The sequence below is a fragment of the Xenopus tropicalis genome, chromosome 2 (genome assembly GCF_000004195.4).
Source record: "Xenopus tropicalis strain Nigerian chromosome 2, UCB_Xtro_10.0, whole genome shotgun sequence".
NCBI classification, from domain to species: Eukaryota; Metazoa; Chordata; class Amphibia; order Anura; family Pipidae; genus Xenopus; species Xenopus tropicalis.
In genome coordinates this window covers 26,788,487-26,860,575 of record NC_030678.2, presented here as the reverse complement: position 1 = coordinate 26,860,575, position 72,089 = coordinate 26,788,487, and the positions used below count along the sequence as shown (strand labels likewise).

The 72,089-nt window shown below is 42.1% G+C and overlaps 1 protein-coding gene across 2 annotated transcripts; it reads left to right on the top strand.

The window, feature by feature from the left end:
• Nucleotides 1-15,495: 15,495 nt before the first annotated feature.
• On the top strand, nt 15,496-68,852 carry nrip1 (nuclear receptor interacting protein 1). 2 transcript variants are annotated; one of them, NM_001097283.1, is given in 2 exon segments: nt 15,496-15,705; nt 63,541-68,852. In NM_001097283.1, a coding segment is annotated over 1 exon segment (3,417 nt). In that variant the 5' UTR covers nt 15,496-15,705; nt 63,541-63,820; the 3' UTR covers nt 67,238-68,852.
• Nucleotides 68,853-72,089: the final 3,237 nt, after the last annotated feature.

The following is a 72,089-nucleotide window of genomic DNA, read 5'->3' as shown; positions in this document are numbered from 1 at the left end:
GAGTAATTGGTGCAAATAAACTAAAAAATATTTGTATTAAAGTTTTTTAAAAAAAAACCCAGCAGCGATAAAGTAACTACAAAACAGCAATGGAACATTTCGTTTTGCACATTTGTAACGGAAATATCTCATATTTAGCAGCTGCCAAACCAAATGTCTCAGACATAGGAATTAGGAGCAAAATCAAAGCCACATCACAGAAATTCTGAAAAAACAGAGGTAACAGTAGTAGAAATGTGCTAAATATTTCACACACATATTCATTTTCAGCCTTTATGTCAGGGCACTGTATGAGCACTTTGTAGACTACAATGAGCATTCTGGTTCATTGATTTCTGAATGCAAGAATATATATACACACACACACACAAAAGTAGACTTTGTTTTTGATTGGACAATGCTTTTCAACCAAGGCTGCCAATCTCTGCAGCAGTCCCTTGAGGACTAAAGGTGGCCATACACGGTCACCAAATGACTGAATATTCCCCCTAATATGCCCACCAAACGGCCACATTGCAATGAAGGGGATACGAGAAGTCAGAGCGAGGACTGCATCAATGAGCCAATGCGATCCTCAATCTGACAGAAAAATCAAGCTTGTTTAATCGACATCTGGAAAATATTTTGGAGGGCCCTATACACTGGCAAGTAAGCTGCCTAATTGGTCTAAAGGACCTAAAGCAGCAGCTAAAACTGCCTGTGTAGCTTAAACTTGCTCTGATAGGTCTCTATGGGGCCTGTTTATTATTCTGTGTAAAATAAACCAGCAAATTTATCAAGGTGTTTTATTTTATGCCATCTGAATGCCAGATTTGATGCTGTTATTTCCAGTGGAAGTTGCTCTAAGAAAAAACGTAATACTATTGTGCAGTTTTTTATGCGGTGAAACCTGGCGATGTGTGGCAAATTTTGTTGCCTTTATTTACACCACATAATACATTTTCCCCTTGGCATCTTGTGACTCACATAAAACACTCTAGTGATACATACAAGAGTCTACAGTAATCCACCTGGAGAACACTGGCCATTGAGTACTTCAATGGCACTGCTATAGGGGTTTCTACTAGCCCTGACCTATCCATAAGTGACCATACATGGCAAGATCTGACAAGGCTGAACAAATCTTTTCCCTTTCTGGCATAAGTGGTTGGTCAGATTGACCTGTTTCCACCATCATTATTCCCTTGACTCTACCCCACTGGTCATAAACCACGTCCATGGTCAAATGCAGTGCAATCATGTGCTACTACATGTATAGGACTGGATATTTTTTATACAGCATGATCGAGGACCGGGTTAGACAAAATGAATGATGTCATACAGCCAAGTCTATGGAGCCTTTAAGCAGGCAGGGAGCCATAAAAATCCTTAGGAGAGGCTCATCTGGTCCCCAATACTCACCCAACATAATTGTTAATCAATATCCAGCCAAATCCCAATTAGATGTTGGCTAGAGTGGTGATTACTTAGGACCCATACTTGAGCATAGGTGCTGCAAACGCATTAATAAGTGGCCAAATCAGTAGCCAATATATGTTTATGTGTCAACGGAAATCCCATGGCTTTTCAAATCTTAATAAATAGCACAGCACAATACAAATGTCATTTAAAATAACAGCAGAGTATAAAGAAGGCAAATAAACTGGTTCTGTTAGGCAGCACCGACTGAGGCTGAACCACCAAAGGCTGACGAGAAATAAAGCTGAGCTGTGTTTGTACGACATTAATAAATGAGCCTGTACAAGCAAAAGCTAACAAAATTGAAGACATGCCTGCTTGGTTTCAGACAAAAGGCCATTTCTAACTAATCTATTGAAGAACCTGCTTAAGACCAATTCATCAATATTCTTGTGTCTATTATAATGATGTCCAGGTCAATGAGACCCAGCTGATCTCTTAGTTTACCCCGGTCGTGCCATCACAACCACTTATGGTCAGCCTGTTCTTGCATTCACATGTTTAGCAAAGCAAATTGGAAATGAACTTGCGTAACAGAACAATGGTACAACATTAGGAAATTCAGAATCATATTTTTTTAACAAAGGAAACTGTTTCCTGCTTTATATGCAGCTACACAAGTATCGTTATACTGTTGGAGATTTTAGCTTTTAAAAACAGTTTTATCATATAAAACCCCCAGTGCCACCTCCCTTTGACTTTAATAAGTATTTTTTGGCTGTGAATATCTGTACTGGCCCTTGACCTGCCCCTTGTGCCATTAGCCATTAGGGGAAGACACACAGAGCTACTTAGTAGCAGCTACTTGTCATGGCTACTAAACACCAGAAAATACCCATAGACAATACTGAGAATTGCCTCTGTTAAAACACACGTAGAGACAATTATCAGTAAAAGATAAACATTGTCTATTTTAGTAGTCACAACAAGTAGCTGCTACTAGTAGCTCTGTGTGTCTTCACCCTTATGATGTAGGAAAATGTATTCTGTTGGAACATAGGGCATTTACAGATGCCTGATTTAGACCATGAGTTTCAAGTAGGATGTCAGAACACCAGTATCGTCAGGGGTGTCCGGGGCCCACCAGCACTGCTGCCTGAGGGCCCCCACCCCAGTCGGGAGCTGATACACTTTTGCCTACTCCTCTCCTCCTCTCACTTCTTCCTTGTGGAGGATGAGCAACAGCGCCCAAGTTACTAGCAGGGGGAGATCGGGCCTGGGTGGGAGGGGTCCTTGGGCAGTGCCCTCCAGGTTTTTTCTGCTGCCCTGCCGGCCAAGTTCAACACTGCAGACCACTGTGCTTTAAATGCTTTGTTATTAACATAGCTAGACCCTAATCCTGCAAATGTGACAGAATTGTTGACTTGGGGAAAGAGAAGAACCTAGCTAGGCAACGTAAGCTTAATCATGTCCTGTAGCAGGTAGTAGGAGATTTTTTTGGTGGATTATGAATTATATCGTACCCACTGAAGGTGATTGCGCCAAAGGAAGAGCTGCAACAGTGGCAGGGGTGAAGGGGGGAAGGTGATGATGCGCAAGGGGTGGTTGGGGGAGATGGAGAAGTGAGCAGGGGAGGTCCAGTCTGGGGTGGAGGGGGGTTGGCAGTCGGACCATGCAGCATAGGGGCACAAATTCTTTAAATCCAGCCCTGACCCCAGTTTACAGCTACTCTTTGCATTCTCATACTCATCCTCTTGTCTTCAATTGATGGGAATTAACTTGTGATTCCAGAGTGGTTTGATTTGCTGATTCCAACCATAAAACCGTGAGGTACTGGTAACTGAAATCAGGTAGAAATATTTCCCAAGAAATCAATCTTACTTTCCTTTAGTTCACGTTTTTCTCATGACAAATGACCAATTCATTCATAGTTTGTCACATCGTGTTTATTTATTTCACCTTCGGTGTCTGGCTAGATTATATTACCTTGTGCTGAAGGGTTTCTGCCAAAGCCTACATACATAAACATATGACATAAATAGAAGGCCCTAAAATTATGTACGTGGTACCCGCTGTGGACTGAATAACTGATTCAAGAACAGGCTACCATCAATACTTGAGATTTGATAACCCTCAAGAAAAATTATACATGTAACATGATGAATTGAAATGACCATATAAGTCTGAAAATCCTTAACAGGTGGGCACCCTAAATAATCTTTGTAAACATATTTAGCCCAATCTAGCTGGTGCTCTATTTGTGGGTCATTTCAGACTATGCCGTAATGGCTGGGAGCTGCCATGGATACTGTTTCGCTTATTTCCAAAAGGGTTTGCTCATTTTCTTTTTCAATGTGCATAATTGACCTCTTATGTAGGTATTTTTATAGAACTGAACCCACTGTGCTTTTACATTGAAGACCCATGATGCTATCTCCATGCACCCTATGTGTTCTTTAAATGCTGAGCTGCTGAGGGTGCACCTTCAGGTTGAAACAACTGACTGATCTAAAAGGGGTATTTTTTCAAACCAAATATGTCTTTATTTACTCCTGAGGATTCTTCATTGGCCCGATTAGTATGTGTAATATGGATTTTCAATTGTAATACTATTTACTTAATGCCATTAGATGTTTTCACCACTTACCAGATGGACACTCACTATATACTTTTGGAGGGCAAGGATCAGAGTTTTGGTCTTCAACCCAGATCCCAGAAGTATTCATTGGTCCTGTTAATACGTGACAAGTGGACTTTCAACTTGAAAGGGAACTCTGGCTTCCCAACCAAAATGTGTTCAAGGGTCCCACACAACACAGAAACCCCTAATATACCTATCACTGTAATCTGTTCCTTTAAAAAGTATGAATAAATACAATTTTTATATGCTGAGATCCAGCTGACAAACAGTTGTTCTCTTTCTGCATCATTTAAAATCCTGGCAGGGGAGGAGGGACTAAAACATTGATGTTACAAATTGTAACAACTTCTCTACAGCTTACAGACAACATGCAGAAACTATATAACCCACAATGCATTGCACTATATTTTTCCTTTCCTTATTGGCATACAGGGAGTTATTGGAATTGAAGGATGCAGGCTGAAGGCACTTTTTTTGAGTCTCAAAGTAGCCAGCCAGATCAGCAGGAGAACAAGGGGCCAGGCTTAGGGAACTGTTCCAAACCATATTATTACATTAAAGGTCATGAAAAAGCTGCATATTGTTAACTGATTTATATTGCAAAGTTACCTGAAATTATGTTTTCTTTTCAAAAAGCTAAAGTTGTATGTGGAGTTCCCCTTTAAAGCAATTAGATGTTTTCTCAGTTTACTAGATGGATCCCAGTATTTATTGGTCCACATAATATGTGAAAAGTGGACTTTCGACTGTATTACCATTTACTTGCCATTAGATGTTTTCTCCATTTACCATGATCTAGAAGACAAGGATCAGGATTTAGAGAACAAGGATCAGCGTTTTAGTCTTCAACCCCGATCCCCAAAGTGGGTTAGCCGGAAGGTGGTGATTTAGAACTGATATTAGCTCACGAATGTACACTGTAGTAAATCTAAACCCCACTCAACTACGGAGAGAGAGAAAGGAGTACTGGGGACCTTTTGCAGAAGTCAACATGTCCTATAAAAGGAGTAGTGGAAGAACTTAAGGTAGTTTCACTGGGTGTATATGTCCCGCCATACTCTCAATCACCTCCACATTCAGCCCCCTGATTCTGTTAAGTCCTGTTGCTTTTTGGGTGTGTCACTCAGGACTGTCCTGCAACGAGCCTTCTATCCCATATGTAATAAAAGGCACTAAGTTTGCCCATGAGCAGTAACCCACGTTAACCAATAAGATGTTTACTCTTATACAGGTGAATAGGAAATACTGCCTCTTTATTGGTTGCTCTAGGTGGTTGTAAATAAGACTTTTTTTGTTTCAAATACCCATATTTCCCTCATTATAAAGTCCTTCCATCTGCTACTTGGTCACTGGTATCACTATGTACCGCGGTGCATGTCCATTTTGCAAATAAGCAGTTGTTCCAAAGACATTCACTTCCCTGCTTTGGTTACAGCTTTGTGCGTGTGTCTCCAACAAGGGCAATAAAACAAGTGGACAAAATAAGATAAACCATGATCTCAGAGCAAAAGGCCGGGTAGAGGCTAGCCAGAATTCCACTATTCTGCAGGGAGGAGCTGTATATTACAAACATTGAGAGCAGCAGAAAGAAAGAACGTCTCCCAGAAAGGCTTGCCAAGTGAATTATGAAGTGGAGATTGGTTAAGTAAGACAATGCTAGCAATGTTTTCTACAGATTACCGTATAGACTGAACGAAGCCAGCAGCTGGCTGGCTAATTAATTAAGCGATAATATTGAAATGAGGTGAGCTGAGGTGAAGTACTAGACTTAGCGACAGAAGCAGACTAGAGTCATGCCTGGTTTTCTTTGTTATTACTTTATATATGCAGTTGGTACTGTGAATTATTTAACCCCTTCTGAGACCAAATCCTGCAAAAGTAAAAAAAGTTAAAAAAAAAGTGCTCTCTTTAATAGTGGCCTCTACTCAAGCCTTTCCCTTAGTAGAATATTATGGTTTGCGTGAGGGGCTTATAAGGAGGTGGAAGAGCCTACACAGGGAGTTACTGAGTCTTCCTGGTTGGTATTTGCTAGAATCCTATTGGAAAGACTTAATTGTTGGGTAGGATTCTGTGGTTGGAGGACTTAAAATGGCTTTGGGCCAGCCCTGTGGGTGGAGTCTAATTAGAAACTCAGGTCTACCCCCAGTGATATAAAAGGTCGGGCAGGGACTGACTTCTGGTTCAAGCACATGTGAGTGTGGAAGGAAGATATGTGTAGAGCCTGGGTGAAAAAGGTGCCAGAAGATGGACAAACAGAAAGGAGACCCTATGAACAAGGAGTATGTGTGAGGGAAGAGTTCTGTTGTTGTGCTATAGTAGTACAAACTAGGGAAGGCTAGTGAGCTGAGTTCTGGTGGTCAGGACTCAGCAGTCTATAGCGATAGTGACATATTGTATTTTAAGGCAAGATGGTGTAACAGTACGGTAGCCCCTGTTTTACTGACCTATATTGATCATTTATAGGAAAGTAGACAGCAGCCATTGGGAGACTCAAAAGAAATTGGCAACCCTATGTCAGGCAAACTGGTTGTAACTGTGGGATTCTGTGTTTATTAAGGCAAGAAGGTGTCAGTAAGAATTTATATCATGGCTGCCCCACTTTCAGGCTCAGGCAGCGGAAGGGTGGCGGATATGTTGGGAGCTTTAGCTCAGCAACAGCTGGATAGCTGCAGGTCGGAATACAAATAATGGGACCCCAGAGAGGTTATTTTTACTCTAGCATCCTCTATCGATAAGGACAGCCATCAAAATCCACTGGGGTTTATCAGTTCTATACCAGACTAGAGAATGTCTGTCTCCATAATTTGTAAAAAAAAATAAGAATGTCGATGGGTGCCCTGGTGTTAGCTGACCTAAGTCAAAAGGTTCACATGCAGCCAAGCAATTTTGCATTGTAGAAGGCCCAGGTATGCATGTTCTACAGATCCATAGGCTAGTCTGCAGGAATGTACTAAGCCTAACCAAACACAGGTCAACAATTCAGTTATACAAATTAAACAAAATATACACAATTTCTGCTTAGCGGTTGTATCCACACTGAATACTTTACTGAATGAATATGTTGCCATCTGTGTTTATTTGTGTATTTAGGGGAAAATAGATATACAAAACATCTTTACTAAATACAGTATATTTTGCTTTTAATGCATAATGCATATAGAACACAAGGGGATCCATAAATGTGTTTCACAAACAAGCAGCTAAAATATTTCATTGGGAGGGTTTCTATGAAACAATGTGAGTTAAGGGGATCTAAACCTCCCAAAAATGAATTCATGTAAACTTACTTCTCTGAGCATTTTTGTAATGTATAATACATTTTATATTTTTAGCAGATTTATCAGATAACAGGCTTTTTGGCTCAAGCGAAAGTCAGCAAGCTGAGGGTTAACTGAATGCAGAAGTGCCTAGAGTGCATAGAAAGTTAGGGTCGCTGACCATCTGACCTTCAAAGAGAGTTGCTGAGCTGAAAGTCTGGTTTGAGCAATCTAAAACTGTCTTAAACTGCTAATATAATAGAAACCACTAAAAACAGAACTGAATGAATAACCCTGAATAGGTTTATATTAATTAGATCCTCCCTAAAGCGCTGGGATGTCAACTGAAGTGCTTAAAATGAGAAGACAGGTCTGGCAGAACAAATCCAAGGTTGGGAAGCAAGAGATTCAGGTAAAAGAGAAGGAACAGACCCAATGGTGTGTGGCAGTGAGACTCAGGGGCACTACGGGGCACATAAGGTCAGACTCAGAATTTAGTCAAAGGAATTTAGAGCTGTGCATATTAAGTTCAATATGGCGGATGGCACCCTAGGATTGAATTACAGTGTGTTGTATTAAGTTCCTGCCATTGAGAATTACTGTTGTGCCATTTGCTTGATGCAGGGACATCATTAGTAACATGGAAATGGGACTAATATAACATGGGATGACTATGCAAGTGTCTGACATCCCTTATGTGTGCTTGAAATATAATGCTATCACTTAAGGCCACGCCCTTGCACCTAAGTTACACCCCTTCTGTGGCCCACTTGCTGGGACCTTTAAAGTGTATTTGTGATACTTAGCAAGTATGATATTTATAGACCCCACAAACATATTACTCATTTGTTACATGTTTTATTATCCTTTAATCAACCTTGCCCTAATGCCATTTGCTTTCTAATTCCCTTACCATGTGTACACGCACACACTAGCTTTGGGTACTGTACATAGGAAACCTATTACCTGCCCATATGGTTATTGAGTGTGGGAGGAAGTCAGTGCACTTAAAAGAAACCCACGCAAAGACAAGGAGATCACAGAAACTAACTGCTGCATTGCTCAGAATCATACTTAGGATGCCAGTGCTCCACTGGAGGCTGCATGTACCAAGAATAATGTTTTTTGGTTCAAGCCCCATCTTGGAGGAGGTTCCTTTGGTCAGGGACCCCTTTAGTCCATAACAAGGTTATAGATATAGGAAAACAATCAGTTATTGTTTCAAGAATATCTAGTACAGAATATAAGTGTTGAAAGTGGATAGAGAACCTGAAGGAAATAAATTTAATACATATATACATATACCATATAACACCAGAAATTCACTTTATTGTCAGGAAATATGAATTTGGGTTTTTGCTTTGTGTAATATTGTCTTTATTCTACAATCTGTATATTGCTTGATAGTAATGATAAGTGGGTTATGGATCATCACTGTCATCTTGCTGCCCCTGGACTAGTACAATATGTTTTATGCAACAAGTTCATCATTTCCAGCCTGATACTGTGACGGACTTAATTTGATCAGCTAGCTGCCATGTCCAAGATCTCTGGGCTCAGCAAAATAACCTGGCGCTATATGGCTGGAAGCATTTCACACATTTTACAATAAGGATTAAAGAAAGAATTTCCCTACACTATTACTATCATTAACAAAAGAGATAAAAGTGCAAGTCTTGGGATTCTCGCTATGAATTTATCTCAGATAATATGTTTATCCTTGAGTTAATTTCCTGTTCCACTTAAATATATTCTGAATGCTAATACTCTTACACAGCCCACCATCATGCTCAGTGCTCTGCTTACTCTGCAATTTCCAATGTAAGACAAGCAGTGAGAAACAGGGTCAGTTCTAAAGGCACACGAGGACACAGTGCTGGGGTCTCCCTTGGAGCTAGTATTGACTACTACTATTTTTCCTGAGGGTTATAACACAAAGAAAAATAAGTAGGTTTCTTAATACCCACCTCATGGAGGTTATGCAGACCAAAGTCCAGCAATAGCTAGGTACAGGTATTGGACCCATTATCCAGAATTCTCGGGACCAACGGTATTCCGGATAAGGGGTCTTTCCGTAATTTGGATCTTCATACCTTAAGTCTACTAAAAAATCAATAAAACATTAATTAAACCCAACAGGATTGTTTTGCATCTAATAAGGATTATTTATATCTTAGTTGGGATCAAGTACAGGTACTGTTTTATTATTACAGAGAAAAGGGAATCATTTAACCATGAAATAAACCCAATAGGGCTGTTCTGCCCCCAATAAGGGGTAATTATATCTTAGTTGGGATCAAGTACAGGTACTGTTTTATTATTACAGAGAAAGGGGAATCATTTAACCATTAAATAAACCCAATAGGGCTGTTCTGCCCCCAATAAGGGGTAATTATATCTTAGTTGGGATCAAGTACAGGTACTGTTTTATTATTACAGAGAAAAGGGAATCATTTAACCATTAAATAAACCCAATAGGGCTGTTCTGCCCCCAATAAGGGGTAATTATATCTTAGTTGGGATCAAGTACAGGTACTGTTTTATTATTACAGAGAAAAAGAAAATCAGTTTTAAAATTCTGAATTATTTGATTAAAATGGAGTCTATGGGAGACGGGCTCCCATACCTGTACAAGATATTTAAAAGGGAATAGCATAAGCATTTTGTCTCTAAGTGCAGGTAGCGTCGAGGCCAACCAAAGTGATCACAGGTTTGTACATTATAATAGTAAAATGTAAAAGGGAACACTTAGGTCATGTCTTTTTGGGGAAAAACAGTTGTGTCCACAAACAGACACAAAAAGTGATACACACTTTTTATTTTTTTGGGATCTTCTAGTTTTTTTTCTAGTTTGGATCTTCCATTGGTGTTTAATTGTTCCTTAAAACTCCCTGAGAGATTGTCTGAAGCTGTAAAATGGCCCCCTGTGGATTCTACTGTCCTAAAGCCACACAATTAGGAAAAAGCTGAAAGCAGCATTCCACATATAGCCAACAGTACAGAGGACATGATGCCTATTGCTTTGCTGTATAGCTGGACATCCAATAGCTGGGTGACGGAATTGTGATTCCTGGAATCTCACCCTTTACCAGTGATCCTTACTAACATCATCATGGGGCTACCCCTGTAGCTGCCAATATCCTAAAGTCACACTAAGAAAGCCAAAGGTAGCATTCCCCTGCTTAAACTCCTTGCTTATTGCCAACAGCACTGAGTTCATGATGTCTATTACTGGCCTGACATCCTATAAATAGGTGATTACTGTGATTGACTGAATTGTTATTCTTAGTTAGTCCACACCAGTGATCCTTACTAACATCTACAGTGAAGTCAGGGGTATTGGTGATACCCCCTGCCCAATACCTGCAGATATAGAGGGTCAGTGAGATCTTATAATACTGTTACTCTATGCTAAAACTATATGCAACCTGACCTATAAATGATGGGCCATCACCCTTACAGGAAGGAAGAAGATGAAACCATTTAATAGTTCCAGTATTCTCTTTCTTTCAGTAGGATACAGAACTTTCAGTCGCAAATAAGACTGATTTCGATGGTAATTCTCCTTTAAAGGTGACGGAAAAAAACTGCACCGCCGAGCAACACAAAGAACATGAAAGAGAATAAGAGTTTAGAAATTCGTTGATGTGTATTTCTTCTCTGCATGGTGGAAAATGAAATACCCTGATTCGTGTTTGAACTTCTGAACTGATAAAAGGGTAAGTGTGAGCTGTATCCCAAGTTTATCTCAGTATGTGCTACTGCGCGCTTCAGAGCCACACATCACACTTGGAGGCCGCCGCCGCATCCCTTACGGGTAGTTATTAAGGGCTGGGCATATAAAGGACATGAACTCGCATCACACACAGATTAGACTTGCTGTTACAAAAAGCTTAAATCCTTACTGCTCTAAATAGCTGGAGAAAGGTTTTCAGCAAGATAGAATTCATATATAGCGTAGGGCCCAGGGCCCTGGGGTTCAGGCACTTATGCAGTCTATCCCTGCCTAATATAACATGTCTGCCATGAGTCTAAAGAAAAACCAGTAAAACACAATAAAGCAAGGCAAATTGAGACAAGAAATAATAAGCCTGATCCATTCCTGTCCAAAAAGGGCATTGTCAGCCCATATATATAATGATTTTTCATTTAAGGCCTACATCAGCAAATGATCAGTCTTCAGCCTCCAACTGTGGAACCATAAAAGACATAGTTACAGTATGTGTGGGAGCAACATTTAATTTGGTTCCCTCCTCCCTGTTGTAGTGGGCAGGGGTTAATGCATGACCCCCTGGCTACTGACCCCTGCACTCCAATAAGGGTTAGAGGTTAGTGGCGACCCTCACCCTTTCATCATTTCCCCCCACCCCTCTGAGAAGGGCAGGGGCTGCAGGACTCTCACTTTCCTACCCTGCACAGGGTGGGGGAATACTGAGTCTCTATAGCCTATAATAAATCAGCCTGTAATAATTACTGTTCCCCACCCAACTAAGCCAAGGGAGGGGAAATAATTTAAAGAGGACAGTTGATGGGGGTTTTGTTTAGGAACAGTGACCAATAACACTGATAGAAAAGGCCCTACTAGTTAATTTGAGATATGTGTTCAAGCAGTATGCTAACTTCCAACACTGCATTGAATGCAACTGGCAGAATGGTAGATCAAAGAGTAGCCTTGCAGTACTGGGGTTCTGAGTTCAATCCCTGTCAGGGCACTATCTGCAAAGAGTATGGGAAGTATGTTTCTCCCATGTCTGTTTGGGTTTCCTCTGGGTACTCTGGTTTCCTCCCACACTCCATAATCATAGGGGCAGGTTAATGGCTTCTGACTAAATTACTCATAGTGTGGAATCTATCTATATACTTGGAAGTCCAATTAGCAGGGCAGCAATAAAAGACTCACAAATTGGGCTGGCCTGGCAACGCAGGAGAGGAGTGATGGAATTAAATAAATCAGGCAGGTCCAACCTACAGCAATCTGGGCTGTTACACCCCCCATTCTTAGAATTCAACTGCTGGAGGGCTGTAGGCTGCACCTCCCTGTTGTACACATGAAGTTTGTAAATTATTCTGTGCTTCTGTCAATTGGCATCTGTGATGGTCAGGCCCTTGGAGTAGCAATAAGCAGCCCGGCCATGTGCTTCATCATCATTCTCTGGCAGCTAGCTGTATAGTATGGAGTGAGAGCACAGGTAGCGCTGAGCATCAGACTGTACAGCATGGAGCGAGAGCACAGGTAGCGCTGAGCATCAGACTGTACAACATGGAGCGAGAGCACAGGTAGCGCTGAGCATCTGACTGTACAGCATGGAGCGAGAGCACAGGTAGCGCTGAGCATCTGACTGTACAGCATGGAGCGAGAGCACAGGTAGCACTGAGCATCAGACTGTACAGCATGGAGTGAGAGCACAGGTAGCGCTGAGCATCAGACTGTACAGCATGGAGTGAGAGCACAGGTAGCGCTGAGCATCAGACTGTACAGCATGGAGTGAGAGCACAGGTAGCGCTGAGCATCAGACTGTACAGCATGGAGCGAGAGCACAGGTAGCGCTGAGCATCTGACTGTACAGCATGGAGCGAGAGCACAGGTAGCGCTGAGCATCAGACTGTACAGCATGGAGCGAGAGTACAGGTAGCGCTGAGCATCAGACTGTACAGCATGGAGCGAGAGCACAGGTAGCGCTGAGCATCAGACTGTACAGCATGGAGCGAGAGCACAGGTAGCGCTGAGCATCAGACTGTATAGCATGGAGCGAGAGCACAGGTAGCGCTGAGCATCAGACTGTACAGCATGGAGCGAGAGCACAGGTAGCGCTGAGCATCAGACTGTACAGCATGGAGCGAGAGCACAGGTAGCGCTGAGCATCAGACTGTACAGCATGGAGCGAGAGCACAGGTAGCACTGAGCATCAGACTGTACAGCATGGAGCGAGAGCACAGGTAGCACTGAGCAGCCAGTTGTAGAGAGCACAGGTAGCAGTGAGTGAGAGCACAGGTAGCAGTGAGTGAGAGAACAGGTAGCAGTGAGTGAGAGAACAGGTAGCAGTGAGTGAGAGCACAGGTAGCAGTGAGTGAGAGCACAGGTAGCAGTGAGTGAGAGCACAGGTAGCAGTGAGTGAGAGCACAGGTAGCGCTGAGTGAGAGCACAGGTAGCGCTGAGTGAGAGCACAGGTAGCGCTGAGTGAGAGCACAGGTAGCGCTGAGTGAGAGCACAGGTAGCAGTGAGTGAGAGCACAGGTAGCAGTGAGTGAGAGCACAGGTAGCACTGAGTGAGAGCACAGGTAGCAGTGAGTGAGAGCACAGGTAGCAGTGAGTGAGAGCACAGGTAGCAGTGAGTGAGAGCACAGGTAGCGCTGAGTGAGAGCACAGGTAGCAGTGAGTGAGAGCACAGGTAGCGCTGAGTGAGAGCACAGGTAGGGCTGAGTGAGAGCACAGGTAGGGCTGAGTGAGAGCACAGGTAGCGCTGAGTGAGAGCACAGGTAGCGCTGAGGGAGAGCACAGGTAGCAGTGAGTGAGAGAACAGGTAGCGCTGAGTGAGAGAACAGGTAGCAGTGAGTGAGAGCACAGGTAGCAGTGAGTGAGAGAACAGGTAGCAGTGAGTGAGAGCACAGGTAGCAGTGAGTGAGAGAACAGGTAGCAGTGAGTGAGAGAACAGGTAGCAGTGAGTGAGAGCACAGGTAGCGCTGAGTGAGAGAACAGGTAGCAGTGAGTGAGAGCACAGGTAGCAGTGAGTGAGAGAACAGGTAGCAGTGAGTGAGAGAACAGGTAGCAGTGAGTGAGAGCACAGGTAGCAGTGAGTGAGAGCACAGGTAGCAGTGAGTGAGAGCACAGGTAGCAGTGAGTGAGAGCACAGGTAGCAGTGAGTGAGAGAACAGGTAGCAGTGAGTGAGAGCACAGGTAGCGCTGAGTGAGAGCACAGGTAGCAGTGAGTGAGAGCACAGGTAGCAGTGAGTGAGAGCACAGGTAGCAGTGAGTGAGAGCACAGGTAGCAGTGAGTGAGAGAACAGGTAGCAGTGAGTGAGAGAACAGGTAGCAGTGAGTGAGAGAACAGGTAGCAGTGAGTGAGAGAACAGGTAGCAGTGAGTGAGAGCACAGGTAGCAGTGAGTGAGAGAACAGGTAGCAGTGAGTGAGAGCACAGGTAGCAGTGAGTGAGAGCACAGGTAGCAGTGAGTGAGAGAACAGGTAGCAGTGAGTGAGAGCACAGGTAGCAGTGAGTGAGAGAACAGGTAGCAGTGAGTGAGAGAACAGGTAGCAGTGAGTGAGAGCACAGGTAGCAGTGAGTGAGAGAACAGGTAGCAGTGAGTGAGAGAACAGGTAGCAGTGAGTGAGAGCACAGGTAGCGCTGAGTGAGAGAACAGGTAGCAGTGAGTGAGAGCACAGGTAGCAGTGAGTGAGAGCACAGGTAGCAGTGAGTGAGAGCACAGGTAGCAGTGAGTGAGAGCACAGGTAGCAGTGAGTGAGAGAACAGGTAGCAGTGAGTGAGAGAACAGGTAGCAGTGAGTGAGAGAACAGGTAGCAGTGAGTGAGAGAACAGGTAGCAGTGAGTGAGAGAACAGGTAGCAGTGAGTGAGAGAACAGGTAGCAGTGAGTGAGAGCACAGGTAGCAGTGAGTGAGAGACAGGTAGCAGTGAGTGAGAGCACAGGTAGCAGTGAGTGAGAGAACAGGTAGCAGTGAGTGAGAGCACAGGTAGCAGTGAGTGAGAGCACAGGTAGCAGTGAGTGAGAGCACAGGTAGCAGTGAGTGAGAGCACAGGTAGCAGTGAGTGAGAGCACAGGTAGCAGTGAGTGAGAGAACAGGTAGCAGTGAGTGAGAGCACAGGTAGCAGTGAGTGAGAGCACAGGTAGCAGTGAGCAACAAGGACCCCCCATACTGTGACAGGGCACGGCGCTGCTGGGAGGCTGGGTCAGTGTGTGAGTGACAGGCCGGTGGGAGGGGCCAGGAGGGTGCTGGCTGAGCAGGAGGTGGGTTACAGTGCTGCGGGGAGGCTGGGTCAGTGTGTGAGTGACAGGCCGGTGGGAGGGGCCAGGAGGGTGCCGGCTGAGCAGGAGGTGGGTTACAGTGCTGCGGGGAGGCTGGGTCAGTGTGTGAGTGACAGGCCGGTGGGAGGGGCCAGGAGGGTGCCGGCTGAGCAGGAGGTGGGTTACAGTGCTGCGGGGAGGCTGTGACACTCAGACATTGCTGCAGAGCGCAGAACCAGAGAGAGGGAAGGAGGGAGGCAGAGAATCAGAAGGAGAGTAAGACGCAGCTTTCCCTGCGCTCTACAAACTATCTGCTGCCGACGCTGCTGCACCGACTGTCGCTGCTTCTATTATCGGCTACAGGGTATCGTGGGGCTGGGCCCATGTGGAGTGGCTGTGGCACTGTGCAAGGAGCCGGCTGGATACGTGATGCGTGTGCTTCCCAGCAAAGGGTAAGTGTGCCGCCGCCGCCTCTCTAGCATTGTTGGAAGAAGGGCTGTCAGGGGATGCTGGGAGCTGTAGTTTAACAACAGCTGGAGGCGCTGCAGGTTGGACATCACTGATTTATGTAAGGGGGGACCAAGCCTTCACGTATTGGCAGCGGCCGCTCTGTCTAACCCCGGCCCTGGCTGTAGCGCTCCAGTCTCAGCCCTGTGTCTGACTCAGCCGGGGGGGGGGGATCAGTTACCAGGAAGCACAAACATGATTGATAAGAGGCAGGGGCTGCTGTGAGATCCACTGGCCGTGCAGCGGCTATAGCGCTCAAGTTTGCAATCAAGGCGCTGCTGCTGCCATGGGAGGCCACTGAGGGGCTGGCACTGCCCGGGGATGTGTAGCGGTGTGTGCCCAGCACTGCCCGGGGATGTGTAGCGGTGTGTGCCCAGCACTGCCCGGGGATGTGTAGCGGTGTGTGCCCAGCACTGCCCGGGGATGTGTAGCGGTGTGTGCCCAGCACTGCCCGGGGATGTGTCTGGCATTCTGCGGGGGGACCGCTGGCTGTGGGGCTGCTGGAAATGAGGTAATGTTGTACCCTGGGGATGTGGCACCCAGAGGGATGGCAGGGGGGGGGGGCAGCACCCAGAGGGATGGCGGGGGGGGGGGCAGCACCCAGAGGGATGGCGGGGGGGGGGCAGCACCCAGAGGGATGGCAGGGGGGGGCAGCACCCAGAGGGACACTCAAGGAAACCCACCAGTGTCAGGGGGCAAAGGGCTGAGGGGCTGACTGCCTGCAGGGTTGCCCTAAGCACAATGGCTGTGACCTGTCAGCACAGGGGAGAGTCACACATGGGGGCAGGGAGCTGAGAGGGAAGCAGGAAATCTAGGGGCAAATAAACACATTCTCTCAGGTGATAGGGAGATGGGTGGGGGTGAGATTTGGGAATTCATGGTGGCTTCAAACAGTAAATTGCTAGCACTGTGGCTAAGTACTGTGGGTCCAGGGTGCCATTACTAGCAGTGTGGCTAATAACTGTGTATCCAGGGTGCCATTACTAGCAGTGTGGCTAATAACTGTGTATCCAGGGTGCCATTACTAGCAGTGTGGCTAATAACTGTGTATCCAGGGTGCCATTACTAGCACTGTGGCTAATAACTGTATCCAGAGTGCCATTACTAGCAGTGTGGCTAATAACTGTGTATCCAGGGTGCCATTACTAGCAGTGTGGCTAATAACCGTATATCTGGCATGCCATTACTAGCAGTGTGGCTAATAACCGTATATCTGGCGTGCCATTACTAGCAGTGTGGCTAATAACCGTATATCTGGCGTGCCATTACTAGCAGTGTGGCTAATAACTGTATATCTGGCATGCCATTACTAGCAGTGTGGCTAATAACTGTGTATCCAGGGTGCCATTACTAGCACTGTGGCTAATAACTGTGTATCCAGAGTGCCATTACTAGCAGTGTGGCTAATAACTGTGTATCCAGGGTGCCATTACTAGCAGTGTGGCTAATAACTGTGTATACAGGGTGCCATTACTAGCACTGTGGCTAATAACTGTGTATCCAGGGTGCCATTACTAGCAGTGTGGCTAATAACTGTGTATCTGGCGTGCCATTACTAGCAGTGTGGCTAATAACCGTATATCTGGCGTGCCATTACTAGCAGTGTGGCTAATAACTGTATATCTGGCGTGCCATTACTAGCAGTGTGGCTAATAACCGTATATCAGGCGTGCCATTACTAGCAGTGTGGCTAATAACTGTATATCTGGCGTGCCATTACTAGCAGTGTGGCTAATAACTGTATATCTGGTGTGCCATTACTAGCAGTGTAGATAGTAACTCCTCTGTTTAGAATACTTGCTCTTGTGTATGTTTTCTGTTTTCTTTTCGTACATATCTCTGCTTAGGAACTGGGGGGGGGGGGGGTGTTGGGAGTTAAAGGGCTGTTTGGTGTCCCCCAAAACACTGTGGCTAAAAAGTCATTTTATGGCATAAATGTTAGGGTACAACTTGGTCAGTTTGGAGCCCCCTGCCCTAGCAGCTGTGGCCCTCCAGCTGTTAGGAAACTACCACCCCTTGCTTCCTTTTGGATGGGGATTCTGGGAGTTGTAGTTCTAGTAACAGCTGTTCAGTCAGGTTGCATGTTGTTGGATTACACTCCCAGCACCCAAGTAGTGGGTTGAAGGGAGAACATGCCAGGCTGTTGGGAGCTTCTGGAAGTTGCAGTTTAACTACTTCCGAGGCCTCCGATTGGACGTGGACGAGTTAAACACCTAGAAATTCCCAGAGGGATGAGTTCAGGATGGAAATTGACTACTTCTGGTTCGGTGAGTCACAGTAACTGGCCACTATCTGGCACCGTGCCCGGGTTACGGCTTTGGGCAAGACAGCTGCATTGTGATTCACCCACTACGGGCTGCTCCTCATTGTACATAGAATTCATTCTCGGATCCGGTGGGGGGGAGTGGTGTGGAACGTCTGGACAGAACTGTTCCCTCTTACTCTTCAGGACCCCCATCTATTTTAGTGGAAGCCCACCCAGGAAAATATTGCATTATATTCCCGTTATGCTGCAGTTACAGTTTCTTTGCAGTCCCACAGATTAGAAGCCTGTGTAGCCCTCATTGCTTCATGTTTTATCTTGCTCTCTGCTGATATTACATTGCATGGGGGGATTCTCTTCATGGAAGCATCTGCGTTTCCCAGTAGAGCTCCTTGTGCCCGAGCCTTGCCCCCCCCCCCCATGTTATTTACATTGGTCTCCATGTGTTGTTCTATTGGCATAGAAACTAAAAGTTCTAGATCTGTCAGTTTTAAAGGCACAGAATTCAGGATTTCATTTGGAGTTATATTTCCAGCTCATCAGCGGGCTACTTTGTGCCGCCTGCATGCAGTTCCATTCCGACTGCTTTGCTTTGTGGCTAAGCTTTTTATCTAGATCTGCAGGACAGTATTTTTGTCACAGGAGTCACAAATCCATTGTATTAATCACTGCAGAACTGCGGGCCCATAGGCACATGGGGTCAGCGCACAAAAATGCCCCTGTCTGATTGTCTCCTCTCATAACAGTGTTACTAGATGTTATTGGGCCCCTCAGCTAATTATTTTTCTGAAATAAAAAGTCCAATACATTTTTAAATTGATTATTAATTAGGGCCCCACAGGGCCCACTTCACTCCCAGGCCACCCTGCAGCAGAAGTCTATACTATAGTACTGTGATTTAATGGAAAGGGCTCAAAATGATGCACTGTGACAGGTGGTCCTCCTCCTACATAAGGAACAAGTAGGGTGTTTTGACCAACCACTGCCATGGGACACGTAAATTGCAGTTCACAGGCAGGGGTTGCAATGTATTAGGCACCCATCAGTGAATATATTTACTGACCCTAGACCCCAGGCTGATGATACTCTTAATGAAAAAACATACCGACCTGGGTATTTGGTTTGGGCACACTTTGCCAACATCTTACATTAATTTACCCATGATACCTTGCAGTTGCCCAATATCGATAAGCGATTATATTTGCTACAGAACAGTTTGGCACCCCCAGTGCATTTCACTTGACTTGCCCTTTAAAATAAGTAAGCTGAGCAGTCCAGGAGAACAAACTCCACTGCTCCAGAAGTGGACAAGCAATTTCCAAGCACTGTATTAGACGAAGAAATGAAGTTGAAGTATTTAAATAAAGGGTATTATGGGATGGCAGCACAGCTCTGGTCTCGTGTGGATGTTCCTGCCAGTTTCTTCACACAATAAATTCAGATATATTAAGGAGATTGTACATGGATTTTTACTAATTGTGAATGCCACCCTTCGAGTGCTGGACCTGACATTGCCTTGCTAAGCAGAGAAGTTGAGTGAGAATTTCTTTATGCCATATGTCGCTCCCTGAGTTCGATGGCCTGAGAGATGGGAGATTAGATAAAACCCAGAGATTTTACAGATTAGAATCCTTTATCTGCTCTCTGTGCCCATGAAACATGTATTTAAATGTATCCTCATGTCTTCGGGGGAAGATAGTGATCTCATCCCATTACCGCCTTTGCAATTTTAGCCCGTCAGTCTCAAAACAGGGACCAACTGCATGGTGGGCGGATGGGGGATTGTTTTTGTAATGCTTCCCTGCGATGAAGTCTGGAAAGTATTTCTGTTCCTCGACTTCTGTGATCTTCCGCATGCGACTCTCAAGCTGCCGCTGAACTGCCCTGGGGACTGCTGAGAGTTTTAGTTCAGTCGCAGGCTGCCAGTTTTCCTCCTTTAGCCAGTTCAGTGAAACAAACACTATGAAGGCAGATACTGACAGGAATAGTAGTATCCCGGGGCCATAAGGCTGGACCTTTTTGGGTAACCTTTAACCAATCTTTTGTCTATTCAAGTACTCCTTATCTTGGAGGGGAAAGGAAAAACATCACAGCTATTTATTTAAATTACACGTTAATGGGTTTGTGAGTCACCCCTGCCCTTGTGCAGAATCCCAGCAGGGAGTGTCGCACAGAGATGGGACACATCAGTCCCTCGCCCAGTGGAGCTTGCAATCTTAGGGTCTGTTTTATCAGGAATACTGTCATGGGAAAACATGTTTTTTTTTTTTTTTTCAAAACCCATTGGTTAATAGAGCTTCTCCAACAGAATCCTGCATTGTGATCTGTTTTTCAAAACACAGATTTTTTTTATATTTAATTTTGAAATTTCACACGAGGCTAGCCATATTCTTCAGTTCCTTGGGTGCTACAGCCATGTGACCTGTGCTCTGATAAACTTCAGTCACACTTTACTGCTGAGCTGCAAGTTGGAGCGATATCCCCCCCCCCCCCTCCCAGCAGCCAATCAGCAGAACAATAGGAAGGAAACAAGACAGCAGCTCCCAGTAGGTATCAAAATAGCACTCAATAATAAGATATCCAGGTCCGGCTTGGGACTCCTCTAGTTACATGAAAGTAGGAGAAACAATAGGTTACCTGAAAGCAGTTCTAATGTGTAGCCCTGGCTCCTTCTGAAAGCTCAGACTCAGGCACAGTGTACTGAGATGGCGCCTACACACCAATATTACAGCTAAAAATACATTTGTTGGTTCAAGAATAAAATGTTAAATGGCAGAGTAAATGATTTGCTATGTAAACAGTGTAATTTGGAAATAAAAAGTATACCATAAAAATCATGACAGTATTACTTTAACCTGCCTGTAGTTTTTTGGAATGTTGAACTGCAGTGCTGCCCCTGGGGGAATTCTCACCTAAGCCCCTGGGAAGTACTGGGGTTATATAGAACATTTTCTTTAAAAGATAACTAGATTTAATGATGGGCATTGTACTTTACATCAAGATCATACAATATACTAGTCATAGGTAACCTTGGCCTGCAACCCCCATGCTTCTTCACAGCAGCTGGGAGTTATAGTTCCTGGGATTATTTCTGTGAGTTATAGTTCCTCAGTGGCTGTAGTAAAGTATGTGGCCTTGCATTTGTATTGCAAGGAAGCCAGGATGCATCCCCAGGATTTGGATAAAGTACTGCCCATTAATAAGAAAGGCATAACTATTGGTGGCATGCGTGCAGATTCCTAATGACCTTTTTTGCGCCCCTTTGTTTACGAGATCTCCTTGGCACCGTCATCTGGAATATGTTGGCACTGTGTTCTTGTAAGATACATGTAACCAGTGGCTGCTGGCTGGGGTTATTGTCAGACCTTGACCCTGTGTCAGTTGCATTAATGAACAGGAAGTTCAATTTAATTACAATACACAAGAACCGTTAATATTTTGTTAATGATATCCTGATAAACAGTGCTTAGTGATGCCATCAGTTATACGTGGCGCTTAGCGATGCCATTTGTTTCACATGACTCACTGAAAGATGTGTATTATAAGTACCCCCTGTTGTAAAATATGAGGATACTGGAAGTCACCTTGGAGTTCCATGACACCTTGTGCTTTTATATGGTCATGCAACTCCTGGGATAGGAAGAGGAACTCCGGGAAGGCTAGAGAGGGGGATGAAGCTGATGTACGTAGTGGTTCTGTATGCAACTGGCATTTGTTGTTTTGTGTTTCCGTGGTTACACTGTATTTACAGCACCTTGCAAAAGTATTCAGACCCCAAGCCAAGTCTCATTTTACTGAATCACACATCCTACCATAGAAATATTATTTGTGAATATGTATATAGTGCTGACAGGTTGTGTGGCACATTCAGAGGGAGATACATCGTCATTCCCATCAGTCTGCACCAGTGGAGCTTGCGATTTAAAGAGGAGGTTCACCTTTACATTAGTTTTTAGTATGTTACAGAATGGCCAGTTCTAAGCAACTTTTCAATTGGTCTTCATTATTTCTTATTTCAAGTTTTTGAATGATTTGCCGCCTTCTTCTAACTCTTTGCAGCTTTCAAATGGGGGTCGCTGACCCCCACAGCCAAGAAACTATTGGCTCTGTGAAACTACAGTTTAGTTATTGTTGCTTTTTAGCACTTATTTTTCTATTCAGATCTTCTCCTATTACCAATTACACTGACTCTATGTTTTTGCGGAGTGTGGGGAAATGGGACTGTAGGGATCATTTACCCTACTAGGGGTGCAAGTGCTTTCGCACTAAGGGACATCACACTCTACCCGTGTCCCATACATGGAGTACTTACATGAGTGGCTGCACGTTGCACTGAATTACGAAGCTGGTGCAAGGTGTAGAGCACTGTATATGCTGTAAGGAACGCCAGTGTGGCGTCTACCCAAGCGTTACATTCAGCACGAAGATTTGCACCTCTGGGTGCAAAGTACAGAGTTCAAAAACTCCCTGTTTTGTGCTTTTGATAAGCAGTTTTGCACTGCTACACCGGAACTTTGGTTCAGCAGCTCTCTCTGCTTCCCTACACCAAGATGGCAATCGGACCAGTCCCAGGATCAACTTGTACTAAGAGCCCTGTATTTCCTCACTTGCTAAGAAGGCACCCAATCCCACCCCTCCTTGAAGCTATCTAATGTATCTGCCTCTCAAAAAAAAAAATCATGAAAACAAAAAAAAAAAAAGAAATAACCAAATTGCAAAAGTGCTCCGAAAAGCACCATGGGCAAGTTTTCTCTTCGACTTTGCATCCCCTTTAAAGCTTTGGCTCTCCCGATTTTGACTATAGAGCCACTCAGAAGTTGCGGTTCATCGAGAGCCGGTCTAAGTTAAGTAAAGTCCAATGTTGTACCTCAGCCTTGAAACCCTGATTTGAATAGTAGCGGCGAACCCCAGTGGTATGTGCGTAGTGTGCCATAAGGTGACTGCCTTGGTCTATGGGAGTGCATTACAATGCAGTATTTGGTTTGTGTTTGTGACATTTGCCGTATAGCATTTAATTGCCTATAAATGCAGTATAGAAACCCCCAGTTCTATACATAAAGATGTACTTATGGGGTTTGGGTGGGATGGAATGTTCATTGGGCGTTTGTACATTGGGCACGTCATTAGGCTGCGCTTCCTTACTGTTAGCGGAACATCAGAGCACCAAGCGGACAGTATGTACAGAGGTGATTCAGCAGCGTAACCCTGTACCAAAGCGAGAAACACACACAAGCCAGAGCCTGTCTCTGCTCACGTCGGAAGAACATGTTGTGAAATGCCAGATCACACTCTGTAACCTCAGGTTAAATTAAGTCATTGGGGGTGCTGTTTACATGAAGCTTCTTATAGAGAACATGGTGAAAAGAATATAAAGGGTTACTTTAAAATAAGCATTTAAAGTTTCTCTTATAACACTCTGTAAATATATACAGGTATTATTATTAACATTTATTTATAAAGCGCCATCATATTCCGCAGCGCTGTGTAGTAAGTGGGTTTCATACATTGGACATACAGAGTAACATATAAAGCAATCAATAACCGATACAAGAGGTGAAGAGGGCCCTGCCCAAAAGAGCTTACAAGGTATGAGATCTGTTATCCAGAATGCTTGAGACCTGGGGTTTTTCGGATAAGGGGTCTTTCCGTAATTTGGATCTCCATACCTTGTCTACAAAAAAATCATTTGAACATTAATTAAACCCAATAGGATTGTTTTTCCTCAAATAAGGATTAATTATATCTTAGTTGGGCTCAAGTACAGGTACTGTTTTATTATTACAGAGAAAAGGGAATCATTTAACCATTAAATAAACCCAATAGGGCTGTTCTGCCCCCAATAAGGGGTAATTATATCTTAGTTGGGATCAAGTACAGGTACTGTTTTATTATTACAGAGAAATGGGAATCATTTAACCATTAAATAAACCCAAATAGGGCTGTTCTGCCCCCAATAAGGGGTAATTATATCTTAGTTGGGATCAAGTACAGGTACTGTTTTATTATTACAGAGAAAAAGGAAATCATTTTTAAAAAATTGATTTATTGCATTAAAATGTCATCTATAGGGAATGATCTTTCTGTAATTCATAGCTTTCTGACTAACGGGTCTCGGGGATAACAGATCCTATACCTGTATGTCTATGCACCTAATATACAAGATACTTGAGACTTTTGTGCATTCTATTTGCTTTGGCATCACCATATTACTATGTGGTTAATACCAGTTTACTATACGTTTACAACCAAGGGGCAAGGCGTAAGTTCTTATGGCTATTGCACATATTTAGAATTTTTCTTGTGGTTTCAGGTTGAATATGCCAGGATAAATTGCCCTTTGGGGCTATGGCACAAAGAGCAATCCTTAGCATTTCGTAACCCCATGGGTGAAGTACTAAATTTTTGAAATCACTCTCCCTGAACTTGTATGGCAGTTGCCTGAACAACAGCAGCAAAGGGATTGTCATTGAAATGAATAAGGAGATTGGCTTCCAAGTAATTGATGCCATGCCAGTGGGGAAGCAGAATGCTTGAAATTGCCCATTGTGCCATTTATATTTGCTACAGTGCCAACATGCATATTCTGTATTTGAACTAGCTGTGAGAGTTGGAGTGATAAGTTAAGGCAAGGCCAAACAATACTACTGTATATTTAATGTACATAAATATAGGAAATTTAGTGCTATTATAAATTGCGACATCATTCAGTAGTGCCGTGGTTCTCTTTATGTTATGAGTTTATCCCTTTACCCTGGCATTTGCATGGCTGTTGGTTGTTCGTTTTCTTATCTTTGTTTGCATTTCTTTATATAGAGACTTTACTGTTCTGTTGATATTTAGGAGCTTTTGATGGAGCCACTGACCCTTTTGTTTCCAGAGGAGCCAAGCTTCCAACTTTTTTCCTTCTATAAGAATAATTTGTTTTAATTTAGTATTTCTGCTTTGTTGCCCTTGCAGTACCTTGGCTTAACTTCCCCTTTAGGAAGCGTTGGCCATTGCATTGTGTCTGTTATACAGCAGCCCAGTGGCACTGAATTGGAGTCATTCAGCCTCTTACTCATTATTAGGCCTTGACGCTGCCTTGCCGTTCCGAGTTACTGGATCTAAGGAAGTCATTTGCTGCCAGAACCTGGCACTGGGTGTTGCTATTGTTCAATTACCCAAGTGCCCCCAGTGCAGACTATAGTATTTCTGGCCCAGTGTATATTTTGTTTGGGAATGATGGCACAGCACCCTTAATGACAGTACCCTGGTCTACTGTGATTTTTTATTTTATTTTGAAAGATACCCATAGGCACAGGCCACAAGGATGGCAGTTTACCGCATGGTGGATGCCCACTGTATTGGCCCCTTCAGGGTTTTAACCTTTGGTTCTAATTTAACTTTGCCCATGACGTTTCATGAATATTAACGCTAAAATCCATAAACGCGCCTCACTATTATTTAATTTGCATTTTCGGCCTGTCTGAGTGCTTTCTTGGCCAGGTCGCACAGTTACATTATTATAAAATCCCATGCAAACTAGAGTTCGATCCCCAAATGAAGCCTTGAAGGTTCCAGCCTCTTGTTGATGGAGTAAACAGCACAAATGAATGCTGGGCCCCCAGAGTGTATGCCGAGGTCACAACACGTTAGTTATATATAGGGCTCATACACATGGCTCCTGTCCTTTTAAGGGGGGCATGGCATCATTTAGACATGAGTAAGACTGGCTTCTAGCAACTGTCAGCTCACGTGTGATGACTTCTACATATGATGTGCCCCTTTAAAATGCCCCTCCTTAAGTAACGTGCCCCCCGCACTATTGCTGTTGACATTGCATCACTCAAATTCTGTGTTTCCAGGCTGCAGTCTGTCAGCAGTGACTTGAATGGAAAGTTGCCATACTGCTGAGCGCGGTCACATTGGGGGCCACCGTGACAGTTGCAGGAGGCGACTGCTGGACATGACATTGACGTAGGAGGAAAGTCTGTAATGATTACGGATGAGGTTGTTCAGTGGGGTCGGTCCCTTTGCTCAGGGGAGGTACACCCATGCCAGAAAAGTAAGTGCCATTAGTATAGGCAACAGTGTAACCCCCTTGTGTAATATATAAGGATATTGGTCACAGAGGAGCTCCATGATTAGATGAAGGTCCAGGATGCCAGGCCGAGTGCTTATACACAGATCATGAACCAACCAAACAGTTGCCACTGATAATTACCCTTCCCACTGTTTATATGGGCTGCGGAAATTAACGTTATGTACTAACACACTATTTTAAGTAGGTCATGTGACATTGGTAATTACTGATGAAAGGATATAGGTTATTCACAACTCTTGCATATTATAATGTTAGTTGATATCTAATGTGGTTGTGTGTGGCAAAATGGCTCGTGGGTGCTGCTGTGTAAAGGTCCCCAAGCGGTCGGATCTTCACCCGATATCCCCACCTACGGGTGGGCGATATCAGGGAGCGTGTAGGCTAATTCAATCGTTTGGCCCTGGGGCCAAACGATCGAATTATATGTTCGCCAATGGGGCACCAACGAGCCAATGCGGTCCCCGATCCGACTGAATTTTCTAACCTGGCCGATTGATATCTGCCCAATTTCAGGCCAGATATCAGTCGGGCAGGCCCCTCGTTTCTGCCCCTACGCGGGCGGAAAAGCTGCCGAATCGTTCCAAGGGACCGATATTGGCAGCTACAATCGGCCGTGTATGGGGACCTTAACACCAGTGTTCTTAGTTCAGTTCCAGCCAGGGCACAATTTGCAAGGTGTTTGTGTTTTTTCTCTTCATGTATTTGTGGGTTTCCTCCCACACCCCAGAATCATACAGATAGGAGCACCATGCCTTCAGGCCACTATAAAAACATTTCAGCGTGAAAGAAAAGATTGTTTTTGCCACCTGACATGGATTTACATGTAGGTTACTTATTATCAAGAACAAGGCAGAGAAAAAGCGAATATATGTACATATGTATATACATATATTAACCCATCATTGCAAACCTTGCATCCTGCACCTGTTGTTGAGCCCAAGACTTTGCTCTCTGGTGTGACGCCTTTTATACACAATAAAAAATGAAGTTTCTTTTGCACACACCGCACATACTTGTATGGACAACCTTCCTTTTCCGGTGGCTGTATTTAGTTGCCTGGAACTATCCAGATGTGGGAGATATTTTTATTTTTCTCTGTAACCAGCCAAAGGAGGGATTAATCTATCTCAATCAGTAATGAAGTTCAGGCTGCCCCATAGACATCGGAGAATTGAGTTCTGTAGAATTGCTTACTGGAAATCCATTTATTCATTGACACTGATCCGCTTTTCAAGGATAAGTTTAACAGAAGCTTGTGCTGGGGACAGAGCCTCTCTCCTCTATTTCCTATGGGCTCTTTTACTTTGAAGGATCATGGGAAATGTACTTCAGCAGCAAGTGGAGGACTACAAGCCAGACATGCTCATGCTTTTACCATAGAGTCAGTTATAGTATACGTGAGTGATGTTGTAAATGTTTTTTGGTCTCCGAGGATTCTGGGAGCTGTAGTTTGGGAACACCTGCTGGAGGCCCACTGTTATAGTATTGGTTCCCTCCACCCAGAGAGTGTGCTGTGTCTGCAAAGACTTGGTGCTCAATAGGTGCCCTTTAAGATAAAAGTGCTATCAAGCAGGATAAATAGTTAGGAGAGCAGGCCTGTGCCTGGGCACAATACCAGCTAGGGCAATATCTGCAAGGACTCTGTAATTTCCCCCCTTCTTGTGTTTGTGAATGTGATGGGGACCTTAGATTGTAAGCTCCTGTGGCGCAGGGACTGATGGGAATTACACTGCCAATCTTTATTAGGGCTACCACCTTTTCCGGGAACCTCTTTTATCCCTCCCTCCAATTAATACAATTGGCACAGAGTTTCCTTTTTACTGGCTGGGCTGTTACAATAGTGGCCAGGTGGCAAGCCGTAGCCCTTGTGCGCTGTGGAGGCAGCCAGACAAAGACTTCATGCATTTTTGTTGCAGACAGGTTTGCCAGTAAACCCTGACCCAGATGGCAGTGCAAACAACGCTCTCCCCAGCGGAAGCGCGTCGCATTCCCCATCGATGTTTATTTTTCCTAAGCGTTTGAACTTTTGCTTCACAGGTTTAATATTACAGAACAAAAGGTCAGTACGTGAAAATGTCACCTTAATTAAGGAAGCGTCTTCAGTTTGTGACAATTCGGTGCATTTCCCTGCCATGTTAGTTTTGCTTGGCCTTTTTATTTTGTTTACTGAATGACTTGAAAAAGGGAGTGTAACTCAATGCACTGAATGTTTCCTCAGCCTGTCCTTTAGATTGGATGCAACTCATGGGTTATGTTAACTTCAGCTGGAAAAGCCAAAGGCTTGACTGGGCACCATGTGTGACCTGGTGTGTGCCCCTAACCAAACAAACAGCCAGGTTAATTAGTTCCCAATAAAACCGACCTTGGTGTGTGTGCATACGATAGGGACCTTAGAATATGTTGGCACTATGGAGATTAAGGATAATGATCATGCAGGATCCACTTTCCCAGTAACATGTAGAGATTATGAGCTGTGCCCGACTGCATACTTTTATTTAACGTATTATGGAGTGAGTGGCGAGATCAGCTACGTTCAGGGACTTAAACCCGGCTCAGCACCTTACAAGTGATAATAGGATAATTATTGTAAAGTGACAGCAACTGAATGGAAGCCCCTCGTGGCCACGCACGGGTAGATACGTTGGTCATATTGAGACCAGATTTTAGGATTTGTGCTGATGGGGGGGGGGAATGGCTGCACGTTGTTGTGAGGGTTATCCTCCACGTTAGACTTTGGCTTAGCCCTCTAATAAACTGGCCAGACGTGCGGTGGTGCATGAGTCGGGTGGAGCGGCGGAGCACATTCCTTGAAGCATTGTTACAACTTCAGGTGTCAGACTGCGAAACATCCACTTCCCTGCACGTTCCGACTGCAGACCTGGCCGACCGGATTCCTTCTCTGTAGGGCAATGTGTTTATGTCACAGCGCGTGACTTTGAGAGGTCAGAGCCGGAGCTGGATGGCAGGTAATGCGATACTATTAATAAAATGTTGATGAGAGCATAAGCTGTTGGGGATAATGTTCGGAGTTCCTTTACAGTTCAAGGTTGTTCTCCTGTTTAATGACAAGTGGAGGTCAGGCCGCGTTGTCTAATATTAACACAGCCTCAAGGACTTGTGATTGACTTGGCACCCGGTGGGAGAGAGAATGTTGACTGTGAACGGCAGGCTGGAGAGGAGATATTGGCACACCTCTTGGGAAAACACACGTCCAGGTCCCGGGACCAGCCTTGCACCCAATGCCCTGCGCCTTTCGCTGGGTGTGTTACACAACTTATAACGACACTTTTACACTTCAAAACAACCTGCTTCCTCATTTTAAAGGGAAAGTATTTGTGCAAATATTAGCAGGAAGCCAGCAAAATGGTTATGTACGTTGGTGGGGCCACAAAACGGATACAAATAGCATTGCCTCGGGGTGCAAATACATTTTTGGCCTTGCTCAAATACATTCAGGCTGGAGTCGCATAGCTAATGACTTTGCAACATTTACTGGCTCCTTTATGCATGAAGCAGTGGTTCCGAAAGTGTGGAGTTGCACCTGAAGGGGATTAGCGCAGGGCCGGGAGGGCTTAGCCTAAAGTCCAATTATGGTGAGATTTGCTCTCTTAGATACCCCTGAAAGCCCAGCTTGAAAGTCAGTTAGCTTAAAATTTAAGGGTGAAAACGTAGAACTCCCTTAACGAGTTTGCAGCTCGGTTTTAAATAAAGGGATATTCCGGCCTTGGCCTTGGGCGAGGTACTGGGGTATTTCACATTCACTAAGTGCAGGTGCTGCTGAGCTACAGGGTCAAAGTTTATAAACCACTAAATCCTGGTGCAGGTGTTCTGTTATCCCATAAATACATAGTTACTAATGTACCATAACAGTGACAGTAAGCAGCAGTATTTACATTCTATGTAAGTGCGGTGCAGAGAGAAATTAATTTTGAATAAAGAATGACTAATGGTGAAGGGCAGGCATTTTGGCTTCTTCTTCAGCAAAACTGCAAAACGTGTAAAATACCCAATTTTATTGTTAACATTAATTTAGGATGAGGCCTAGTGCTCGTGCAGTTTGGCTGGGCCGTTGTGGTGACAATTGGACAGTCCAGTAAATGGCATCAGTCTGTCCTGATATATACATAAAAATTGCAAATAAGCGCAGGCTGACAATTTGCCCCAGGAAGGTGGGGGGGATGATAACCAGTCTAATACCACAGGAAGGTATGGGGATTGATAACCAGTCTAACCCTCCAAAAGGTAGGGAGAGTGATAACCAGTCTAACACCCCAGGAAGGTTGGGGAGAGTGATTACCAGTCTAAAACCCCAGGAAGTTGCCCCAGTGCCCAGGAGGTTAATCAGAGTATGACAATGCCATTGTAGATGATTATGTACTTTTTTTGTTTGTGGTCATGTCTCTGCTCACAGCACTGTGGTGCCCCCAACCTCTCAAGCCCAGCGCCTGTCAGCATTTAGCAGAATAGCTTGATTAGCAGTCGGGCTGAGACCTGCGTGTTTGGAACTAGCGACGCATGTTTTTTTAAATGCATTCGGTGCAACTACGTTCTTTCTCCCTTAATCCCTACATTTCCCATCACTGTTCCGTTCACGTTCCGAGTGCGGGGGGGGGGCATTGTCCTGAGGGGCTGTTCTACTGATCTGACACATTTGAGCTTCCTTGCAGAATCTTCCGCTCTCTACTCCTGTGTAACCTTTGCTCTGATTAATTTACACCAGAGGCGGCACAAGGATTATTTTCCCTGCGAGCCAACACTGGGCTGACCCAGCCTGTTTCATTTCTCAGCTACTCATGGCTACGATAAATATGCTGAGCAGATCTCTGCCTTCATTATTTGTACAGTGTTGCAGGACCAGGAGGAGAGAACAAGGCAACAAAATGATTGAATAAATTAAAAAAATGATTTTGTTGCCATTAAAAGTCTTGTACAGGTATGGGACCTGTTATCCAGAATGTTCAGGACCCTAAACTATAAGGGCTCTGGCACACGAGGGAGATTAGTCGCCCGTGAGAAATCTCCCTTGTTGCCGGTGACTAATCTCCACAATATGACATCCCAACGGCGAAAATGTAAACCGCCTGTGGGATGGGATACGCGGTGGCGCGATTGGCGGCGATTTCCGCAAATCGCGTTGCCGCGTATGCCATCCCACCGGCGATTTATGTTTTCGCTGGTGGGATTAGTCGCCAGCAACAAGGGAGATTTGTCGCGAGCGGCTAATCTCCCTTGTGTGCCAGAGCCCTAAGAAATAAATTATAAAGACCAACTGCTAAGTTGCTAGGAATAGGAATTATTTAACATTCTTAAAGTGAACCACCACTTTAAACTTCTTAGGGCTCTGGCACACGAGGAGATTTGTCACCGGCGATTTTTAAAAGAGCGATTTGGCGACAAGACGCCAATGCTAAATCAATGGAAATTGCCAGCGTCAAAACATACGAGGCTACTTCAAATCGCCTGCTGTTTCAAATCGCACACAGACCCTTTTCTGAGCGACTTGAGTAAACATGAGGGGGGGTTAACTGTTGAGTGTACCATGGGTAGCAGATCGCCTGGAGCTCAACTCGCATGAAATCTCTTCGTGGGTATTGTCGTGGCGACTTGTCGCCAAAGCTCCAGGGGGAAAAAACGCAGGCGACAAATCTCCTCGTGTGCCAGAGCCCTTAACATGCCTTACTGATAACCCAACTGATAGCCATGGTACTTACTGTATGTATCATTCAGAATTGTCCACCAAGCAAACACTCACCTAAAATAAAGTGAGACAAAAAAAAAGATCAGAAAATAAATGTGTTTTTTTCCAAACTGCTAATGTCAGCTTATAAACCTAGGGCCCCTTTGGGCGAATGTGGGGTACACAAAAGTGGCAGATCCACCTGTGGCCCTTCAGGGTATCCAGACACCCTACGGTCTTTTTGTATGGAACAGATTCGGAAAAAAGGCAATTTCAGCTCGTGGGTTATTCATTCTCCATAGCCATTGGTTCTGAAGGGCTCAGTGAAGGTTAATTAAAGTTTGTTTCCTGGCTTATATCCTTTCTCTTGCCAAGGTTGCGGGGAGTGTATGGGTTGTGGGAGTTTCCTGACCTGTGAGCTGACCCATTCTATTGCTGCCTCATCCTTTATATGCCTTCTTTCATATTCATGCTACACTTGCATAAAATCAATGCACTGCTTCCTATCTGCCTGAATTCGCTTAGTAATATCTTGATGTTCGGTATTTAAACATCAAATTGAAAGGTTGCGTGATAAAAGAAAATGTCATTTTAAGTAGATTTCCAATGTACATGTATTCCAAGTATTCAGTGGTTTAAAAGTTATTTGCAAATGTACCTAAAGTTTAAAGCAGTCTCTGTCCCTTTCTGCACTGCTGGTTCTGACTCTTAAAAGAAAATAGAAGATATCAGCAGGTCTGTAGATTAGTGAGCTTCTACAAATAACATTAAAAACAATGAAAATGTAAATTGGGAAGTTTCTTAGAATTACAGTTTCTTTAGTTAAAGTAATCCTATCAGCTACCTAGTAGTGTTTATGGCCAGTTGGCCTGTGTAATCCCCCCTTAATTTTGATTCTGTAAGTCGGTCAGAGCAGCATTTCGCACTGGGGGGCTGTGTAATGAGTCCTGCGGAAGTCATTTATATGAGTGGACCCAGTCGTTTGCTGGTTTTGTGGAGCCAAACAATGTCGCTGCTGAAGTTTATTTCAATGGCTGTAAAGAATGCGAGGACGTAGGTGATGAGGTGTGAAGGTTAGATAGGTGACATGATGGGCCAGGGAGGCATATTATAGTCTGAAAGAACTTGATGAAGACCTTGAAATCCATAAACTCCCCTCTTTTTCTCCTTTCTGAATAATGTTCCATCTAGAGTGCTGGATATGTTCTATCAACCTTGCCAACAGCGTACTGTTCTACTAACGCCATCAAAAAATAAAATGAAGTTCTTCACTAAGATTTTGGCTTTCAATGTCTGACCTGGAGTATTACTTGGTAATGTAACCCCGGTGCATTGCAGCTCTCAGTTACATAGAACTGCAGTTAGGAAAGTCCGTGTCTCTTGCAATAGTCCCACTGAGGATGCTGGGAGCTTTACTCTATTAGATGGGTAGTAACCATGAAGTTGTAACCAGCTTAATAGGTTTTATAGTTGAAAAATGCCTTTTTACCCGGCTTCGTGTAGAATTTGCTCGGTGCTTTATAAATAAATGATAAGGCTTATGAAAGCAAGAGATGATGATTTGATTGGCCAGACCATGAATTACTCAAAGTCCTGCAAGGCCGTTAAGGTCTAAATTCAGATCTAGGTCAGTGACTGTAGCCATTGTGTTCTCGCATTGTTCTCCCTGACCCTGAAGCAGCATTGAACTGTGTTTCCATACAGGCCATGAATCGAATTTTTATTATGGATCCCATACCAACATGCCCAAAACGACTCCACTGTACAGAGCAGAGACATGAAGAAGCTTCCTTTGCCAAGTATCAATATGATCTCCAGAGTAGAACTGAGCGAATGGCCAAATATTTCTGCGTCATTGTCTATGCAGTTGTGCTACAACAGCTAATAGGTAATAATGCCCATTGCTTTTTATTGCTGAAATATATGTCCAAGGTAGCCTTCGCATTTCAGGCCCCTAGGCTTTTTTTCTCATAGGCCTATGAATAAGTGCCTTTATGCACAAAACGCGTAAGGATCTCTTGAACATGGTGTATATACCCAAGCTGCTCCCTTCATCATTATCTTGTATGAGGAGTTTTTTTTTTTTTTTTTTTTTTTACAACAAATGCCTTCTTATATACTGTTTGTGGCTGCATGCGTTTTCCAATGTACTTTTAGGACATAAATAACAAATTACGCAGTGTGTCTCTTAACACTCAGCAAAACACTTTGCCCTGCCTTTAATAAAACGATGATATTGTATTTGGGCTTGTGCTAAATGAATAATGAGACTCAATTACTCTTCAGAAGGAAGCGTGATCATTAAGTATTCAGTAAAAGCTGTTGATCTGCGGCAGATGGAACAGTTACAGGGCCCTTTTTTTTTTTTTTCTTTTTGTGCAGTAGAGCAGGTTAATAAATTACTTATTGCACGTCTGACCCTTACCTGACAGGCAATAAGAAGTTGGCTTGTGTGTGTATGTGTATATATAAAATGACTACAGTACTACAATTCTACAATTCATGTATTGTAATAAAAAAGTGTGTGGGGATGGGTGTGGGGAGAATTAGTTTTCGCTGTTTCCTAACCAGAAATCCTAGTTTGCATGCAAATAGGCAGAATATATTTATTTAATACACAAGAGCCCAGGGCAGTGCAGTGAGTACATAAATCCTATTGACTCCTCGCTTTGTGGTACCTCCGACTCCAGGTAGCCAAAACTGCTTCCGGCTTGTCAACCTTGCAAGAGCCATGAACTTGTTATGTTTTTTTTGTTGTTATAGTGGGGGGGGGGGGGGGGGGGGGGGCATGGCAATTTGTGGCACATGGTTTACTGAAATTTGTCTAGAAAAAATAAAGTACGCTTGTTGTACAATATGAAGATATTATGAGTCACCTTGGTGTTCCGTCACCACTGAGCCATCTTGGTGACTTTTAATATCCTTATAATTTGCAATAAAGGGTACATTACTCCCTACAAAAAAAAAAAAAGGTTTTGAATCAGAGGTCTTGCTCTTGAAATTATGTGGGGCTTCTCTTTTGTGTAGAAAGGTAAATGGACATTTACTTTGGTAGCAGAAGCTTCTTCACATTCCAGTTGTGTTTACCAACTGCTCTGCTCCTCCCTTCACTGTAGTGATTTGTGGGCTGGTCTGAAACCCTCAAGTAAGGTAGGCTTGGGAAGAACTCTGCCCCCGGCCCATACCACCCTTGACATCATTATGCCCCACTTCCCCTTCTAGGCATGTCCTAGTCTGGCTTGGAAGTGACAAATGCCACACCTCCCACTTCTTCAGTCCTCTGGCCAGATCATGGCATAGGGACATCACATAGCCATCACATCTATGATCACAACAAGAACAGAACTACAGCAATAAACTTTATATGTGTGTACAGTTTAAATATTTTCTGCTTACTGCTTAGGCTCTCTAGATTGTATCTCTGCCTTCTTGGCTTTGACCATCCAAAAAAAACAAGTATTGTGCATGTATGCTGCATATCTGGGTACATATGGTGGGAGATTGCTTCTGTGAGCTGATTTCTGTTTGGTTAGAAGACCAATATTCAGGTATATAGAAGTTTTTTAAGGGCTCAACAGTGTGTCCTTTGTTTTGAGAAATTACTTTGGCTGAATGTGATTGGACACGTCTGGTTTTGAGTTTATTATTTGCTAGAGAAATAATGTACAGTGCCCTTAGTGACTGAACTATGTGGAGCTGTCAAGCCCTTTTTATTGTATCCTTCTCTCTCCTATGACCTTGCAGTCATTGACTTCAGGCTTGAACAATGTTATGAGTCATATAAATAAATGTAATTAAGGCATTTCTTATCCAAGGTGTCTGCTTTTGTTTTCCCCCCAAGGGGGCTTAGTCTTGTGGTGGCAGGATCAAGGTCACCTACCCTTCCGGCAAGGAAAGGCAAACTTCTCTGCTAGATTCCCGTAGAACCATGTGAGCAAAATAAAAAGCAGTCCCTTACTGAGCCACAATAACAAACAAATGTGCATTTTTAAATAGAATTGCAGTGAAGTTTAATGGTAAATAAAAAAAATATGAGGAGCTGTCACTACAATTAAAATGTAACTATAATTAAAATTTCTCAGGTCAGGACATTTTTATCTGAAACATACAGCAGGTATGTGCACAAAGACAAACCAGAGGTATCATTTTTTCTATATTTTTATTAACTCTTTAAAATGTAGAGATTATTTTGACTTTATCGTAAATTTAATGTTAGACTTTCATTATGCATGCATAGATGGTTAGCCAGTCAGAAGCCTTGGAAGGCCACATCCATCCCATGAGTTCCCATTTGGACAGTATTGGGCAAATAAACAATATTCATTATATTTTAAGGGTAAACATCTCAATTGTTGCTATTGCCTATGTATCCAAAACATAGAGCCGTTATATATTTATGACAGCCGCCTACTAATGCATAAGACTTTGGTCATGGCGAAGGTCGCAGTGGAAGCAAGTGGTTGAGTCCTGCAGCGGGTCAGGTACCCACAAAAAAAGCAGGTACCCTGCAGGTTTCAGCCGGGTAGAATTTTCAGATACGGGTTTACATGTGGGTTGGGTTGCGGGTCTTATATATATTTTATGTTTTCTTATATTATCTGTATTATATAAATATATATATATAATAATAATAATAAAACTTTTTTTATTCTACCCCGCCCATTTTTGATTATGTAATTTCCAATCTGCAGCTACAGCACTTTTTAATTTTTAACTTTTTAATGGTGGTCAGCTGATCGAGTTGCATATAAGGCAGTAGCAGGTCCAGAAATGTGCGTTTGGGTTGCGGGCTCTGTGTCATGTCCAGGTTAAAGAAATTGGTTTGCACAGGTCTATATTAAGTGTTAAGGAGTAAAACATTGTGATATGTTCTGATAACAAGGCAGTTTTTGGCAAAAGAAACGACCTCCCTTGTATTATTCAAAGGAACTTATAATTTGTTTCCTTATTCCATATAAAAATACATAAGGATACATATAAGGATATATTTTTTTCTTACAAAAAAAAAGAAGGTCCTTTTGAAAATATTTCTACAACATATCACATTTGCGTGGCCTTGTGAGTTGCAGTTTCTCTGGCATAAAAAGATAAAATCACTGACCTTATTACTATTTTTGTTGAGCTGGCTGCTGCCAGAGATATGTTATATTTGTCTTCAAAATCATCATTGTGCCAGGAAAACAATAGGCTCATGTGCTTCATATACATCATAACCCTCTGAGCTGGAAATGAAAATGTGTTTCCTGTGAGGGGCTGGTACGAGGTTAGTAAGACTCACTGAACTAGTATTCCTGTGTTCTTCACTTAGGCAAGGCACCCACCACCATTATATTACAACTCTGTTGCAAGCTAGGAACTACTTTTTGGTACTTGGCTTCCATGATGTAAAACTACAAATGAAATTTGGAGGCCTTCTTTGGGGATTAATCGAAAGAGAGAGGCCAACAAATAGAGTTGAATTTCAAGGCTGCATGAAGTGTGCCCTTGGTAGGGGTGTCATTGAATGGCAGTAAATGAGACTTAGGGATTTATCAATGTAAGATTGGAGCTCACCACAGAAAAACTCACCCACTTTCTATTCATTCCTATAGGATTTGTAACAGTGTATTTATTAAATGGTGAGCTCTAACTTTCATCCACTGATAAATACGCTTCTAAAAATCCCTTAGGAATGAATAGAAAGTGGGTGAACTTTTCTGTGGTGAGCTCCAATATCACATTTTGATAAACCTTGCCCTTAATGTTTCTTTCCCACCCAGAAGAGAAAGCTCATTTCTGGGTTGTGTCTACCTGTGTGCTTAGTGTTGGGAAAAATAACCTGGTATAACTTAACCCAGAAACCATCAGTTCTTCATTGTTCACTCTAGTCGCTGCTCGGCAGTCCCCACTGTGCTTGTGTGCTAGACCTTCTCAAATATAGGGTAAATCCTTACTGTGCCACAATGAACATCTGTAGAGGACTCAAGGACAGAAGCCACCTGAGATATTGCCTGACTTTACCCTTATTATGTGTTATATGTACATATTTTTTTTTCTTCTCAATTCACATTCAGATTCTCTTTTGTAACTGTATAACCTCCCCCAAGGACTATCCTTGTGTAGCTTGCCCACCAGTTCCTGGGATATATCTTCCCATTGCATACCATTTCATACAAAGGACAGTACACATGAAATAACAAGGCCACCAGAACAAATAATGTAACACACTTGCCCAGATCCTTGAAATATACGTGGCACTTGAGCAAGTGTTACTGTAGTCAATTTGTGTTCATTAGTCAAGTATACTTTTGTCCAGAACAAAACAAGTTGTCCTCGGCATTGGATAATGCCTCGCCTTTCCGAGTTTATTACTTCATTAAGAGCTCGGGTGAGAACTCGTCCTCGTTATGATTTGCACAGGAATTGAATAATACATGAGTTTAAGGAAAGCTAGAAAAGTGGTGGGCAGTTTTGTGGTTAAAATTCCCGGTTTCTGGTAAATGGAATTCATCTGATAATAATAATTCTCTATTTTATTATGAATTTTTCAGAACAGAACGACTGGTCAGCCTGACCTCCTTATCTGTTTGTTTTATTTTCCTCCGCTTCACTTGCAATTGTTTATAGAAAACAATCTCTCGGAAAAAAATAACATGCCCTGAGCATCTTGGTGGACCCCAGGCATGTATGATGATATGCTAAAAATGGGTGCTGTTTTTTGACATAAAAAGATACATTTGGCAAATCCCTGTTAAATTAAGGGAATTTCACTGTTCCATCTGACTATAAAATCTTTAGTAGCTGCTTACTTAAAGGGGCAGTACACCCCTTGTTCAGAGTGAGTTGAATGAATCGGGTTTGCTGAACATATTGCCTATTGTCTTAATCAGAAAAAAAAATGGTGTTTGTTGTTTATTAAGCTAAACAGGGAAACTGAAGCTACTCCATGTTTGGTCTTGGTCAAGGTTGATAATTAGATTGCCAGTATACAACCCCCTCCTTTCCCCATTTGTTGTGACAGTTTTATTAGCAGTAGTCCATTATGCAGGGGCATTATCTGAGCACTGGCAGTCTAATTATTTACCTGCCAAGGACCAAACATGGAGTAGCATCAATCTCATTGATTTTTTGTATTATTAAAATAATAGGCAAAGTATGTTCATCACAAGCCCTGTTTATTGCTCTAAAAAAGGATGGCCCTTTGATGGCAAATAGTTGTAGGGCTATATCATACAAGGCATTTTGATTGCTACAACCTGTGACAGTAATCAGAATGCCAGGGTTGCTACCCAGCTGGTATTACACTGGCCTGGCAAGTAAATTATTAGCAAAGGCTGGGGCTGTTATTACAAATATACAGGCAATGTGTGAATAGTGAATATGTGATACCCTGTCCCTCTCCTACCCCCTGTAAAGTTATGGCCCTGGTTTCCCATTTAAGCCCTCACATCCCCTCCATGAACATCTCTGTCGTCACCCTCAATCCACCCACATAACATCATCTTATAAGGTACTGGCAAAGGTGGCAATCCTACTACCTAGGATCATTTTCCATTCGCATACATGGGAAGCACCACCCGTCTCCATGCACCAGTGATTTATTTCATAGGCTTTAAGTTCTATTCTTTTATCCTCTGTGGGCAACAATTCTTCTTACATGGATATGAATATTCTTATCTGTTAGTACATTAGTGCTGGCATTGCCTTATTTGTGATACTGGTATGGGATCTGTTATCATGAAACATGTTTTCCAGAAAGCTCAGGATTACCAGAAGACCATCATTTATAGACTTCATATCAATCAAAAATTTTTAATTTTTTTTTTTTTTAAACATGGAGGCAAAACAATCCTTTTGGGTTTATTTAATGTTTAAGTGTTTTTTAGTAGACTTAAAGTATTGCGAGCCAAATCTGGAAAACCCAAGGTCTATGGCTTTCTGTGTATTCCTTCCCATCACATTTATGTACCAGTTAAGCACCTTCTATAAGTTATACCCTGTTCCCTTGTGCTTCTAGCCAGGAATAATGGCTAAATTGTCTTTGCTGCAGCCAACCCTTCCCTCTGCAGAACAAGGAAGGGCACTGCCCCTTTTACTTGCACCAGTATCTTTGATCAAAGCGTGATCTTATCTCATTTGAGTAAATCATTAAATCCACAACTACTGCTTTGTAAAATATTCAGGCTATTATGAGTTTTATGATTTGGCTTTGTTAATATGAACATACACAACAACTCTTTGCTGTTAGATGGGCGCTGGAGACAGGAGCAGGTGCAGTGTTACCATGCTACTAGCTTCTCCCTGGGATAGGAATTCCCCCTCGTGTTTATTCACCCTGAGCCACCCAACTTCCAGTAAATCTGGCACTGCTTATTTTCCTAGAGCAGCACTCTCAGATCTAGCTTGGCAGAGCAACAACTAGATGGTTATTGGCTCCTTATTAGGCCTGGTTGTTAGGGAAGGGCAGAGAGAGAAAGAGGACAGAGAGGGGCCCCTTAGCCAGAAAATGCCACTAGTGACATATTATTTAATTGTGCAATGAGTGTTTGATCCTTAGGGGATAAAACTGGCCATACATGGAAAGATCTGTTTGGTTGATGAGGTGCAGGCCGACCATTGCATCACAATAGAGGCCTATGCAGTCCCATCAGGAGAGGACTGTAGCAAAGGCCCAATGCTTACCTGATGGGATATTTGGGCCAATTTAATAAACATCTAGCAGCAGCTAAAGTCATATTATGTATGGCTAGCTTCTTGTAATGAAACTTGCCCCAGACTAATAAGCCTAGAAGCCAATCAGATGTTTGCACATGACCAGTAGACATGTCAATTCCCTTGTATTTGTCCTTTGTCTCCTGGTCACCCTTAGTAACAGCTCTTCTACTGTCAATAATATGCCTCAGAAACCCAACCTGCCCGATTAATTGAAATGTATAGAGTCCTCACCCAAAGTCCTCCAGTATGATCCAAAGCAGTGAAGCAGGTGAAAAGTTGGGGGCCAGATGCTTGGCATGCATGGCCAAGATGCCACCAGCCACTTTGGTTCAGGGTTGGCATCTCTGGACCAGGAACTGGTGCAAACTTTGCAACTTTTCTCATACTACCCTCTTAATTAGTGGTCTCCAACAAGTGACTCACTAGTAACATGCTTTTCACCACGTCTTTTGATGTTGCTCCCAGTGGCCTTAAAGCAGGTGTGTATTTTTAATTTCTAGACTAAAGGTGGCCACACACGGGCACATTTTAGCTGCCGATTTGGTTCCTTTAGACCAATTTGGCAGTTTATCTGCCTGTGTATGGGCACCCCCAATGGGCCTACCCAACCAAGCTCTGGCCTAAAATTGGGCAAATCTTGACCAGCCAGCTTTGATTTTCCATTGGATTGGGGGCCACATCGGCTCATTAATGTGGTCCCCCATCAGACAGCACCTATGCCTGCTATTGTAATTCGATCAAATTAGCCTACTATCGCAGATATCGGGACCTCGCCAAACGTGTATATCTTCCAGTGTATGGCCACCTTTAGAGACACGTGTTTAGAGGCATAAAGACTGCCGACGAGAGCCTCCTGCAGACTGGAAGTCCACATATGGCTTTCCAGTAGCCACTTACAGTCCATATTTGGCAACTGTCAGTAACTTATTTCATGCATGTGTGACTCTCCAGTATGTCCTCTTGGGTATTCATGTTTATAGAATTCCAGACCTGTCCTGCTCCTCTCGAGCTATAATTCCCAGCACCCAAAGGCAGCACAGTAATACTATGTCCTAATTTGTATGGGGACTATATTTGCCCTTTATATGAACAAAGCTGTAAAATTATAAGGTCCCTTTAACGCAGAAGACTTTCATATTTGTATGTTAGAATATAACAGAGCATGCTGGGAGTCCAAGTTCTGCAGCTGCTGCAATGGAAGGTGCACTGCCCTAACCTATGGCATATGAAATCAGTGATAATAATATAACATGTTGCCGAGGTTGTGAAGTTGTTTAGGCACAACAAGCATCTGGATTCCGCAGCCAGCCGACCTCTGATACCATGCCACCGTCGTGGAAAATAGCCCCTCCGACATTCAACAAAGCATGTTATGTATTCTGGCTTTTGCTGCCGGGAAGGCAGAGTCATGTATCACGGCACATGGATTATCCCATACGTGCCACTGACATGACACCGTGAAAAGCAGAGACAATGCAGCGAGCGGCTGCAAACACTAAGTAGGTCAGCATTTCAGTCAAAACACAGTGTACGGAAATGCTATTTCTCTATTAGAATTTACAGTGTTTCATTCCTGGCGACCCAAGAGAATGTTCTCGGTGTAATAAACATGTCGTTCCAGTAGTGAACATAGTGTGGAACCACTAGAGAGATTTTAAAGGCACAGTGTCTTCAAAAAATTAGTTAGTGTTTGTATCTAAATACATTGTGTAATATTTTGTTTTTTGTAGCCCCATATTGTTCCTGTATAGGCAGGACAGTCCTATATGATTATAACCTTGCCCCAAACATGTAATTTAGGTAGGGCCACCTGGCTAGTATTTCACCAGCCTAGAATGTAAATGACTAGCCAAGGCTGAGGTCAGTACTACGTAAATATGTGCAAGTAAATTAATACAGGTATGGGATCCACTATCTGGAAACCCTATATCCAGAAAGCTCCGAGTTACAGAAAGCCCGTCTCCCATAGACTCCATTTTAATCAAATAATTTAGATTTTAAAACTGATTTCCTTTTTCTCTGTAATAATAAAACAGTACCTGTATTTGATCCCAACTAAGATATAATTAATCTGTATTGGAGGCAAAACAATCCTGTTGGGTTTAATGATGTTTTATTGATTTTTTAGTAGACTTAAGGTATGAAGATCCAAATTATGGAAAGACCCCTTATCTGGAATGCCCTTGGTCCCGTGCATTCTGAATAATGGGTCCTATACCTGTAATTCAAAGTGTTTTCACATCCAGCTCACCCCCTGTTCCACCCCAATCTCTATTCTGGTTTCTGGTAACCCCTGTCTCCCCCACTGCTCCATTAACCAACCAAATTCCAAATCATTCCACCCCTTTACCTGCTCCTCTTCAGTCCCACCCTCATCCTTTATTTCATCATTCCCTAAGGAAAGTGAATATTTTGGCCACTATACAGAAGCTGTTGGTCGGTACTGGTTTACATCACTGAAAGATTTGAGCGCACATAACAGTAAGGCAAAGGACGGAACTGAAAACCGTTTCAAACGCATATTTTTACTAAAAGTAGATGTAATTTATATATGGAAGCTGCCGAGTATAAAGTATAAGTAAACATGATTAAAAATGCTTTTTAAAAGTGCATTTTGGTGTCTTTGGATAATTATTATGTTTATGCTTTATTTAAAGTGCAACTTACATCTGTTTTTTGGTGACCTTTATCCTCAAATTTGCTTAAGTGTAATTTCTTGTGTGTGGTCAAGTTTTTCTTTTATATTCTTGATATTTCATTTACAGTACAAAACACGTAGGAAATGTGAGAAGGAATAGCAACATTTAGCAAATGTTTATGTTTGCCCTATGTTACCCACGGACATTGTTGGTCGGGCATTGTGGTGCAGTGTATCTTATGGAAGGGTGGCTGACGCAGCAAATCATTATGGAGTGAAATATTTAATGGGAAGAGTTCTAATGGTGAAGACTGTAACGAGTCAGAGTGTGTCCTGGTATCTGGGATAATCTGGATCTTGCTGTATCATGCTATGAATTTCAGAACACATTCTGCTCCCGGGGGAGTTTCCCCGTGTGTAGGTACTGCCTGTACTTAATTAGCATTTAACTAAAGGGAAACAACAACGTGTCACTTGGGAACAATGTGTCTCTGTTCCATGTTGTGTCATATGGATCTGGCAGTAGCTTGGCTTCTTATTGCCCATTGTATTAAGCTTATCCCTGTTGCACGCTTCTCCTTTAATGCTTACAGTGTTGTCATTGGACTATATCTCCCCACGCCATCATCTTTAATTATAATGATCTTACATTGGCATGTAAAGTTTGAAATGTATGCCCTTACTTAACATAGGCCTGAAGGTCAGAATTGATGTTAATTATATAGCACAGACATAGTCTAAAACTAAAATACAAATGATCCCACCATGCACAGTTGCGTGGAATGGGGGACAGTTTAACACAAAAGGAAACATTTTTTTACACCTACGCTTTTTAAAGAGATATCGATTTCCAGAAAAAGAAAAATGTGTTTCCTACAAACTGAAGCTGATTTAGCAGTTGCATATCCTGAATTAGCACGGTAAGCAGCATGGTAACTCCCACATAGACCATGCAGATGTATAAGGCTCCCTGAGTGGAAAAACAAAATTAAATTTCACTTATTTTGGGGTGCAGCCATTTATCCAGTGGATATCAAATGACAGCAGATACTGAGGGTTCTAGTTCAGTAGCACCCATTCCTTTAAAACTGATACCGAATGCAAATGCTGCCTAATAGGCCGGTACTTTATTTCTAGGAAAGGTGATCCATTTTATACACGAAGCAAGTAAATATTTATGGAGTAAGTTGTTTGCATTTGGGGCAAAATATGTGCCCTTAGAATTTCCCCATCTCCAAGTCTATCAGAGTCATTATTATCAACCACTTTGGGGAAGGTCCTTGACTTGGCCCAAGACCTTCATCACCGGCGCCACATATTTTTATTTTCTTCATTCATTTCCTGGGGATAAATTCTTCATCAAGAATAGGTTATAAATAAAACCAGTTTACAGCGTTCATGCAAGAGGAACCAATTAAAGGGTAGAGGCTAGCAAGGGCTGCCTTTATAGTATCACATGTGTAATGGGTATGGACAGTCCCTTTTATTGTTTCGCCCGGTGTATTCTAATTAGTTGTATAGCTGTCTCTCTCTTTCTATATATATATACATTTAATTTAATCCTACTATTTTTTGATAGTGGCCAGGGTGCCAAAAAGGGGAGTCATAGCTTGCAAATCATACAGATGCGGCTACTAGTGATATGCAGGTCAGGAAAAACTCAACCTGCACCCAACCCATACCCTCATCTTTCCCCTTTGGATGTTACTTCTGCGTGCACCTTAGGTTCAAGACAGGAAAATTTGAGAGCAAAGGAAGAGTATACTTCCCCAGTCTGATCCATACCCAACCCTAACCCTGCTAACCTAAGGGTAAACCTGCCAGTCAACACTAACATCCCTAATGGCTACCATATAAGTCCCCTAATAATCCTGTAGAAGCTGAATGCATTAACAACATGAAAACATATCCTCTCGGACACAACTTTTCTTGTGCTCCTCACTTTGTTGCTCAATATTAGATGGTCAACAACACCACACCCCCATTTGTCTTAAGTATTTGCCTCTGCCATCTGGCCTTCACCTTTTATATCAATATAATAAAATGTACTCCTCATATAGTGGTGATAATAGACCTACTGTGCCTTCAGCTGGTGAGATGTGACCCCTACCACTATAGTTAGAAGTCTTCTTGCTCACAGTGAGTTTATTCACATGGTGTTTGGTAGAGAAGCTCATGGCAAATCAGCCTCCTAATTGGATAGTAATGACTGGCCGATACTCCAGCTACTGATTACTAGTCCCTCGAAGGCATCCAGTGACCATCGCTATGGCTTTTAAGTTGGTTGAGCCGTAACTCTCATAAGCCCCTCTAAGGACTACTTTTCCATGATGTACAAAACACGGCCTATCATATTGCCTCATGAGCCAAAGCAGTGTCCGTGGAATAGTTTTCTTAGTATAGAAAAGGATGCTTTTATGGATAAACTTTATTTTTTATTTTAAGCCTAATGTTCCAGTAACACAAAACTGCATGTATTACATTAATATTGCCTGTAAGAATGTGCTTTCTTTTAAACCCTCTGCCAGGGATAAGATGTAATCTGGCTTCTACCCCTCTGGAGTGCCCCAGCACTTATGCTTTTGCTCATATTTGTTTAATGTGCGGGCACCTTGCCCTGTCTTTAGATAAAAGGATTCTATTGTTAGGTAGGTCAGAGATTTAAGGTGAAGTCTCGGGGGGTGGCTTTGGGTAAATAGGGAAGGGTAGGAATCGCTTCCCCTCTGCACCAGGCTCCTCACAACTTAAGAACTCGCTGTACTGAAAATATAATTAATACCTAGTAGGCGGCAAACTCGTAACATCCGTGAAAGGAAGGAATTAAAAACACACAAGGAGAGAAGAGGGTTTTAGCTGTTAATGAAGTACATCTTGTTACTTGGTTTATATTTCATGAAAAATACCAGCAAGTGGAGCCAATTAACTGGGCATATCTTATATTCAGTTAGATCTTATCTACAACATTTCTATCATACTGTCCCCTTCTCAGGCTGGTGTGAATTGCAGCTTCAAGAAGCACCCACTTGAATTCTGGGAGTTGTAGTTCATGACAGAGAGAGGGCTGACTATTGTAGGTTCCTTTCCAAGCAAACAAGAGCTCACTACAGTATCAGGTTTAGCATCTTGGACATGAAAAACCATTGAAGCCCAGGTCACACTTGATTACCTTAATAATTCTGTGCGGAAAATGTATAGTCGGTTAGGATAGTGTTGAGAGGATCCTAGGACAGTGAATATAGTAAGGCAAGATGTTGGTGGCTGCAAGCAGTTGCTTATTAGCTGGACATATACTAATTTGGGAGGTTGTTATTGATTAGTTGCTGCTTTTGTTTTTTAACAAAAGGCTGTTGAGAGTTGTAGTTGAAGAACAGCTAGAGAGACTCGGGGTGGCCTTCTGTGGTGTATAGTAAGGCAAGGTGATAACAGTAATGCAAGGCTGGTGTGGGTACGTACACATTCTGCCATTCATGTAAGCAGTAACGTAATCATGTAATCCCTGCAGTATGTGAGACAGTAACACTGAAATATGGAAGTGCAGGTCACATGTTCTTGCAGAACCAATTGTATCAGGTCAGGACTAGGATTCAAAATAAACCCTGGCATTTCAAGTACACAGAGGCCCAAACAGCCCACTAGATTGCTGGTCCGAGCGTGAATTGTAGAGTAAATGAGTGCAGTCAATACAAACAGACCACATCCTATGGAGGTCTTGTTGTGGTGGCCCCTGACCTGTAGTAATGGGCAAGAGGATCTGAAATAAGTCTGTTTATTTATTATGGTACAGTTGTGAACAATAAGGCTAATGTAGCACAATGCTTATGTGTCCACTTTCTGATGGAAAAGAGCAGCAGTAAAATGTTGTCAGCACTTGTCATATTCTTTAATGGGAAGTGCCCTGGTGTATTAATGTAAAGCGCTGAGTAATTTGCTGGCACTATATAAATAAATGATGATGAAGATGACACACAAGGAGGGGCATTGGGTCTGCCCCATGTGTCGTTGGCCAGATATTAGCGTTTGCCTTTCCACCCTGGCCAGGGTGCTAAGTACAGTTGGGTGCCTTGGATTCCCACCCATTTCCAACTATGCTAACACTTAAATCCCAGACCTCAAATCCCACACGTCTGTGCCCGCGCCGCATTCATGTCTCCCCGTTTATTTACAAGGGACGGCATCTTGCTGGCATTCTTGCCAGCGCGCGACGGGTTAAGGGAAGACAACATCCCTGTCAAAGACCTTGTTTTTCATTGTGCCTTTCATACTGGCACAGATCCGGCTAAGAGCAGCCCAGATTAGTTCAGAAAACCTTTGAAGAGATTTAAGATGTCCTTCAGCCAGTTGGAAGGTTTTTGTCTTGCAAATCCAGTACAAGGGCGCCTGCAGGCATCTCGACCCTTGCTGTGTTGCTGATGCAGCTCAAGGTCATCCCAACCCGCCCTGTGACATTCAGCGCACAAAAATTATGCAGCGAAACTGCTTTAGCATCCAGCCAACCAAAACTTCCATGTTCATCATTAAACAAGGTGATTTTTTTTCTGTTTTTTTTTCCCCTTCATTTAATTTTTTTAAAATTTTTTTACTCTGTGGATTTTTATTTGCTGTAAGAAATAATCCAGGATTTCTGCGCCATGTGACGACAAGGTCATTCCTTACTTAATTAGAACACATGTAAAGAACAAAGCTTAAATTGCTTCAAAACAGCTTTTGTAGTTGATGGAGAGGATTTCAATTATTTAAAGAGTCATCCATAAAGATCCGAGACGGAGTCAGAAACACTTTTTTTTTTTTTTTAATTCTTGCAGTCGCTGGGGAATTTGCCTTTACACATTTCGGTACCTTTCCTTCTGTGCAATTCAAATATATATCTAACAGAACTATTTATTACTTTCTTACATGACTTTACATACACACATTCTTTATGGGGGGTGTTTGTGTATAGGGAAGAAGATACCACCTACTTTAAAATATAAGAAAAATAAAAGTCAATTAGTAGTCCCATAACCATGTTTTACAACAAGAGGGTGCATCATTTATTATATTTTTTATAACACACAACTTTTAGTGAGTGTGACGCAAATAATCTCAGCTAAGCATCAATTGTAATTATTGTATACTTATATGGTCATGGAACATGGACTTATTGTATATTTGGGGCTGAACTTGTGAAGCCGCTGCACCTTCCAGGGCAATAAAGGGGCCACCAGGACTGGAGGCCCACCATCAAACTTTTCAACTGCTACAATGTATGACTGAAGGATAACTAATGGCTTACTAAGGGCTATTCCTTTATTTACTGCATTTGATGGTCAGCTGTTTTAACCAAATATCTGATTGGTCGGTTTGGGTTACTAGATGTGAGTAGACTTTGTGCCACAGATAGCAAATCCCCTTGTTTGCCATCACCCTAAAGGCATCACAGCTATTGAAATAGGGTTGTCAACTCCATTGTAGTTCATGGCAGTATGAGGGCTGACCATTGTTGGTTTCCTTCCAAGCACACGAGAGCTAAATACTGGGGATGGTGATGGGGGCAAAATAGGGTCTAGTGACTTGGGTAGCAAAAGCATTCCTAAGGGGTGTCAGCTTCATGTCACCAGATAATTTAGTTATTTAATCATTTTATATGGGTTTTTGTTGCAATGATTTAAACGTATTTCTTTTAAAAAATATTTTATTTTATCTTTTAAATATCATTGTTGCACCCAACCTGCCAGCCTTATGTATGGAAGAGTCATTGTCAGAAATGACAGTCTGCCGGTATTTCTGTCACTAGGTCACAGCACTGCACCAGGTGGCCACCGGCTGTGCCAGGTTCAAAGTGAAGTCCATGGGTGGTATTTTTCTAAAATCAGACAAAGCTTTTTTGTTGTTGCAGCAGCAGTGTTTGTGTCTGTCTGAATGAGCAGCCAACCTGTTTGTGTGCTATTGATCTGTTAAAGAGAGACGTAAGTGCTGGAGATGGGGGCTAACGTCCCATATGACAACAACAGGTGCCCAGCATATGCTGCTGTAACGGGCTGCTGGGGAACTTGCCCTGTCCCTACGTTCAACCGATTCCTGGAAAAGGCTTCACTTGTGTGTATTGGAATGCCTGGCAAAGATGCCTTTATGCTGCGGGATTACTGGTGGAAACCCTAGTGTGTGCTTTCAAGAACTCTTCTTATGTGGTGCTATGGAGGTTGCCTAGACTCATGAGCAAAGTTTTCCCATGTCCACTTAATCATAATCATTATTCTATTTGGAGTAGACCAATGATAGCTAGCTGCTTATTCTTGATATGGGTTATGGCACTGGGGCAAGCTTTGCCCATGTTAGTGCATTGGACTTATTTGTTATATTCTTTTAAGGACGCTAATGTGTATAATGTGCCATTACTGCTAATTTCAGGGATGCTAAATCATTTTAAACCTGCTTTCTGGTGAATATGTAGTGATTTTTTAAATTCAACTTTTAAAAAATAAAAGTAGCTCATAGGAGCAAACATGTACAATTTGTTCCCAGTGCCTAATGAGCTTTTTACATTTGTACTAAGACAATATTGGCCACAATTTGATTTAAAAAATACTGATCCTCATTATAAAAAAAATTCTTTAAAAGAAGTGGTTATCCAGCCGTCAGGAAGATTAAGGCTGATTTTTAGGGCACGGGCTGCCCAAGTATTAGAAAGTAAATATCCTATTTTCCGATCCCTTGTCATGCATGCAGAGCTGGAGATAACTGGTAGTACAAAACATGCTAAAAATGAAAAAAAATTTCAATTGTTCATCTTTTTCTTCATCAGACATTGGAATGTTAAAAATGTTCCCTGCTGACAAACTTTCCATTCCAAGAAATTTAAAAACCTTTTTTTTTTTTTAAAAAAAAACCAAACCAACCTGTGCTAAGAGGCAGGAATGCCAAAAGTCTGCGAATATAGAACAGAATAATTTTGTTTTTTCTTAAAAACAAATGAAGGCCATGCAAGCTAAGATTCACCAAACAAGCAGATTCTTGCCTGATTTGGCCACCAATGTGGTTGGCCATATAGGCAAAACAGGCCAAAGATTGGATCATATGGAGGGCCCGAGCAGAAATGTCAGGGGACTAGAGAACCATATTCACAACTCAATGCAATTCTTCCCTAAAAGGGTTTTTGCAGCCAGAGCCCTATTCAGATATTGGTTCAAGAGGGTGTCATTTTGACCATTAAAAAAGCCAATAAGCTGATAATTTGGCAAAGAGGTAACCAAATCTACAGGCAACATTGGTCTGTGTATGACTAGCTTAAGTGTAAAATCTACTTTATTTCCCCATCATACTCTATATTTACTAATAGTGTTTTTATTTTTTCTTAAGTGGTAAGGTATATTTGGTAAAAAATGTTTAAACATATTGTTTTGCTACCACAACTGACTAGCTGATTATACTGGAAAAGTTATGCCTGATTACTGGTTCTTGCCTGAGTATGGCTAGCTTGGACAACTAGGCTGTGCTGACCCAGAAGGATTTGCCAACCTAAGAGTACGGGTCAATTCTCTTAGACATTCCGCTTCAATTAGCAGAATGAATGGGCTGTACCATCCTACAGAGCCATTAGTGCCTTGGGGAGAGCAGGGATTTGCAAGGGCAAGAAAGCAGAGTCATTTTTTACCCTAATTATCCTTTTCTTCTGCATGTATTGATGGTTTTTAGTAGGAAGGGCCCAGGAGAGCTTTATGTGGACGGTGTTGAGAAGATCCAGAGAAAATTGCTTCCCTATTTTGTTGATACCATTAGCCTCACAAGTCTTTTATCACAGCTTAGGTTTCAGGATTGTCAAACATATTTTTCATGCTTTGACTTCTCTCCTGAAGCGGTAAGCCATACCCTTTCATTTAGCTTCATTTTGACCCCTATATTGGGCAGATTACATTAATGTGCATTCAAGGCGGGTATGCATTTCTCGAGGATAGATAATTTGCTAGTTAAATATTTATCAGCTCCAAATTGTGCAGATTGACACCAATTTGCTTTTACAGTGTCATTTATGGGGTCCAGGATGCCAAATAGCCATTGATATTTTACAGTATTCATCGCATTATAGTACAGGTATAGGACCCATTATCCAGAATGCTCGGGACCAAGGGTATTCCGGATAAGGGGTCTTTCCGTAATTTGGATCTCAATACCTTAAGTCTACTAAAAAATCAATAAAACATTAATTAAACCCAATAGGATTGTTTTGCATCCAATAAGGATTAATTATATCTTAGTTGGAATAAATTACAAGGTTCTGTTTTATTTCTACATAGAAAAAGGAAATCAGTTTTAAAATTCTGAATTATTTGATTAAAATGGAGTCTATGGGAGACAGGCATTCCGTAATTCGGAGCTTTCTGGATAACGGGTTTCTGGATAAGGGGTCCGATACCTGTACATATACTTGCTGTAGAACATAGTCATAGGGATTTAGCATGGAATAATGATGGAATCTCAAATCCAGTCAGATTAGATCAACAAAGTTTAGAATGATTTGATATTTCATAGCAGTGCTTCCCGACGTTTAGCATTAAACAATTATGTTATACAAAAGTGGTCCGTGGAGATGCCAGGGTCCACTAAAATCTCTTGGAGGGTTATATCCCTGGTCAGTTTTTGTTCCCTCATGATATATGTGGTAGTAATTTGCACTTGGTTGCATCTGAATTCTGCTACAAGACTTTGTGTGTGAGAGAGGAGCGAGGAGCAAAGCTCTAGGGATTTTGGTGAACAATACACTTGTATAGTATAATAAATAGGTAACTTGATGCCTTGACTCCATTAAGCACCATTTGTAATCCTATCTCTACGAGTATTTTTATGGTTTATACATATGTTATCAGATCTCCTGAGAATTTTCTTAAGCATTGGCTAATGGAGAAATGAATCACTGATGGGTTACACTTTGGGTGACATGATGATGGAAAAGTAACATTTGCCATCAGTCAGCGCAGGGTCAGTGGTCTCTGCTTGCTTTGTGATGAGCCACCATCTTGATCCTCAACCTTAACTCTCAGGAACGATAGGTACGGTGGCTGCTCTTACCATGGATACACCTTTTCATGGTTTTACCAGTTTAGCAGAGCTTTGCTTTCTTGCTAAACAGAAAGATTACACCCAGACCATTATGATTTATTTGCTGGCAGACAGTTTGTATAAGCTGCTCTTATGTTGGTAGGCCAAGCCTAAACCTTCCTGTCAACTTTTGTATTCACCCTCTTTTTTTTTTTTTAACAGTATTGTAATCGAATTGTAGGATTCTGTACCAAAACAATAAATTGATAGATATCTGCTAATACAATACTAAAGGCCTTCCTTGTTCCTGAGCTGTAGGCAGTAAAATGCCAAACAGTTTTCTCCACTATATCCATGAAGTGATGGTAATGTTGTATGTAACAAAGGTTTAACAGGATGCAGGTATTTATATCTTCCAGATAATTGCATTTAGTGCAGTTAACCTGTTAGGATCTACCACTCATGTTACATGAAGATGCTTAAAATAGTCATCTAATAAACCATACAGGCTTGCTTTGATCTACTGGCCACCAGATCTGCCTTTGGGTACCAATGCCCTACAGTAATAGTACAGGTATCAGTTATCCAGGAACCTTTTATTCACAAAGTTTCATAGTATTCAAATAGAGTCCCTTTTAAGCAAATAATTCAACATTTTTAAAAGTGTTAGCTTTTTCTCTGTATACAGTACCTTGTACCCAACTAAGATGTAAGTTCATATTTGCGGCAAACCAATCCTATTTGGTTTATTTAATGTTTAAATTATTTTCTAGCAGACTTAAGTTATGGCGATCTAAATTAGGGAAAGATCTCTTATTTTGAAAAAACCCTGGTCCTGAGCATTCTGGATAATAGGTCCCATACCTGTAGGCTCTTTAGAAGTGTTTATTCCTGTCGTGAGGGTTTAACTTAGAGGCCGATTTGTTGCCACAAAATCAGCAACATGGTGACCCATACATGTTTGTCACCCAAACTTACCAACCACTGTGTGAGGCTTTTCACTTTTGTTTCTGAGAAACTATTAAATTAGCTCAAACGTGGTCACTCCTACCAGAATAACTTTTTGGCCTACAGGTGTTTATTGGAGTGGAACTACCGGGATAAAGCAGTGCCATCATCTGTCTCAGATTCCCCATTGACTCGGATCATTCAGTCAGGTCAACTTGTCCGTCCACTTGCGTAAGTTTGTCCAGGAATAGATGTATGTGTTGTCACTGAAGTGTACAAGTTCCTGAACCATTTGTATCAATGGGCACATTGCTAATCGCCATTCTCAGTACTGACACAGTTCCATGTAAGGCGCCGTACTGATTATTATGTGGGTGGCATTATACGTGAAGAAGCATCCGTACCAAGCGTATGAGAATACATTCCAGCATTTGAAGATGACACGACTGCTGCCTTGCTGCATAGGCGTAGTATCTCTCAATAAAAATAAAATGGCTCTTGGCTGTACTTCAAGAAAAACGATACCCAGTGTAATAAGATGTGGCCCAATTACTCATGGCAGTGATGCAGCAAAGAGGAGTGTTTTATCATGAATGCCAATTGCTCCCTTTGCTCTCCGCAGAGTTCGCCAACTAGGGTATCGGATACGTTGCTTGTTTTCAACTGCTGACTGATATGATATAAATCCATTGACCTATTTACTGTGGCTATGACGTGCTGTGATTACCATAGTTGCATCCTTCTCATCTCATTACCCCCTTCATAAACAAACCCAACGCGAGTTGGGGGAAAATGTGACTCCAGATTTGTCATCTCAGTAAAATCCATGGCAAATATCCCTCAAGGCCCAGATGATATTAGAAACAACATCCTGGTTTAATCATATCTTAAGTATCTGACGCTGGCTCTCCAGTGAAATAGATACAGGCTTTCTAGCAAATCCACATTATTGCAAGCAAAGTTACTCGTATAGGCTGCTAGGGTGGAGATTGGAGAGGCTTTTTATTATAGATTAAACGTGACATTATGCCAACCACTTATGGCTATAGGAAACAGTATATGCTTTGTGTGCCCTATCTACCTGAGAAAATAAGTGAATGCCTTTGTTTAAAGGGGTTGTTCACAACATTTAGTATGTTACTGAATAGCCAATTCCAAGCAGCTTTGCAGTTGGTCTTACTTTTTTAGTTTTTAAATTTGCTTTCCTGTTCTGCAGTGTGGGTCACTGACCCCCTGCAACCTAAAATCTATTGCTCTGTGAGACTACAACTTTATTGTTACTGTTACCTTTTATTACTTATATACCTATTCAGACCCTCTCCTTAACATTTCAGTCTCTCATTTCAACTGTTGCCTGGTTTCTAGGTAAAATAAGACCCTAGCAACCAGAGATCAGCTTGAAACACCGACATGGTTAGCTGCTAAGCAAAAGCTAAATAAACTGAAAAACCATAAAAGATTAATACTGAAGACCAAATACTAAAAGTTAATCTAATTCTGAACCACTTGGTACACCCAAGCAAGCTACCCATCATTCTCTTTTGGTAATATGGTCCATGGTGGGTACATTCCATGAGGATAAAGTTCTTAGCAGAGAAAAACAGAGGAAGATACATTCATGCCTGGCAGGGTATTGACCAACTACATTACTTAAAATTCAAAGCCATGGATAGTGGCCACAGAAGGGTTTACTTTTGCATGAGGGGTCACCCCACTGAGCTATACTAATACAAATAAAAGTGCAATGTGCTTCAGTGGATACAAATTTCCATGTTGTCCACCAAAATACAAATGGTATCAGCCACTTTTAACTTGGGTCAACCCAAGTTCACCAGTCAGGCCAGACGTACTAACGTGGATTTCTGGCTTCACGTCTAATTATTGTCACTGTTAATTGGAAGCTGTTATCAGGACCTGCCACATTGAAGAAAGAGAAGTACTTGACTGCAAGTTGCCCTGGCACCCAGCATTGGCGGAGTCAGTAAATGCTCAGTAAATGCCTTATCTCTCTAGGCCGGGTGCTATTGAAACAGGTGTTTGGTCCCACAAAGGTCGCAATAACACACCAGCAGGAGCCCTATATATATAAGAAGACAGTTCCTTCATCTTTATTGCAACTCGGATTATTCTCCTACCCTTTTGTGGTTTTTGTTTCGTAATTAAAAATGAAAGGGAAAAGTGAAAATGTCACGTCCTTCCGCCGTAACCCAGGTAACCTGGAGTTATTGCAACATTAAGAGCCCTTCTCCTTCTAATGATTTGTTCCGTGGTGCTTTCCGGCAGCCAAAGGGTGGAAAGGTTGCTGTAATTGGCACCCACAGCTGCTCTTTCTTTTGACAGGGGATAATTTTGCATCCAATGCTTTGTGTGACAGCTGCCTAATTGGGCATTCTCTCCTTGTAGCGAGCCTGCTTCCTTCAGCCTCCCCGCTGACAAATGGTGGTGGATTATAGATGAGGACACGCTGACCCGTTCGACCTTGCTGAGACAGCAGGGGGAGGAGCCTGGCGCATGATGAGGGGGAGACGTCGGGTCATGTAGAGGACAAGGTCACGAGCCAGGTGGAGAAATGAGTTGCACTCACGTGACAGCAAGCCCAATGTCACCATGTCAAGGGCAATGGCTGCATTATTGATCCTGGTCGTTTCCATGGTGGCTCATTGCAGCTGCTTACATATTGAATGTCACCGGCTAAAGTGTGTCGCATTGGGGCAGGCAAGAGAAATGACATTCTAATGGCCCCCTTTTCCCCACACACATTCCTTTCTACCTAACCTTAAGCCCAGGGCGAGTTAGGCTCCGGCTTGCTTGTTCTGCCAGCTGAAGATGTGCTGCGTTCTAGTTCCAAAATTCCGTTTTGTTTGTGCCACTTCCATGCCCCTGTTATTTCATTAGCAGCTATGTGGTTTTAATGCTCATAAATAGCTGTCATTGTGATCCAACAGCTGAATGTCCCCGCGCTGCCTCCAGCTCGCACACATTGTTTTGTGGATCGCATGGCAATTGTTCAGAGAGAGCGAGTTTTTAACCCCCTGCGTGCCGCAGGTTACTCACCACGACCTAGAGTCATGAACACTTTGGGGTCTATAATGTAACTGGCAGTACAAAAGTTAAAACAGTTGCCTATTTAACTGCACTCATTCCCATATCTATGGACCATAAATTGCGTGCGTTAAGACGCATATCGCATGCACTAAATGACGCATGATAGCAAGGCCTTCATTTTAACGCTTTGCATTAATTCTCGCATAGAAATAGTACTAACGCATGATTCACAAACACATGAGAAGCGTTAGACGCGCTAAATATCGCATTAGTCTGTGCAAATATTAACACCTACTTGGGGCAGGCGGTACTTAAAGAAAATTGTGGTTTGTGAGCTTTTGGCAACACAATATGGACTTTGAAGTGGGATATTTTCAAGTATGTGTTGGCCCTAGAGTGATGCAGCCTCCAGTTTGCAGGGAAATGGGCATTTTTCAGAACAGTAGTTTTACGAACGTAATGGTTACGTGCGGGTTAATGCTTCCGTTTCGGGAAACCTGTATATTGCTGCCTAGCCCCTGCTGAGTCTATAGGACTGCCGCTGCCATCTGCAGTAGTTAAAAGGTAACATATGAAACCCCATTACCAGAAATTGGCTGGAAAGCTGTAACTACAGTATATATGTGCCACAGGTGTCCTCCAGTAGATGCAGGACATTAATGCATTGGTCTGTTGCTTGCTAAAGGTAATATTGCTGAGCAGAAGTTCACAGATTTATCTGCTCTCCTGGTTACAAAGTTTTAACTCATTATATGTTTTCTATGTCCTGCGGCATCAGTTTCGATTAAGGACATATTTATTCCATAGGATAATCTATCTGCCATAGCAAGAGTCAATAACTGGGCGCAAAGTTTTAACTGCTGGTGTACAGATATCTGGCAAATGCCTATATAACTTTACTATGCACTCTAAAGGGTAAACATTTCCTATAGTACAGGTGAACTGCTGCCAAAGTGCCTTTTCTTTGTACAGTAGCAGGCACTGCAAGAGTTAAACGAGTACCATGTATAAGTTCCACTCCCATCCCCATGCACTCTCAAGCTATCTCTTTGCCTTTAAGGCTAGTGTGGGGACCTAGTACCCCTCCCAGACATTACCAGATGAGGCTACCCATACATTACTTGATGAGGCTTCTCTGACATTACTGCAGGGGTCCCCAACCTTATTTTACCTGTGAGCAGCATTCAAATATAAAAAGAAACTGTTCCTGGGGTTACAAATAGGGGCTCTCTTTGGCAATTTGGTAGCCCCTATATGGGCTGGCAGCCTACATTAGGCTATGTTTGCCAGTACATCTGGTTTTTATGCAACCAAAACTTGCCTCCAAGCTAGAAATTCAAGCACCTGCTTTGAGGCCACTGGGAGCGACATTCAAGAGGTTGGTGAGCAACATGTTGCTCCTGAGCCACTGGTTGGGAATCCCTGCATTACTGAATGATGCTTCCCAGACATTACCGGATGAGGCTCCCCAGACATTACCGGATGAGGCTCCCCAGACATTACCGGATGAGGCTCCCCAGACATTACCGGATGAGGCTCCCCAGACATTACCGGATGAGGCTCCCCAGACATTACCGGATGAGGCTCCCCAGACATTACATGATGAGGCTCCCCAGACATTACATGATGAGGCTCCCCAGACATTACATGATGAGGCTCCCCAGACCATACCGGACGAGGCTCCCCAGACCATACCGGACGAGGCTCCCCAGACCATACCGGACGAGGCTCCCCAGACCATACCGGACGAGGCTCCCCAGACCATACCGGACGAGGCTCCCCAGACCATACCGGACGAGGCTCCCCAGACCATACCGGACGAGGCTCCCCAGACCATACCGGATGAGGCTCCCCAGACCATACCGGACGAGGCTCCCCAGACACTATTAGATGATACTCCACAGACATTACTAAATGATAAGGTGCCATGGAGTTGAATATCAGTGCACTTATACATCAAATGAAAATTAAGGTGCGAGGCACAGGCAGCATCTTGTTGGAAGACAAGGAGGGTGCTGAGGCTTTATTATTGGGGAGGGGGGATATAAACAGACATTTGCCTTTTGTCTCTACCCTTATCAGTACACTAAGATGTCATTTCCATTCCCAGAGGTAAAAGCCATTCGCTGGTACAGAGTGATGAATCAGTTCATTCAAGTAGACATGTCCGCCCGTTGAGCCGCGCGTGTGTGTTAAATACTGACCTTGTTTTGCATACGCTTAGCTGTTCTGAATGCCTGGTTCAAGCTTGCTAGAGGTTTAATCCCTCTGCTTGCCCTCGCGTGCATTCCCATGATTAGTACTGCTAGTTGTTTGTAGGCGATGTTGTGTTCCCCTTCATATTGGTCAGGACCTGGGCATTGGGGAGTCAAGCTGAATGTGAGAGGAGGATGTGTAGTATTAGTATTCTATGGAAGCTGTGCTGTCTGCAGAACAAATTGATTTCTACAATGTACCTGAGCTTGGCACTACTGCTGAGAGAGGAAGGTATGCTTGTAATCTCTTTTACTGTAGCAGAAATTATGCCACTCGGAGTATTTTTAACCACTGCCTCACTCCGAGATAGAGGAATAGCTATGGGGATGTAAGGAATATATTGCCTAGGTCAGCATTGCACATAACTAGATATGTATTGCTTTGCAATCTATTATTTTTAGCAAGGATTTCTAATAAAGACTTTGGCTGCTGGGAGTTGTAGTCTCTCAACATAAAGTACCAAATGCTATCTATTGATGACTTTTCTTTAATGATCTCAAATCATCCCATAACCCTTTTATCTGTTTTTCATTTTATAGAAACAAAGTAAGATTTATTTAATGGGATGTACTACTCAGCTGTATGACTATGTTAGCTGGCCAGATGGAACCTAGAGAGTTTTATGCCTTATCACATGATTCCTGTTATTTTTCCTTTATTATTCTGCAACTGATCTTAAGCTGTCAGTTCATGTACAAGTGCGGTTGGCAGTTTGGCCGATCTGGACATAGCTGCCTGACTATCCAAGCATGTACGTCAGATCTGGGGGTTGGTTTACGTGGACAATTAAGTGTTTCTATCAGATGCTAAAAAAAAAAAAATCAGATCAGACGATGCCCCTTGTTAGCACATGCGTGGTGCGTTGGCAGTGAGAGGTGGCATTTCTCTTCAGTTTTCTTTAGATCTTATTGTTTGTGCTGCCAGTCCAGCAGTAGCAATTTGTCCATCCCTGTGCATGACCTGTTGCACGTTATCCATCTGTTTGGCCTATGGGCTGATTGGTTGGCCAGTGTATGGCCTGTGTATCAGAGATACTGTTAAATTTTGGTTGATAGCATCAAGCATTATATGAAAGTCCTTACTGGAAAGTCCCATTCCAGTAGCATAGAGATCTAGGCAATGGTGTGTGTTAGTTAGGAATGCAGATACGAAGCACACTTAAATGCTATTCACAAAGGTAATTATGCCTGTAGTTGCACTATGGGTGCTAATGCCCCACATAGGAATTGCATGCAGTAATAAGCAAGGTGCAAAGAATAGGGCACACACATGCTGTGCCAGAAACAGCCCCATTTACACTGAGTTTACACTCCATTGGTAACTTGCAGTGTTCCCTATACAGTAGCCCCCTGTAATGAAAAACTGCATTGTGGGCAAAAACATGGCAAGCTCTGTTGATATTTATCGCTTTGCACACGTCTCCAGGAGAGTATATGAGCCGGGTTGTTGTAAAGTTTGTGTTATACAGAAATGTCTGTTTATTTTTTTGAGGGGGGGGGGGTCTATTTTTCTTCTTGTTATTCCCTGTCCTCTGTGTAAACTGGTACACAGCAATAAATAGAGCAAAAAAAATAATCTGATTTTAAAAGGCATAAATAGTTCTGTAAACCTGAAGGTAACTTGGAGCAATCAAGCAGTGGGCAGTATGTACTAGTCTAGTGATTGAAAGCAATGATCTGATTAGTGGCTATTGGTTATTGGCCCTTACCATGCCAAACCACATTGGTCATGCCGTGTGTTGCCAGTAAACCTGCAGTGTGACATAGACCGTACCACCCGGCACCATATCATCTACAGTGCTGGTACCAATGCCATACATTCTACAGTTCCTGGCACTTAAAGGGTTAAATTTCTCTCTGCGTTTCTCAACGGACAGTGTGCCTTGCCCTGAGGGGCCCTTGTGTTGTGCCCACAGTAACCGAGCCGGCCGTGTCATCTGCTTTTCTGGGCAGGTGGCAGCTTTGCACAAGTTTTAAATCTGCCCATAAGCTTATCTGCCAGCATGGCAGGCAAAGGTAACATAGTTTGAGGTCCCCTAAGGTCCTAATGCGCCAGTAATCACTAAGGGGGTTTAACTCCCTCATAGCAACACTGTGGTCAGGACAGGGGAGAGTTTGGAGAGCCTTTGGTATCGCTGATTCCATAGCAAAATAATATCACCGCCACATAATATAATATAATCATACTTTTACAGCAGATTTCACAAAACCAACTTTTTTGCCATTTTCACCAAAATGCTTTGATTTACTTGGTATTTTATTGGCTGGGTAAAATGAAACACCGGGCAGGTGGCAACCCTAGTGCCAGTGAGCAAGTGGCCCCAATAGACTATTTCATTATTTAGCACTACCATAGTTTTAGGGGAATTAAATAGGGAATGAGAGGAAAGTAGTCCGACACGAACCATATTTAGGGACCTTTTTAAGTAAAAAAACATATATGCCATCTAAAAACTCAAATATGTGTTTGGTTAGTATTACCCCATAGTGTGTAGTTTACGTTTTCTTCTATACGCACACCCTTTGTTACCCACAGCAGCCACTGTGTTGTTCTGCATTGCTCAGTACTTGTGGGTTACCTGCAAAAAAGTTTTTTTGTGGGCAGGACTTGTAGTTGGGGCAGGGCATGGATCCCAGTATCAGTGAATCTTACACCCCTGTAAGGGCAAGCACCCACGGAGCGACTACTAAGTCACAGGCAAGTAAGTCACTCTGTGGGTGCTGCCCTAAAGGTGTTTTTACCTCCCCTGGCTTATAAATACAATGCTTTTTAGGGTGACATCACTTCTTCCGGTTTCATGGTGACCAACTGGTAGCAGGTCAGGTTGTGTGGGGAGCAGCTGTCAGTTTATCTGCTCATATGGAAGTCAGACAGGAGGCTGTGCCTGAGACTCCATGCCTGGACAAGCTGTGGGTTGGGGCTCATAGCTGCACTCAAGCACGTATTGTACATGTCTGCATTACGACAGGTATGGACATACTTCCAACTGCCTGCAGAAGTCTGACACATGCATAATGCAGAGGCTACAAATGTCAGTCTTTCTTTTGGAATGGCTCATAGCCGAGGGTTCTAACATGCATTCCTTTAGCTGAATCCCTTTTAATCACTATCTCTGACTATAACATTTATATAAAATGCAAGTCCCTTTAAAATATGTTGTTTTTCCTGATCTGAGGGAGAAAAAAAGAGCAGGTCCGAACCTCTATGAATTTTACTGCAATAGGGAAAGCGCTGCCAAGCAAACAGTGCACTTTGTAGCTCTCACCCTTCCTTTTTTGGCTCTGAAATGAATAATTTTGTGAGTGGCTCCTTAATGCACCGTTCCTTGCCCCAGTCTGACACTGATAAAATGTTTCTCTTGTCGCCATTTATCTGAATTATTGCACTGTACGGTTACTGTACGTACTCAGCTTATACAGAAATCTAATGTGTAGCGTTCAAGCCAGCGTATTTTATATCAGAGCGCATTAATGATATTGCACATTATGGTTTTGGATTTTTCAAGTTGGCAATTTGAACTTTTTTCTGCCCCCCACTTCCATGCATCTGTGCTTAACACTGGGCACAACAAGCATTGGATCCTCATCAACAGGTATAGGACTTGTTATCCGGAAAGGGTCGGGACCTAGGGCATTCCAGATTAGGGGTCTTTCCATAATTGGCATCTCCAAAAGAATCATTAAAACCTTATTTAAACTTAGTAGGATTGTTTTACATTCAATAAGGATTAATTTAATCTTAGTTGGGATCAAGTACAAGATACTGTTTTAATATTACAGATGAAAAGAAAATCTGAATTATTTTATTAAAATGGACTCTATAGGAGACAGCCTTTCTATAATTCTGAGCTTTCTGGATAACAGGTTTCCAGATAACAGATCCGTTGGTCGGAATTCAACTCAGGCCCCTAGCGCTACAGTAGTAGTGCCACCGCTGTGTATTTCTGTTTATTTTAGGGAATAAATACCCGGTTTCTAAGTACTGCATCACTTCCATTCATGTACCCAGCATCTGACTGTTTATATTATTATATCTGTGGAAGGGATCAGTTCCGTGCCATTTCCCCATTCCTGATCCTATTGTTCTGTGGATGTTTGCAAGCAGTATAACTGTTCCAAGGGCATCTGTATGAATGCAAATATGTATTTGTAAGCCGAAAGCCCTACAATAAAAAAAATAGCATATTTTTTCCTTTATATCCCACATGTATAAAAGTTGTGGGTCATTGGGATATGATTCTGATTCTGCTCACTGCTTACGAATGTCATGTAAGGCTAAATAGTTCTTTTATTCCTAAGCTTGCTAAACATCTGAATCACAATGTACAGTATGCCCGCATAGTGTATGTGCATGTTAAACCCCAGGAGCTGGTATCAAATGCCAGCTGTCAGCCCTGCTTTTAATCTTGCACAGTAGTGCGTGACCTTGACCGCGTGACTTTATGGGTTTTAATTTGGGACAGATATTTATAAAGCTGCAAAATCTAATTTGGAAGAGAAAAATGCCCATTTAAGTTAGGGTTTAGGCAAGTGCTGGTTAAAAGATGAAATTTTGTGTTTTTGTCGCTGTCCTGAATGCATATTTGAAATCCACAGCTTTAAATGTTAACCTTTCAAGTTAGTATGTTAGAAAAATATCCTGTTCCTAGCAACTTTGCAGTTGGTCTTCACTATGTATTTTTTATTAATGATTTGCCTTCCTTCTCTGTCTCTGTTTAACTTTCAAATGGGGGTCACTGACCCCAGCAGCCAAAAAAAAAAAAAATTATTGCTCTGTAAAGCTACAGTTTCATTGTTACTTTTTAATATAAATCTTGCTATTCAGTCTCTCTCCTACTCATATTCAAGTTTCTTATTCAAACCACTGCTTGGTTGCTCAGGAAAAAGAAGACCCTGGCAACCAGGTAGTTGTTGAAATATCAAACTGGAGAGCTGCTGAACAGAAAGATAAACAACTGAAAAACCACAAAAAAATGAAGACCAATTGCAAAGTGTCTCAGAATATCAATGACTGCATTATACTTCATTTAAAGGTGAACTGCCCCTTTAATTTGCTACTTTAAAGTGATTCTGTCAACTTCTGTCTTATTTAAATTTTATGAACAAAGCAGAGTTCAAGTTATTGGCATTTAGTAACATTATTCTTTTTTTATGTTCCCCTTAAGGTTTCTCAAGTTCCGTTCCTGGATGTGAAATGAAAATGGAATTACTTCTTGCTTAAAACAACTGATCCTGAATCAGAACAATGAATTTCATCATGCAACATCAGTAATTCAAAGAGACGTATACGTTTTTGGATATGATCCTTGGGCCAGCGTATGTTTGGAACACCCCACTGACTTAGATCATCCATTTCTGCGTACTGAAAATTGGCCAGACGTTCTATGGTCCGCAAACCCTTAAACTTAGGTAGCAACATAGTTTCTTCGCATACGTTTGTTGAACATGACTTATGGAGAAGAGCTTAGCTCTGAGATGCAACAAGATTCCGTTGTTTTAACCTATCTGGAAGGATTACTAATGCATCAAGCAGCTGGCGGCTCGGGAACTGCAGTTGACAAGCTCTCTGTTAGCCGCGCAAAGTCCGATGAGAATTTCAAGAATTCTGGAAATATATTTTCCAATTGTGAAAGTAATGCCCCAATTCGCAACAACAGCAGCCCTTGTCAGGGATCTGGAATGCTGCATCTCAAAAAGGCAAGGCTGTTGCAGTCTTCAGAGGACTGGAATGCTGCAAAGAGGAGACGACTGTCGGATTCTGTTCCTGGCGTAAATGGCAAAAATGAAACGTTCTTGGCCGGCATGGTTGCAAACGCACCCAAAGGCAAGCAGGATAGTACATTACTGGCGTCTCTGCTTCAGTCTTTCAGCTCTAGACTCCAGAGCGTCGCTCTGTCACAACAACTTAAACAGAGTCTCGAAGAACAAGGCTTTTCTCTTGGCCAGGAGACTGTACACGAGGAGAAGAATAACCAGTGTTTGGGCCTGGCATCCAACCACCTTAAAACTTTGTTAAACAAAAGCAGATCAAAAGAGAAAGTAACAGATAGTAAAATGACTGCTAAAGCCTCAATTCAAGAAAAATCTTCACACTCTGGGCAAAGCAGCACGAAAGCAGGAGCTGCTGAGCCGATTTCATGCGCTGCAAGACTTCAGGCTGTTGCAAGTATGGTAGAGAAGAGGTCGAGTCCTACTGTCTCGCCTAAACCAAGTGTTGCATGTAGCCAGTTGGCATTGCTGCTTTCTAGCGAGGCTCACTTGCAACAATACTCCAGAGAGCATGCTGTAAAAGCACAAAGTGCTAGTCAGTTAGCAAGCGAAAGGCTAGCAGCAATGGCAAGATTAAAAGAGACCTCAGAGAAGGACCATGGTCATTTTCCTATGTCGACAAATTTGCCCACACCACTCAACAGCCCTGCAAGAACAACTATTTCCAATGGTATAAGTAATATTGGTAACATTTCTCCCTTTTCAAGTCCATTAAGTGTCCCTCATTCTCCACTTAAATCAGTAGGATATAAGACTCATTCAGAAAAAAATCACCTGAAGCCCTCTCCAAATAACAGCTTGCTGCTACATCTTCTTAAAAGCCAGAACGCTACAAATATGAACAAATGCAACCTTCAAAGCGAAAAGATTCCCGTGTTTGAAGAAAGTGCAACACCAACAACCACAGATGACTTTTCTGACAACAACCCTAGTTTTACAGAAGATGAAACCAGCGATGATGAAAGTAGTCACTCTAACTGTGCACCCATTGACTTGTCATTCAAAAACCGAGTAGATAAGCCAGAGGTGTTAAATACGGCTTCCATAGACAACTTAACAGAATCCTTGCTTAAAAACTGGGATCCAAAAGTTGAAGGACTTGTCATCAACAAAGATAATAACAGAGACCCTTCATTGGACTCCACGTTAAAACCACATCAGAAGGTGACCCTGTTACAGTTACTACTTGGGCATAAGGCAGATGAAAATCCCGAAAAGATGGAAGATCTTCAGGGTTCACAGAAACGTTCTGATCTGACAAAGTTCAACTTGCCAATTCAACGACATGGATCTGAAAACACTCATGTACATAATTCTGCTTCATTAAATACATTACCTATAAACAATAGTTTGAAATCGGATTCCCCTGTTAACCTGAGCCAGCCTTTTCCACCAAAAAATACGTTCACATCTTACATAAGTAACATTCAGTCAGAAAGACATGTGAATGCGGCCTCAAAACATTTGATAGAGCTGACGAGGAACAAATCATTTCATAACCCCACCCCAGTAGTAAACGAGAGTGCACAATGTAATGCTGCTTTCAGTGCCAGTAAACTTCTACAGAATTTAGCTCAATGCGGGCTGCAAACAGCTGCACCCGATGAGCAAAAAGTGCAAAAAACAGTCAGTGCACCTAATGGTAAAACTCTAGGACTGATCGACAGGTTAAGTAGCCCCCTGATTACCAATCAATCTCATGCCTTTGAGGAGGACACATCTTTTAGTAGCCCACCTACTCCATCAGACTCCAGATTTCCTGGCTCAGAGATTGAAAACCTTTTAGAAAGACGTACTGTTTTACAGCTTCTTCTCGGAACACCAAATAAGGGGAAACTTGAAAAGAGTCCAAATATCACAATCAAAGATGAAAATCAACAAGACAGGGTAGAAAAAAATGCAAGTGAACACATAGTATCTTTTAAAATCAAAAGCGAGCCTGAGGACGCCTACAGCACACAGCATTTAAGAGACACTGGAATTCCTAGTCCACTGGCAATGTCTTTTCATGGTTTTTCCAGATCAACTCCAGAGGGCATGAAATCTCCAAACCTCACTCCACAGGATTTTTCCGTTTCCAGAAATGGGCTACTAAGCCGCTTGCTTACACAGAACCACAATGGGTATGAAATTAGTGACCCAGATTTTACCAACAGAAATGGTGAATCCAGACAAACAGAAACAAAAATCCACTGCACTGTTCCAAAAAAGAGAAAAATGCACCAACATGAGCCTTTAGAAAGTCAAGTAAAACTAGCAAAACTCAGTCCTTCTGAAAGTGGGCACTATTATTCTCCACCGCCATTGAGTGGGCCAATGTTTCTTCAGGATGAAACATATAGTAACAAAAGTGGCATGGACCCTCGGTGCAATTTAACTCAGAACTCCTTAAACGAAGGAAAACATTTGGGTTGGTCAAGGGAAAGCAAAGGTTTTAATGTGCTGAAACAATTGTTACTTTCAGAGAATTGTGTCAGAGATTTGTCTCAGCATAGGAATAACATATTGGTGGATGATATGGTAAAGGGGAACAGAAGTCACCTTGCTGGCAGTTCTGATTTTGTAACACCTCCATTAAATGTGCATATGGGGAAAATGTCCAACCAAACAAACAGTTTAGGTCAAATGACATTTCAGTGTCCATCCACTTTAAAGAATTCTCCTCACCCACCTTCAGACAGTTTGATACATAAAACATCTCGGACTGAATCTGGACAAATCAATATGTGCCCTGTTCCTAATGACAAAGGCCCAATTAAATGGGTTATCACAGGTATGGAAAAGAATGATGTTGGAAAGGATTCCCCAAGGTTGACCAAAACCAACCCAATATTGTACTACATGCTGCAGAAAGGAGCACATTCTGCTGGAGGCCAGGAGCTGCGAGATCGAGGCAGTTGGACTGCGTCCTTACTAGGCAATGCCACAGAAATGACATTAAAAAGAGAGATGGTCAATTGTAGAGGAACCACCCCAAACGGCAGTGGTATGATGAAAACAACCACTCCTGTTGTAAATAAGACATTGCATAATTCCAGTGGTAACAAGTATGGACTTCTTGATATACTGGCAATTAAGAAAGAGCCTGAATAATACAACAGATTTGAATAGCCAGGTTGTTAATAAACCCAAAAAGAATGCATCATTTTTAGAGTATCAGGCATGAAGACAAGAGATATAAAGCATGATCTTCTTGACATGTTTTTCATCTCATATATTTTGGTTGGTTATATTGCTTGTGGCTATAGCTTATTTGAAAAATGTACAGATTTTGCTATTATGGTTTCTACATTTTTTTTGGTTCTGTGATATTTTTTTTTTTTCCTTTAGGGTATTTTATTCCCACTGCTTGGGAAAAAAATGATGTTATAAATTATAAAAGACAAATGTGCTGTTGATGGCTGGTTTCCAATATTTGCCTTACATGTTCGTCTTTTAATAGTTACACAATAACTTGTCCTATTGCAGACAATGAATTACAGCGGAGAATCCAAATCTACTGTAGCCCGGTGTTGCAGATCTGCAAATCCAAGCGCCCGTTACTTGCCTTTGGCTCGGGGCAGATGGGATTTGTAGTTTGCAAAATCCATAGTAGAACGCTGTGGATATGATATCCCTGCTTTAGAATACGATTTATAGCCTAGAAAGGTTATACTAGGTAAGCCAGGAAATTTGTTCAGCATAACGTGCAAAAGATTGTGGTTGTTCTTTTACCATTGAAGCTGTATCAGCAGAGTACAGATCTTTGTAAAATGTGTATTTTTCCATGGGATAACATTTATTTCCTTTTATAATACATTTCGCATTTTATTCAACTTTTTTGTTTTTACTTCGGTGATTCATTTTTGGAAGTGTTAGCCTCCATGACGTTTACAATAAACCGGACAGCGATGGAATTCTGCAACTTGGTCTTCCTTTTACGCTAGAATTTTTCCAAGTGCTTTTCAGATGATTCCATGTCATGTTTAGTAGACAGAAATCTGTACCCATGTGAATGATGCTTTCAGGTACTTGGTGTTTTGTCCCAAGAAATAATTCCCGGTTAAACTCACCCATCCAGACTTTCTGTCCATAATATAGTGAATAAAGTATCCCCTTTTGTAAAACATAGGGATATTATAAGTCACCGAGGAGTTCGAGGCCAAAGATCTTCGAGGTAACTTCTAATATCCTCATTTTTTTTTTACTTTATTTATTATAATACACAAGTTTCAGTGAGTCATGTGGCAGAAATGACATCACTAAGCACTGTTTCTAAGGATATAATTTACAGCATATTCATGGCTCTTGTGTATTATAGAGATATACATATATCCTGCATTAGACCTGACAGAATATGGAATTTACAGATCCAACATTTAACAGAGCAAAAAGTCCACCTGTTGATCTGCAGTAGTTTGAGAAGCCTTTGGGTGTTGGCCATAGGGCACATTCGGCATTGATGCTATATTTTCAATATCCTATTACAGGCATGGTGGTGATTAAAAATTAATGATCAAAATCCCATGTTCATTTTGTAAGGGGAATCCCATGTTTTTTTTTTTTTTTTTGTAATTCTATAATTAAATAACTCTCTTCAGCACTTAACCCCTTTGTAATTTTAAGGAAGCATCCAGGCCAAAAAAATGTGGCTGCAAGTTTGCTTGAAACTGTACTGGACATATTTTCCAAGATGTAATTCTTAATAAAAAAAAAAAAAAGAAAATAATTTACGTTTGTATCCATCATTTTTTCTTGGCAGTGTTTCCTTAATGCAAAAATCAATACCACAAGTACAGAGAGCCCTGACTAGTTACCGCAGGGTCAGCTTGGTGTAACCTAGTGGTGAGCAAAGTACTGAATGTTTTTCTTCTTTCTTTCCCTTGATAGCACTTACTATAGCCACACAAGTCTCTGTTTTTCTTTCTTTACGAAATGACATAATGCTGCAAATAAACGGTCACACTTTAGACCCCTAGCGCCACTCACAGGTTTGCCTCTAAAAACACTCTAATATATAATTTACCTTTGCTTTAAAAAAATAGTAATTTATGAGTTGTGGTTTTTTATGAAGGGGAATAGTTTATTAAAAAGTCAATGTTATAATTATTTGTACTATTTGATAAATACTGAGAGAATAATTGTATACTTCTGCCACACATTTTGTACGATGTGAGTGGGTGCCCATAAAAGATTATGTAACCAACCAGAATTTATGGTTATATATATATATATATATATATATATAAATGGTTGGTAATTACACAGTTCTTGAAGTGTCAGTCACGAAATTGTAAAAAATGTCTTAGGCATGACCAATTCACAAAAGGTATCTTATAGTTTTATGGATTTGTCATATAGGACACAAAAATAGCCAATCCTACTTTTTAACAACACTTTATTTTGATTTTGTTGGTAGAGATGGATAAATGATGGACAAATAGGTCTGTGAATAAGTCAGCACAAATACAACATTTTCCTTTACTGACATTTTTGTGAATTCCCCCCCATTGTCTTTGTAACTGACCAGCCTAAAGTACATTGAAGCAGGGATATTGTTAAGTAGTCATAGCACTGAATATCTTCTACCCAAGTAGATTTATGTGGGACATGCAAAGGTCTGCTCTACAAGACTAATATGAATTTAACACACTTGCATCTGGGCCCTAATTTAGTGTTACGTACTAACTTATTAAATGGAGTTTAAAAGCAAAGAGGACTCAGGAATATCTACAAATCGCAGTTATTCAAGGTTTTTAAACCTTCCCACAGACGAGCCAAATTAAAAAATGGTTATCTGTCCATTTGTATTCATTGTTCTGTCATGTAAAAAAAAGTAATATATCTGTTATTTATGTAAATCTTTTTGGCCTTCCAGCGAAACACAAAACATCTTTTTCTCATTGAGAGGGTTCCTGTATATAGTGGAGCCCCTATAATTTGTGCATCTGGCACACACAGGACACCTTTCATTTCAGTTTGGAAAAGGGTAGAACTGTGTGAGCCACAGTCACAGTTCATGGCGGCTTCATCCATATAATTAAAAGAATTAATGCCTAATACAGTTGTGTTTTGAATTTATTCACATTATATAAGTGTTGTCCAACCCCACAATGGCAACAGTCATTACATAGCAGGTCAGGTGGATAAACACATGACGTTGGCCAGATTAAGGAGGCCATGCATGTACCAATATGGGCAGACAGTTTACCATATTATTGGGTTGACTTCCAGACCATTAGTGTAAAGAAGGACACCTTATCCAAACAAACATTCTGACCTGCTGATGTTTTTTCTCGGCACATCCGTAAGGCATTGGTAGACCCTAAAATTAAGGAGCCCTAAATGCTCTCAGTCCCTTTAGATCCACTCAGTAGGGACATCAGTGAAAGAAATGGATACGTTCTGTTTTGCAGTCTATATAGATAAACTAATCAGACAGTGTTCCAATGTCCGACTGATCTGCCGAATAATTCCATAATAATGAATTTACTGGCATGTATGATATTGTAGCTGATTCCTTATACAAAAATAATTTGGCAATATAGCGATATATTGCTGAACAAGTTTTTATCAGAACATTTCTGCTTTCAGATTGTGTAAACCAGGGTTAGGACCAGCGCCACACATGCACACTGGAGCAGTAGCTTATAGAATTCCTCCTTATGAGGGTGAACATAAAAGCAGAAAAGAAAAAAAATGGCAGAATTTGATGGTCACATAAATCTTTTTATTATTATTTAAACACATATATGTTTTTCTTGAAGTACTTTGTTGAATGTTACAAATGGTGAAAACAGTAAAGAAGGTCAATCGCTGACCCAATAAATACTATAAAAATAATGATTTGCCAAGAAAAATGCCCCCAGTCCAGGGTCCTGACTCACAGTTTGTAAAGCTCTTAGACTATAAGACAGGTCAAAAGAATTTACTGCTATTGCTCAAGCACATTGAACTGAATTCGTCACGGTATGAATCCTTATTTTTTTGGGCTGTTCAGTATAAAATATGGCTTTAAGCTACAAATATGTGAAACTCTATTTCTTACCAACCACAAAATAAAAATATTTTGCCTAATTTTAATTTTACAATTAAACTGCTTCTATTGGTTTCCTATAACTCCTGTTAGGTTTCCATTTCGTCTGATTTTTTTTTTACAGTTCTTTTTTATGTGCTTTTTATTCAGGTTTTCTTCCTACATTATAGAATTACTACTGAACCTTCACTGGCAGGTAGACTGCTGTTATTGGGGAGCTGAACCCTCTGTATATACACCCAAGAGGGTGTCGAGAAGAGCCCTATCTTGTATAGGGATTAATATATAGTTGCAAAAAAATCCAATAGCACACTGAAAGAGTAAATCCATGAAAAAAGGTATTTAGCCCAAATACATACAGAACAAATCAACGTTTTGGGCCCCTCTGGGCCCTTTTTCAAGCCTGAAATGTTGTTTTAGTCTGTTGGTGTTTGGGCTAAACACCTTTTTCCACAAATCTACTCCTTCAGAGGGCTACTGGATTGTTTTTGGCAGATATCCTGAATGACATAGGTCTCGGAACTGCCAGAAGTAAGACAATCCAAAATGAGAGTTTGATTTTAAAAATTAAAAAGAAAATTCTCTGATCAATTGTGTATTTTATATGAATTTTTCCTTTTTGGAAGAGGAACATTTCAGTTTGCATGACACAAAAAGGAGTCATGTATTTGCATTATGCATGTTAGAAACATGAATTAGAAATATTGTGTACAATTGGCAAGCAGAATTGCCTAGATTGGTTGGTTCTACAAATAAAAATCAATGAGATATATTTGTAGATTTTTCTTTTTGGTAAGATAATTCTCTCTACCAGCCATTAAAGCTAGCTTTGCCTATACAGGTATGGGATCCCTTATCCGGAAACCTGTTATCCAGAAAGCTCTGAATTACGGAAAGCCTGTCTCCCATAGACTCCATTTTAATCAAATA

What these genes read in the sequence shown, in the direction of transcription:
- nrip1 (XM_012956228.3), top strand. Translation starts at nt 63,821, where the DNA reads ATGACTTATGGAGAAGAGCTTAGCTCTGAGATGCAACAAGATTCCGTT.